Below are 72089 nucleotides of genomic sequence, written 5' to 3'. Positions count from 1 at the left end.
TAACATTTTCCTGACCCTCAGTGACGTATCTGTAAATTTCTTCAAATTTCACCCTCCAACAGTACTATCCACTACACTATTTAATGGATCATCATCTCATAAATCCAAAAATTTAGCCACTTTTCCGTTTTTCCCATGCGTGATCACACACTATAGATGTTACTTTAGCACTTGGAACAGCCTCATACCCAGGTTGGTAAATTTCCTCTTCCTTTTTGTGGATGCACAGCAGTTTTGACACATTAACACTGAGCTCACAGACAACAAAACTACAATTCCCGCCTAAAGGAAACTTATCTAAGACACGTATTTTCTCCATAAGACACATCACAGCCTTGTGTTTAGGAACACTAGATAGCACACCAACACTATGCTTGGGGGCCATTTTAAACATTGAAATCACCAACAAGAAGCACAAAAATGAGAAAAGCTGCCATTAAATAGATCACAAAAGAGGATACTCATCTACAATAAAAAAGCTGAAACAAGAAAGCAGAAAGTCACCTTGTCCAACCTCAGCTGAGAACATGTGTATTGTGCATTTCAACTTTTTTGCTGCTCTGTGCATGTCCACTGTGGGTATTGATTTGGGATTTCAAAAAATTTTAACAAGTAGGTGAATTCACAAATCCAGAATCTGTGAATAATAAGGATCAACTATATAAACATATATATTTATATATAAATACAAGAATACATATATAGATATATATTCAAACATACAGACATAATGCATTAGTAGCTAAATTCTAAGTTTTCAATTGAGTTATAACGTAATTAAAAGAAACTATGAATGTATAAACACAGCATTTTGACTCTGACATTTCATGAATCACTTTTATTCAAACTTTTTCATTTTTGCTATCATTTACTTGGTCTCTTTTCAATCTGATGTGTCTTACCATCAGTTTTTAGAGTAAAGAAATTAAAAGGACAACTCATAGTATGAGATGTTATAGAAGCTTGAATATTGGAATACTTCTTTTCTTAGAAATACTTATGGATGGGAAAAAAGCTCAACTTACACAAAATTTAAAGTTCCCCCAAACTATTTTACTCCTGTATAAAATGGAGACAGTACTATCTCTTGGCTAACTCAGATAGTTATTGATACTTCAAAATCTGACTTATATTATCCATAAAATATTTTTCTTAATGTAAACCTTAATGTATATATGATAGGGACCATTTATATTATCATCATTAATCAATATCGTAGTTGAATGTCAAGGCTCCTTCCCATTCTTATTTCTCAAATTCCCCTAACAAGAGGAGGATTACATTGTGTAATTCTTCACTGTAACTAGAACAGATTAACTACCAGTGATTTGCAGAGAGGATCCTGAGGAAATGGGCTATAAGGAGAATAGAACTGATGGGAGAGACAGGTATTCTTTAAAAAAGTAACATTACAGGGAGCTCAAAAGGAAGGAAGCAATCAAGGGAAAATCATCCCACAGGGCAGAGCTGTTTAGGCAGACTGAACTGTAGGGATGTGCATGGGGGATGAATAGTGACAGTTCTGAAAGGCAAGAGGCAGAAACATAAACTCAGGGTCTTTTAATTCAAAATAAAAAATCATATTAGTTTTCTAATAACAAAACAATAAAAGACAAAAAAAAAAAACAACTAAAACGTAACAACTCAAACATTAATTTCCAAAATTGAATATTTTAATATTCTTTAGAATATTGCTGATGGAAATTTATATATTTGAAGGTGAGTGTGTGACAGTTTGCTTCCTCCAATCTACATAACTTAACTGCAGTAAGGCTGTGTTGATAACTCTGCTGCCTGAGTTGTGGCTAGTACTTAGCCATAATTAAGCCACAGTATTCAAAGACAGAAAAAAATCTTGAGACTTATAGTGTTTTTTTTAACTTTACTTACTTATTTTTTTAATTTGAAGAGAGGTCAAAAAAATTTACTTCTGCATTTGATGATTGAGTCACATCCCCTAATTTTACCTATGAAGAGGATGGGACTTAGAAATGGAACATATCTTGAAAAGTTTCTCAAAACCACAATTCTATTTTCAGTTTAACTATTAATGTTTTACTTAATATTTATTTGTCTCAGCATCCTCTCCTAAAAATGAAAGGGTTGGTCAAACTGTCTTAAATTTCCATGTATGCTGCCACCAAGATGAGAGCGAACTGACAAGTCTCATGAGCAACCTAAACTATTTTGTATTCATTATAATGTACAAATGTATATATTTGAGAGTATGGGGTAAGACATGTAGAGATTTGACAGTTGATTCAGTGTCTTTGTTCATCAAATTTTTTGCATTAAGCTATGAAATCTAATCTACCAATATCATACATTCTATTCCATGTGACAGAATCAAGTGTCCAGACTTTTTTGTTCAATTATACGTAGAAGATGTACATGTATGGGAAGAAGACAATTCCTTTACCCGCTCTGGGTCCTTCTGGCCAGAAAGTGAATTAAATTCACATGAGACAGAATAACAGGAGAAAGTTAAACAAAGCTTTATAACATGTATACATGGGAGAGGCTCAGGCAAACTGAGCAACTCACCAAAATGGCTAAAGACAACACCTTAAATGTCATCTTCAGCTAAAGACAAAGGAGAATGTTGGGAGTATGGAGAGTCAGTTCCAGGAGATTACCAGACAAGTATAGTAAACAAGAGTCAGGTTATTATGCAGATTTAAGTCCTTCCCTTCTGCGTTGATAAGAGTTTCTAGAGATAAGGTCATCACCCCTTCTTCCTGGAACAGAGAGGGAGACACCTTTGCAGATGGAGATTTCCTTTACAATGTAAATGTCTCTTAACAAATGGTAAGTAAATTCTACTTCTCAGAGTTTCTTTCCTGTCTGCAGTTTTTAAAAGTAACAGCCAAAAATAATCCTCAGGCCAAAGAGGCATATCTTGGGCTGGCCAATTCCAGTCCCCCATATATGCATGAAATCAACACAGTCAACTTGTCACATAAGATAATAATATGTGAAAGCTGCTTGTCCCATATATAGCAAATGTCCAGGTATAACAGTAACATACAAAAATAAAATCACATTCTGAACCAGAATTCAAAAAGTATGGATGGTACTACAAATTTAGTAATTATCCAGGTAAATGCTCATTGGCACTCTATGGAACACAATTCACTTGAGTTAACATTATACTTAATGTTAAAATCATGAAAAAAGATCAGTAACACTTTCTCTGCCTATTTTTCTGTGTTTGGAAAACAAAATCAGAAAATGACTACACTTATGCCTTTAATCTGTTAAGTATTACATATACACATATTATTACTGCTACAAATCATTACTAGTCACTCTTCTTGCAAATACTCCCCTCCCTTCTCTAAAACACATCAACCTCTAGTACTCAGTTTTGTTTAGTGAACCATCTCTGGATCCTCCTACGGATTTGTTGGGTCTTGACACTGTAGATGATGGGGTTCATCAAAGGTGGGAAAAGGATATAGATGTTGCCCATGAGAACATGGACCACAGGAGAGAGATGCTTTCCAAAGCGATGCACCATAGTTAGACCGATGATTGGGATATAGAAAACTAAGACTGCACAGATGTGAGAGACACAGGTCTGCAAGGACTTGAGCCTCTCCTCCTGGGATGCAATAGTCAAAACTGAGTGCAAGATCAAGATGTAGGAGATGAGAATAAGCACTGAATCCGCCAACAGTGTGCAGATCACCAGGGCTAAGGCATAGAAGCTGTTGAAGTGGATGTCAGAGCAGGACAGCCGGAGTAAGTCCTGGTGCAGGCAGAAAGAGTGGGAGAGGATGTGGGGACGGCAGTAATGGAAGAACTTTAGGCGGACGATGGGAGCAGTAATGAACAGGAAACTCCTCCCTAAAATTGCCACACCAATGTTGATGATTCTGGTATTGGTGAGAATGGATGTATATCTCAGAGGATTGCAGATTGCAGTAAAGCGATCAAAGGCCATGGCAAGAAGGACTCCAGACTCCATGCATGATAGACCATGAACAAAGAAGGTTTGAGCAATACAGGCATCCAGACCAATCTCTTGACTGAGCCCCCACAGAACCCCCAGTACTGTGTGCACTGTGGACAGCCCCATGCACAGGTCAGTGAGGGCCAGCATGGCCAGAAAATAGAACATGGGCTCATGCAGGCTTGGCTCAGTACGGATCACATGCAGCACCAGGCAGTTCCCTGAGAGTACCATAGCATAGACACAAGAAAAAGGGATGGAGAGCCAGGGATATTTCCCTTCCAAGCCAGGGAAACCCGTAAGGAGAAAGGTGGAGTTACTGATTTTGGAATCGGGTAGCACAGACATGGATCTATAGGAGGAAACCTCTAAAGGAAAAACACATGTAACAGCTGATTAAGATTCATATGTATTTTCCACTGACTTACCATAAAGTCTGAAATAACAGCTGTCAGGAGAATGATTGGATTAGTGAAATAGCTCCTTAGACATGAGACCAGTGTTTGTATTTTTTCAGAAGCTGAATTTTCTCTGAAACAGAGACTAAATTAATTTTACTTATAAATAACTACATATAAAACCTCCTTGTTGGGGCCGGCCCCGTGGCCGAGTGGTTAAGTTCGCGCGCTCCAGTGCAGGCGGCCCAGTGTTTCATGGATTCATAATCCTGGGTGCGGACATGGTACCGCTCATCAAGCGACACTGAGGCGGCGTCCCACATGCCACAACTAGAAGGACCCACAACTAAGAATATACAACTATGTACCGGGGGGGACTTTGGGGAGAAAAAGGAAAAAGTTAAAATCTTAAAAAAAAAAAACCTCCTTGTTGTTAGATTATTGGCTTCCTCGAGGGAATCAGTGTCGACATTCACAATGTCACCATCGCTTTCTACCTCAATGCTTCATATTACAGGTAACAGAGAAAAATATTTTAAGGCATGTGAAGGTACAATAATGAAGTTTAACCATCCAAACTGGAAAAGGAAAACACATTCATGTTGTTTGCATTTAAAGTCTGATGAACTAACTTGCAAATCACTGCTGTGGGGTGTAAGATAAACCTCCACCTATTACATGATACACTGAATCTGTTTGAAGTGATTTATCAGTCATGTTATCCATTCTAATATCCATATTTCAGAGACATTAAGAATAATTGTCACTCAGATCAGAGAAGAATATCTTACCAATCTTGAAAATGGATCTTGCTTTTCTTTCTTTTGTCACAGTCGCATTGAAATTCTAGGACAAGCAAGATTTATGCAAGTGCAAGGATTATAGGGGTCATTGGGACAAATCCTGGATCCTGGGAGATGCTGAGAGAGAGTGATGCAATATATAGGCCTGTGCTCCTTTGGGAGAATGAGCAAAAACTGAAGGGCAGTGTCTGCATAGCAGACTTTCTACTCCACTAAGTTTTAATACTCTCAGAAAGTGCAATTTTATAAAATTAATTTCTTCATCCCGGGAGATTTGGAAATGATCACTGGATAGAGACACCTGGAAACCTCTGACTGGTTTTACAATTTATTTGAAGGGCAGCAGATATATCTTATATAAAACAGGTTATCGTTATTAACATAGCATGTCATTTATTTTCCCTCATTTCAGTCATAAGTTCTCTCTCTTTTTTGAACTTGTGGCTTCAGGATTCAAAAGAATTTATATACTGACAAATATAAGCGTTGTTTATTTCACATATTTTTGTTGATAAGGTTGATAATCGTTATAAGCTGCTTGAAATTAGAACTTCTATTTTTATAACAATAATATTATTGAGCATTCTTTTAGCATTTATTCTGTGCTATGAATCTTAGCATTATTTAATTCTCATAATTGGAGTAGTTTTATCTAAGTTAATTGCTAAAATTATTTGAGGATCGTATCTTTTATTTTAATAGGCAATAGAGCATAGAGATAAATAATGTGCTTATAAAGTCTGACTTTTTAGGTTGGAAACCCTTCTCCAACACTTTTGAGGACTGCATACTTGGGCAAGCCACTGTATCTATTTTTTTATTCCAAAATGAGTATAATAACATTACCTATTTCATAAGATTGTTCTGACAATTATGTTACATGAATCTGTAAAGCATTCAGAATAGATAAAGACACAGAGAAAACACTTAACAAAAGTAAATTGCTAACATTTCCATTTTAGAGATGAAGAAACTAAAATTAGAAGTGAGCTATTTGGTAAGGTATATGTGAGACACAAGGGGCTGTTGAGTGCTTGAAATGTGGCAAGTCCAGATTGAGATGTTATATAAGTATAAATACATACTGGATTAAAGACTTAGCATGAAAAAAATGATTTAAAATATCTTTTTAATGATATTTATATGAACCACATGTTGACGTAACATCTTAGATATGTTAGGTTAAACACAATATTAAAATTAATTTCACATGATTATATTTAATTAGAACATCGAAAACTATGTATGTGGTTCACACTGTATTTCTATGTGATAACAATATCTACAGGTATGTACTTGGAAAATTTCCTGAGATTACACAGCTAAAAGGGCATTAATATTATTCCAGATAATTTTATGAGTCTTTTGTACCTAACTGCATAATCTCTCTACCTTAGAAAACAACTTCAAGATATTTATTATTGAGAATATTCAAGTCTTCCAATTTGATCATTTTCAATGTATGGCAATACTATATTTTAGAAACACTATGGAGAGACTTTGATTTCCTTTGATATTGTGGACATGAAAACTTGAAAGTTCTTCTGTTATAATATTCAGGAATACTGGATAGATTTATAATTTTAAACTTTATAGATTTAAACTTTTTTTAATTGCCAGGATCCAAGATTTAAAAAATAAATGAAACCCACAGGACTACATACCAGAATTGACATTAAGTTTGCATGCACTAGAGTTGTTGATTGATCTTGTCAATTCTGTACTAGTGTTCTCACATCAATTTAGGAAAGAGAGGCAAGATGTTGGAGAAATTTGAACTGAACCCCCATATAAAACCAAAATATTGAATAGACGCAATTCAGAAAAATGAAGGGCAAGAAAAATGATTTCTTTCATAGGAAAAAATGACCAGAGTTTTGATACTAATATACATGGGCAATGACTCTTGATTTTTTTTTTCTCCCTCTTTCATCTCTGTTTCTTCCTTCTCCTGATAGTTTTGAAATAATGCCTAACATGTCAAAGAAAGAGTGATCCACAGGGGAAAAGTAAGTAAAACTTCAAACATTGACTATTGAGAGGTTTTCCCACACACATTTAGAAGTTTTGGAATCAGAGTCAAATTCTGTTTATATTTGGTAATGAAACATACTTAATCAAAACCTACAGGATGACCCAAAAGGAGTTCCAAGTGGGAATTTTATAGCCATAAATGCCTACATTAAGAAACAAGAAAGATCTCAAATAAAGAGCCTTACTTTTCATTTCAAGGAACTGGAAAAAAGACGAAAAATTTAGCACAAAGTTAGTAAAAGATCAGAGCAGAAATAAATTAAATAGAGATGATAAAAACAATAGAAAAGATCAATAAAACTAAGAGGTGTTTTTAAAAAAATAAAGAAAATTGACAAACCTTTAGTTAGACTAAGAAAAAAGAGAGAAGACTTAAATAAATAAAATCAGAAAGGAAAGAGGAGACATTACAACTCATACCATAGAAGTACAAAGAATTATGAGAGACTACTATGAATAATTATACACCAGCAAAATGGGTGACCTAGAAGAAATCAATAAAGAAATCAATAAATTCTTAAAATAAATTCTTAGAATCACACAGCCAACCAAAACTGTCTGAAACAAACAGATAATCTGTGCAGACCAATAACAAGTAAAGGGACTGAATCAGCAATACAAAACCTGCCAACACAGAAAAGCTCAGAACCACCTGATTTCACTGGTGAATTGTACCCAGCATGTATTAAAGAAGATTTAATGTCAATCTTTCTCAAAGTCTTCATTTTTTGAGGCCAGCATTACCCTGATACCAAAGACAGATAAGGGTAGTAATACAAAAGAAAAATTACAAACCAATATTCCTGATGACTATAGATGTAAAAATTCTCAACAAAATATCAGCATTCTGAATTCAACAGCACATTAAATGATCAAATGGGATTTATCCCTGCAATGCAAGAATTGCTCATCATATGCAAATCAATCAATATGATGCACCACAATAATAAAATAAAAGATATAAATCATATCCTCTCAGTAGATGCAGAAAAAGCATTTGACAAAGTACAATATCCTTTCATGATAAAAACCCTCAAGAAATTGAGTATTGAAGGAGCATAGCTCATCACAATAAAAGCCATATATGACAAAGTGACAGCCAACATCATACTCAAAGGTGAGAGGTTGAATGTTTTTCTTCTAAGATCAGGAACAAAATAAGGGTGCCCACTCTCATCTCCTATTGACCCAGTCCTGGAAGTCCTAACCACAGCAATCAGGCAAAAAAAAGAAAAAAAGTCATCCAAACAGGAAAGGAAGAAGTAAAATTGTCTTTGTTTGTATGTGATATGATTTTACGTAGAGACAGTTCTAAAGACTCCACCAAAAACCTGCTAGCATTAATCAACAAATGCAGTAGGTTACAGGATGCAAAATCAACATACAGAAAATAGTAGTTTTTTCATACACTAACAACAAAACATCTGAAAAAGAAATAAAGAAAATAATCTCATTCACAACAGCATCAAAAACAATAAAATACTAGGGAATAAATTTAACTAAGGATGGGAAATCTCTATACACTGAAAACTATAAGAATCTGATGAAAGAAATTGAAGAAGACACAATGCTATGCTATGTTCAGGGATCAGAAAAGTTATTGTTAAAATATCCATATTACTCAAAGATATCTATAGATTCAATGCAAACCCTATCAAAATTACAATGGCATTTTTCACATAAATAGAGAAAACATTTGTAAGGAGCCCCAAAATACCCCAAAAAGCCAAAACAATCTTGAGAAAGAAATACAAAGGCACAGCTATCACACTTCTTTTGATTTTAAACTATACTACAAAGTATAGTAATCAAAAAAGTGTAGTACTGGCATAAAACAAGCATATAGACCAATGGAACAGAATAGAGAACTCAGAAATAAATCTTCACATATATGATCAACTAAGATTTGCCAAAGGAGCCAAGAACACTCAATGGGGAATGGAGAGTCTCTTCAATAAATTGTGTTGGGAAAACTGTGTAATCACATTCAGAAGCATGAAATTGGTCCCCTATTTTACATTACTCACAAAAATGAACTTGAAGTGGATTAAAGATTTAAACACAAGACCTGAAACCATAAACTCCTAGAAGAAAACACAGGGAAAAAGATCTTTGACAGTGGTCTTGGCAATGACTTTTTAAAGACTACAGAGAACTTCTGAAACCTTTAAACTTCATGCCATAGAAGCAACGAGCACAGAAAGGTGACTACTATATTGATTACAGTGATCAATCCTAAAGGTCAGTGGAAAATGGTGATGCTATTGCACAATGAGATTAGAAGGAGCAGGCCTGAAACTCAGAGATTTTCTAGGACAAGTCTCAGAATTTGCATGTCTGGGAGTAAATGTTAATGGAAAGCAACACCAGCCCAATATTGGCAAGATGCTATTCAGAGTCTGAAAATAATGCTTGACTCATCTCTTCAGGAGGTAACAACTAACTAAATATTTGCTAAGTGGAAAAGGAATTTGAATGAGCAGTTGAAGAAAGAAATTAAAATAATAATTAGAGCCACGGACCCCTTGCAAAACAGGGTAGTAGTAGTTTTACTTTTTAAATTAACTTTTAATTGAATAATAAATTTAAATTTACAGAAATGTTGTGAAGATAGTACAGACAGCTCCCATAAATTTCATCTAGTTTTGCTCATTATTAAGCTTTAACATGAATATAGTATATTTCAAACAGTTAATAACAGTGATATATTATTATTAACTAAAGTCTATGTTTTATTTAGATTTAGTTAGATTTTACCTGATGTCCTTTTACTATTCCAAGATCCCATCCAGGATGCTGCATTACGTTTAATCGTCATGTCTCCTTAGGCTCCTTGTGATTGTAACATTTTCTTAGACCTGATTTGTTTTGAATGACCTTGACAGTTTTCGGAAATAGTGGTGTAGTATTTTATAGAATGCCCCTCAATTTTGGTTTGTCTCATGTGTTTCTTATGATTAGTCTGTGGTTATGGGTTTCTACAAGGAAGACCCAGATGTAAATGGCCATTCTCATGATATCATATCAATGGTACTTACCATCAGTGTGACTCAATACTGTTCACGTTAATCTTGATCAACTGGCAAACATTCTTTGTTAGTTTTCTGTATTCTAAAATTATTCCTTTTTTTTAATCCCTCTTTCCATACTGTACTCTGAAAGAAAGTCACTGATTCGATCTTTGTTCTTTTTTTGAGGAAGATTATCCCTAAGCTAACTGCTGCCAATTCTCCTCTTTTTGCTGAGGAAGACTGGCCCTGAGCTAACATCCATGCCCATCTTCCTCTGCTTTATATATGGGATGCCCACCACAGCATGGCTTTTGCCAAGCAGTGCCATGTCCACACCCGGGATCTGAACCTGCAAACCCCAGGCCACTGAGAAGCGAAATGTGTGAACTTAACCGCTGCGCCACTGGCCTGGCCCCATCGATCATTTTTATATTATTGTGAGCCCATGTATATTTACTTATATTCTGAGTTATACTGCTACTTAATTTTATTGTTCATGTTGCTACAGTTTGGCGACTGGCATCTCCTTTAGCTGACTCCAATATCCCTTTGTTATACTTCCATCATAATGTGTGTGTGGTCTGTTCGTTTGTTTTAGCACTTGTTACTTTCTAGGAGTAAAAATGCTCTAAGTTAATCTTGAATATTTCTTGACCTGGAATTCAAGTCCTAAAATCAGATGTTTCTCTAAGGAGCCCTGGTTCATCTTATTATTCTAATGTTATTATTCTAATGTTTTTAGAAACCAAAATCTGGGTGCTAGGTAGGCTTATTGTTACTATGGTATTTAGGCTTTTAAGCCCTCTCAAATGAGAGAGCAAGGAAATATATGTATGTATCCTAACCACTGTACACAGAAATATCCATAAATATTTCCATATATATCCATCTGTCCTTATATTATGCTACACGTGAGTTCATACTTAATGTCTGTGAAACTAATCCATTACCACATGCATCATTCAGGCTTCTCCTTTGCTTGTCTATAACCTTGCACTACAACAGTGAGAAATCTGGTTCCCACCATACATGATCCATTTACGTAATTGTTCAATTCCACCATAAATGTATACGGTTTTGAAATTGTTAACTCTTATCCCCATTGGAAACATGTATACTGTGCTTATGTGTAGGTCTTTTGCCTTTAGTCTTGGACTCACTCATTTCCAAAGTTACTCCAGTCAGCACTTTTTCCCCCACCTCCTTCAGTGAGGTGGTTTCATATATTCATATTACAGTTAGATTTTTTTGTCATAGTCTGCATTCCTTCCTGAGATCCTTCAACTCCTTAAAAAAATTTGTTAAATTTTGCATATATTAAAATTTACTCTTTCTGTTGGGCTTTTCTATGTACTCATCCTAAAAAGAATATTTGTTTTTAAACTTTTTCAGCTGTAATCCATGGTTATACTGGAACCCTGTTGGGGCAGTGGTAGGGTGTGGGGAAGGAAAGCTCTCTAAAATCTTCCAATTAAATCTCAGTCTTTTGTCGCTTTTATCTTCTACTTGTGAGTGAGATCATATGGTATTTGACTTTCAATTCGAAATGTGATGCATATCTGAAAAAAATAAAAATTGAAAGAAAAAAAATCTGTCTTTTGGTTCAGGGCTTTAATTTCACAAGAGTTTCTCCAGTTGTATAGCTTTTCCCTGACTTCAGCGTTCCCAATCTATTTCCTTGAAGCTGTGACACCTGTTTAGAGTCTTGGGCATCAAGCTTTAGGATCCGTTGTGCAAATTGCAGTGGGAGTAACGTGGTCACTTTACTAAGGAGCAGTTTTTTTCCTTTTTCTTCCTGTTCCAAATCCTAAAGTATTTTTTTTTTCCCTATTAGGTGACATGGGAATGCTGGAGATGGCTTAAGTTGGAAGGATTTCCTTCTGGCATTTGAGATGAGGTTCTGACCAAGTCTTTCATAGGAAGAGTAGACCTTTGTTATGGAAAAGACTCTGAACAATGATTATTCTTCCCCTCCCCCTTGTAGAGCCCAAAATAAGATCTTTCTCAGATCTTCCCTAAGAGAACCCAATAGGTTTCCCGGAAATATATGATACAAAAAGTGTGCCCCCCACCCCAAGATGTGGCCTATAGAAGAGTCTCACTCAGCTTCCAACAATTCTTCAAATTTACCATTTAATTGTTTCTACTTGTTTATGGTTCCAGAATCTCTTGCTCTAGGCAAGCAGACATCAGCAATGTCTCTCTGGATGCTTTCTCTACAGAGTTTTAGTTTGTGGTTTTCCTTGTGACCTCAGTTCTCTGATAGGCCTGAGCAAAGTAGTTGATTTTCAGTTTGTCCAATTATTCCTTGTAAGAACAGGAGTGAGTGGTGACTTTCATGTGTTTGTATATTGGAGCAGAAACTGGAACTTGATAGTAGTTGTTGACACATATATATTTGTATATATAAACTAACTATTTTTCTTCTTTCATCTTGCATCTATTATAAGAGGCAAGATATTATAATAGTTGTTAACCTATTATCACAATATTTAAGTTGTTGACCATCAAGGAGAAACTGTAGTAAGCTGAAAGAGAAGTGAATGAAGACAAATGAGTCTTTGTGCTTCCCTTTTCTTGAAAGAATGAGTACTTTTCAGTTCAATCAATTCAGTACAATGGATATTTCCATAAAATAAGCATAATGTAGTAGGTAATTTCATTCATAAATTAGAGTTAAAATGTGTGACTGGACTGATCTGATTTGTTGTTTTTTTCTTACAATTTAGACATTTTTAAATAGTTTGTTTTAAGATAATTTTAAATTTACAAGAAAAATTGGAAAAATAGTAGTGTTCCCTAATACCTTTCACTCAGCTTCCTCTAATGTAAAATGTTATATAACCATGATACATTTATCAAAATTAACATTGGTACAATATTACTGACAGAACTACAGGCTTTATTTGGAGTTCCCTAGTTGTTCCACTAGCATCCTTTTTCTGATCCAACAGTCAATCCAGAATACCACATTGCATTTAGTGATCATATCTCCTTCATCTCCTCTTTCTTTTTTCCCCCTCATCTTTCTTTACCTTTACATTTTATGACTCTATGTTAGTAGACACTCTCTCTACAGTCTGTCTGTCTATCTTTTGTTTGTCTAATGTTTTTCCATGATCAGATTTCTGTTTTCATGATTAGATTCATGATTACCCTGAGGTTGTCTATTTGGGGTAAAAAATGCCAAAGAGGAAGCATACCCTTCTTATAACATCATATCATAGGGTACTTGATATCAACATGACTAAATTAGGATAATGTTAACATTAATCACTTTGTAAGCTGATGTTTTTCAGGTTTCACCACTGTAAAGTTCTTATTTTCCATTTCCACATTCTTGAATTTTTGATTCTGCAGATTGTCTGATTCTACCTACTTCTCAGCATTGCAGAGAAGAGAAATACACACAAAAAGACAAAACCCGGAAATAGCATTTCTTAGATTCCCCCCACCTGTTTAGTTCCCTGTTAAAGTCTTACCATGAGAAGAATTTGTACAAAATTTGGACAAGAGGTCATGGGGCCAGAGGTGGCAAAAACGCAGAGTTCTTTGCGATTGCTGTCTTCTCAGTTCTCTCCATGAACTCAAAATTTGAAGTAAGGAGGCCAAACAGGATATTTTTTCTGAGTTTTCTGTGACTTCCTATTTTGTTGTCACAGTGGCCAGAAACATCAGGTCTCAGAATTCTCTCTAAATTGTAGCTTATTCACACATTCATCTAAACAGCAATCCTTTTATTAAATCTCTTTTTTTGTAACACTTTTAGTGTTTCTGTTTTTCTAAATGATCCCAGAATGATAAAATAGCTGAAAAGATAGAGAAACTTACCTGAAAATTCTCTCTCAATATATTAAAACTAATTTTAAGACATGAAACTATTAAAATTAAAATTATAGAAATTAAATATACGTTATCTAAAATAAAGAGCACAAAGTAGACATCAATTTTTAACAGCAAAGTAAAGACAATAAAAGATTGAAGAAAGTAGAAAAGAGACAATAGAAAATATCCAAACTGAAGCAAGATAAAATAAGAATGTAAAATGCACACAAGAACATGGAAGACACGTAGGACAACATGAAAATTCTTAAAATGCATGTAAGTGAATTCACCGGAGAACAGAAGAGGGAACAGAAGCTCTATATGAAAAAAAACTCAATCATTTTGTTTTCTGAAATTGAAGATAAATTCAACCACAGGTTCAGGAAATTGCATTTATCCCAATAAAGATAAATACAAAGAAAAACATACTTTTTTTCATCATAATAACATTGATGAAAACCAAATACAACTCCCCTTAAGGACCTTTATTTAGTTGTTAGAACTTGTCATTGTTATCTCAATGCATCTGAAACTTTAAAATTTTTTCCCTTCTGTTTTTCTGTATTAACTCCTATATTTCTTCAGTTCTAATTTCTCTTTCCTAATTTTTTCTTCAGCAATGTCTAATTTTTTCATTTATTCATTTTGTCTTTATTTTCAAAATGTACTTTTTTATTCTTTGGAGTTCTATATGAATATTAAAAAATCTATGTGTTTATTATTTCATTTTCTTGTTCTTTTATAATATTCATCTGTGTTAATACCTAGGGCTCTAAGCCAGATTGGTAAAGTTGAAATACCAGCTCTTCTATTTACTATATGAGTGGTATTTGGCAAAATAGTCTCCAGGTGTCATATTTTCCCTACATATAAAATGAGATAACAATAGCACCTATCTGATAGGGAACAGAAAGAAATGAATGAACACATGCAGAAATGTGCCTGACACATGTTCTGTACTATTTAATATCATCTAATATATTTTTATATGTTTCTTTCATTTTTCACATATAAACATTGCTTATATATATATATACCTCATATACATATATATATACCTCAACATTGCTCTGCATCTGATAATTTAAAGATATTGCAAGTTCATTTCTGCTGAATGTAGTTTCCACTGGTTTCTACACTTACTACCTCTTTCCTTATTTGTCTTGTGAATTTAACTTTGGACTTCTCAAGTTTTTAAGCTCTGATATTAAAATTAAAGGGAGTTTCTCAAGAGAAGATGTAAGTGCTCAGAGAGTTAATCAGTTTGTAATTATTTTAACTTTTTTTTGACAGTTATTCACACTAAAAATATGTGTTTGAAAATTTTCCATATTAATATTTGTGCTCTTTTCTCCTCACCCAGTGCTATGGCAGAGGACAAGAAATTTTAGTTGTAGTCCTCTGCAGGAGGGAGAGGAGTAGGTTCATTTCTAGTTGACTGTCACAAGGTAAGATTAGCAATTTGGAGTGCCATATTTCTTTCAGGAATGGCCCCTTCTTTGGCCATGGCCAATCATGAGTTGGCATATTCTACATTTTACTCGTCTTCTTTAATTTCTCTTAACAGTAGTGTGCAGTTTTCAGTATAGAAGTCTCACATTGTTCATTAAGTGAACTCCTAAATCTTTGCTTGTTAAGCTGTTTGTTTGTTTTTTATGTGACATTGATTTGTAAAGGATATTCCTAGCTAAAAAATAAAATGAAATAAAATGGAGGAGACAAATAGGAAGATGAATAGATGCAATTATTTTCTGATTTTATTACCTTGAACGTTTTTTTCCATTAAGAATGAATTAATAGGGGGAAAAATTAAGTTGTTTAAAGATAATTTACAGAGTAGCAAAAGGGAAAGCATATATACTTTACTTCAGATAAAACTGAGTATGAATTAGAGATCTCTTCTATAAAATCATATTATTTTTAACGTCTATTATATTTTCAGAGTATTGGTTTCTTCTATAAAATAAGGACAGTAATAAGTAATTTACACATTGTGATGAATTTCTGACCACACAAATATGAGCTGCCTGCCTCATAAAGGTCCTTCAAAATATTAGAATTTATTAATATTTATAAATTATTAAATTAGTGATATTCTATTATTCAATTCTGTAGTTTAATATATTTAGTTTAGCAAAAATGGCCCTAGCATACATTTAAATCTCAAATTTAATTGTAATCGTCATTTTTCTATCCCACTCATTTGAAAATCCCAAATAATGTTAGCTATTATAGCTACTAAATATCATCTCTTTTGTTATCATTAAGAGTTTCAGAATATTTTACAAAATATTATTTTCTCATTCTTATATCAAAAGAAGCTATAGGAAAACATTAAATTAAAAACATAGGTATCATGGCTAATATTGAAATAGTGAACAATTTTAAATATTAAATCACAAAAGGTAATAAAAATTGTATTTACTTACATATAGATTCACACGGGCTTGTATAAAATGCATCATTTATATACTATTATACTTTAGTGTAAAATAATCTGAGATAGATTATTTGATATTTATTATATTTACGTTAAAAATTTGAAAGGAGTTGAAATGGAGATAAAAGCTGGGAATAGTTGGGAAATGAGACAGGGAGGCCATTTAAAGGGAACGTCCTCTGAAAGCCTTCCCAAGTCTTTCCTCTAACCCGGTCATCCGCTGCCTGGCTGTTTGACCTGAGCAAGTTGCTCAACTTTTCCGTACTTCAGATTTCTCATTGGTAATATGGGATAAAAATGATCTCTTACAAGTTTCATAATAAAATTAGTTCATGTATTTAAGTGCTTAGAATTTTTCCTAGTAAAGAAAAAGAAATCAATAACATCTGTTTTTATTATTAGAAATACTACAAATTGTAAAAATCAATTGCTATTTTTTTACTCATTTATATCTAAAATAAATTCATACTTGGATTGATTTATGGTATTTCCTAATCGTACTGGCCACTAAACATTGGGGTAACCTTTTATTAAATATGAAGTGTTATACAATGCAAACTTAGTAGACAGTGGAATTTATAATTTAATGAAGTATAAATGCTATTTTCTTATGACTATTATCATTCTTATCCTTATATTCTGAAAAGAATGTTGTCCAGCAAAAATTCTAAACTTTGTTAACAGCAAAATTTTTTTTTAAGATTTTATTTTTTCTTTTTTCTCCCTCAAGCTCCCCAGTACATAGTTGTATATTCTTCATTGTGGGTCCCTCTAGTTGTGGCATGTGGGACGCTGCCTCAGCGTGGTTTGAGGAGCAGTGCTATGTCTGTGCTCAGGATTCGAACCAACGAAACACTGGGCCGCCTGCAGCAGAGAGCGCGGAAACTTAACCACTCGGCCACGAGGCCAGCCCCAACAGCAAAATTTTGAATCTGATATTTTATAAAAATTATATTATCCTTTAATGATAATAAAAGTGATGATGTATAATTATACTTGTTAATGTTTATTTAGTGTTTTAATGAGCATAGGATAAGGGGGCTGAGAGATTATAATTGAATTTGAGCTATGAATGTGCACAGGTAATTTTTTTCCGAACAAGATTATATTCAGTGCCTTCGGTGGTATGGATAGATTTTGGGGTGATATAAGTCTAGATAATAATCAAGCAGGGAAAACGTTATTCTAATCTTTTTCATGGTTGGAAAAATATCAGTTCTGGTAGGTAGAATAAGACATACAAATCTAGCAAAAGTTCTCTGTAGAAAGTGAACTTAATCTGTTTATGGAGTTCTTTAATCTATAGGGGTTCTTTAACAACATTCCAATATCCGCAACTGTTATACCTGACATACAAGTGATAGAATGTGTTTGATGTGCAGGAAAGGAAAACATCACTTCCAAATGAATATTGGAAAAATCAAAGGAAAGTTTACTTCAGTTCACACGTGAGGATAAATGTGTGCTGAGGGAGTCCCAGTGAAGATGAAATTTAAGACAGAGCTGAGTGGTTAAGAGCATGAGCACTGGAGTCAGACTGGCTGGGTTCAAATCTTCACCATTTACTCGCTGGATGATGTTAGCAAGCTACTTCACCTCTGTTGAAGTCGGTTTACTCATCTGGAAAGCAAGGCTCGTAATAGCACCCATTTCTTGAAGTTGCTTAAATTACCAAATATTTTTCAAATGCCTAGAACAGTGCTTCAACAGTCCAGAACATCAAATGGACTATGTGTGCGTTAAATAAAACAAGTGCACTGCACATGGAAAATCCCAGATTCCAATGAGATAACAGTTGCTTTCATCATTCTTTTAAAAATATGAACAGAATATCCCTGGTGACATGAGGTTAATTTATACCCTTGGGCCAGCTTCCCGATATTGTAAATTACAGCCCTCTAGCTCTCTCTTAAAGCAAGAACTTAAAAAGGTACAATTTACTTTCTTGGGAGCAGAGAAACAAACGTATCTTTGAGTTTTTGCAGTTGAGTTGAGATTTGAGCAGGGATTGCTGGATTGAAGAGCCAGACTGCATCACAGGATGCATGAAAGGTCCTCTGAAGGTGAAGGGTAACTACTTTTTGCATTGACTTTGAAAGATTAATATACAATTTGGGAATCAAATCCTATCATAATCTTTAATTACTGGAGAAAACAGAAAATCTATTTAGATCACTTGTACCTTTCTCTACTTTCGATGTTTTACTAGGTAGAAATAGAACAAGATTCTTTTTATTTTTATTTATTTTTATTTTTTTTTATTAATGTTATGATAGATTACAAGCTTGTGAGATTTCAGTTGTACATTTTTGTTAGTCATGTTGTGGGTACACCACTTCCCCCTTCGTACCCTCCCCCCACCCCCCCTTTTCCCTGGTAACCACCGATCAGATCTCCTTCTCAATATACTAATTTCCACCTATGAGTGGAGTCATATAGAGATTGTCTTTCTCTGACTGACTTATTTCGCTTAACATAATGCCCTCGAGGTCCATCCACGTTGTTGTGAATGGGCCAATTTCGTCTTTTTTTATGGCTGAGTAGTATTCCATTGTGTATATATACCACATCTTCTTTATCCAGTCATCAGTTTCTGGGCATGTAGGCTGGTTCCACGTCTTGGCTATTGTAAATAATGCTGCGATGAACATAGGGGTGCAACGGACTCTTGAGATATCTGTTATCAGGTTCTTAGGATAGATACCCAGTAATGGGATGGCTGGGTCATAGGGTATTTCTATTTTTAACTTTTTGAGAAATCTCCATACTGTTTTCCATAGAGGCTGTACCAGTTTGCATTCCCACCAACAGTGTATGAGGGTTCCTCTTTCTCCACAACCTCTCCAACATTTGTCGTTCTTGGTTTTGGATGTTTTTGCCAATCTAACGGGGGTAAGGTGATATCTTAGTGTAGTTTTGATTTGCATTTCCCTGATGATTAGCGATGATGAACATCTTTTCATGTGTCTATTGGCCATATTCATATCTTCTTTTGAGAATTGTCTGTTCATGTCCTCTGCCCATTTTTTGATCGGGTTGTTTGTTTTTTTGTTGTTAAGCAGTGTGAGTTCTTTGTATATTATGGAGATTAACCCTTTGTCGGATAAGTGGCTTGTAAATATTTTTTCCCAATTAGTGAGCTGTTTTTTTGTTTCAATTCTGTTTTCCCTTGCCTTGAAGAAGCTCTTTAGTCTGATGAAGTCCCATTTGTTTATTCTTTCTATTGTTTCCCTCAACTGAGGAGTTACAGTGTCCGAAAAGATTCTTTTGAAACTGATGTCAAAGAGTGTACTGCCTATATTCTCTTCCAAAAGACTTATTGTCTCAGGCCTAATCTTTAGGTCTTTGATCCATTTTGAGTTTATTTTGGTGTGTGGTGAAAAAGAATGGTCAATTTTCAATCTTTTGCATGTGGCTGTCCAGTTTTCCCAGCACCATTTGTTGAAGAGACTTTCTTTTCTCCATTGTAGGCCCTCTGATCCTTTGTCGAAGATTAGCTGTCCATAGATGTGTGGTTTTATCTCTGGGCTTTCAATTCTGTTCCATTGATCTGGGGACCTGTTTTTGTACCAGTACCATGCTGTTTTGATCACTGTAGCTTTGTAGTATGTTTTGAAACCGGGGATTGTGATTCCGCCAGCTTTGTTTTTCTTGCTCAGGATTGCTTTAGCAATTCGCGGTCTTTTGTTCCCCCATATGAATTTTAGGATTGTTTGTTCAATTTCTGTGAAGAATGTTCTTGGGATTCTGATTGGGATAGCATTGAATCTGTATATTGCTTTAGGTAGTATGGACATTTTAACTATGTTTATTCTTCCAATCCATGTACAAGGAATGTTTTTCCATCTCTTTATGTCATCGCCTATTTCTTTCAAGAAAGTCTTGTAGTTTTCATTGTATAGATCCTTCACTTCCTTGGTTAAGTTTATCCCAAGGTATTTTATTCTTTTTGTTGCGATTGTGAATGGGATAGAGTTCTTGAGTTCTTTTTCTGTTAGTTTATTGTTAGTGTATAGAAATGCTACTGATTTATGCACGTTAATTTTATACCCTGCTACTTTGCTGTAGTTGTTGATTATTTCTAATAGTTTTTCTGTGGATTCTTTGGGGTTTTCTATGTATAAGATCATGTCGTCTGCAAACAACGAGAGTTTTACTTCTTCGTTACCTATTTGGATTCCTTTTATTTCTTTTTCCTGCCGAATTGCTCTGGCCAGCACCTCCAGTACTATGTTGAATAGGAGTGGTGAAAGTGGGCACCCTTGTCTTGTTCCTGTCCTCAGAGGGATGGCTTTCAGCTTTTGTCCATTGAGTATGATGTTGGCTGTGGGTCTATCATATATGGCCTTTATTATGTTGAGGTACTTTCCTTCTATACCCATTTTACTGAGGGTTTTTATCATAAATGGGTGTTGGATCTTGTCGAATGCTTTCTCTGCATCTATTGAGATGATCATGTGGTTTTTGTTTTTCATTTTGTTGATGTAGTGTATCACGTTGATTGACTTGCGGATGTTGAACCATCCCTGTGTCCCTGGTATATATCCCACTTGATCATGGTGTATAATCTTTTTGATGTATTGCTGTAATCGGTTTGCCAAAATTTTGTTGAGGATTTTTGCATCTATGTTCATCAGTGATATCGGCCTGTAGTTCTCCTTCTTTGTGTTGTCCTTGTCAGGTTTGGGGATCAGAGTGATGTTGGCTTCATAGAATGTGTTAGGGAGTTCTCCATCTTTCTCAATTTTCTGGAACAGTTTGAGGAGAATAGGTATTAAGTCTTCTTTGAATGTTTGGTAGAATTCTCCAGAGAAGCCGTCTGGTCCTGGACTCTTGTTTTTGGGGAGGTTTTTGATTACCGTTTCTATTTCCTTACTTGTGATTGGTCTATTCAGATTCTCCATTTCTTCCTGATTCAGTTTGGGGAGATTGTAGGAGTCTAGGAATTTGTCCATTTCTTCCAGGTTGTTCAATTTGTTGGCATATAGTTTTTCATAGTATTCTCTTATGATCTCTTGTATTTCATTGGTATCTGTTGTGATTTCTCCTCTGTCATTCCTGATTTTATTAATTTGCGATTTCTCTCTTCTTTTCTTGGTGAGTCTGGCTAGGGGTTTGTCAATTTTGTTAATTCTTTCGAAGAACCAACTCTTTGTTTCATTGATCCTTTCTATTGTTTTTTTTGTTTCAATATCGTTTATTTCTGCTCTTATTTTTATTATTTCCCTCCTTCTACTGACTCTGGGCTTTGTTTGTTCTTCTTTTTCTAGTTCTGTTAGGTGTCGTTTGAGGTTGTTTACGTGAGCTTTTTCTTGTTTAGTGAGGTGAGCCTGTATTGCGATGAATTTCCCTCTTAGGACTGCTTTTGCTGCATCCCAAATGATTTGGTATGTCGTGTTCTCATTTTCATTTGTCTCCAGATAATATTTGATTTCTTCTTTAATTTCTTCAATGATCCATTGTTTGTTGAGAAGCGTGTTGTTTAGTCTCCACATTTTTGCACCTTTCTCTGCTTTTTTCTTGTAGTTGATTTCTAGTTTAATAGTGTTATGATCAGAAAAGATGCTTGATATTATTTCAACTCTCTTGTATTTATTGATGTTTGCTTTGGTTCCCAAAATATGGTCAATCCTTGAGAATGTTCCATGTGCACTTGAGAAGAATGTGTAACCTGCTGTTTTTGGATGAAGTGTTCTATATATATCTATTAAGTCCATCTGGTCTAATTTTTCATTTAATTCTATTATTTCCTTGTTGATTTTCTGTCTGGATGTTCTGTCCATTGGTGTTAATGGTGTGTTGAGGTCCCCTACTATTATTGTATTGTTGTTCATGTCTTCTTTTAGTTCTATTAAGAGTTGCTTTACAAATTTTGGTGCTCCTGTGTTGGGTGCGTATATATTTATAAGTGTTATGTCTTCTTGGTGGAGAGTCCCTTTTATCATTATATACTGTCCCTCTTTATCTTTCTTTATCTGTTTTGTTTTGAAATCTACCTTGTCTGATATTAGTATAGCGACACCTGCTTTCTTTTGTTCATTATTAGCTTGGAGTATTGTTCTCCATCCCTTCACTCTGAGTCTGTGTTTGTCTTTGGTGCTGAGGTGTGTTTCCTGGAGGCAGCATATTGTGGGATCTTGTTCTTTGATCCATCCTGCCACTCTGTGTCTTTTGATTGGGGAGTTCAATCCATTTACATTTAGAGTGATTATTGAGACGTGGGGGCCTACCACTACCATTTTGTGTCTTGTTTTCTGGTTTTCTTCAGTTTCCTTTGTTTCTCGTCCCATGGTTTAATCTGTTCTGATGAAGAGCTGCTACTCTCTGTTGTTGTCCTTCTACTTATCTCCTCTGCTCTTGGTTTTGTAGCCCCTTTCCTTTTTTGGATTTTTCAGGAATGAGGGTTTTCCTGAGGATTTCCTGAAGAGGAGGTTTTGTGGCAATGAACTCCCTTAATTTTTGTTTATCTGGGAAAGTTTTTATTTCTCCATCGTATTTGAAGGATATTTTCGCTGGGTAGAGAATTCTCGGCTGTAGATTTTTGTCCTTCAGATTTTTGAATATATCATTCCACTCTCTTCTAGCCTGTAAAGTTTCTGCTGAGAAATCTGCTGATAGCCTGATGGGGGTTCCTTTGTAGGTTAGTTTCTTTTGCCTGGCTGTCCTTAATATTTTCTCCTTGTCGTTGACTTTTGCTAGCTTCACTACTATATGCCGTGGAGTTGGTCTTCTTGCATTGATAAAGTTTGGAGATCTATTGGCTTCTGTCACCTGAAGATCCATCTCCCTCACCAGATTTGGGAAGTTCTCAGCCATTATTTCTTTGAATAGGTTTTCTGCCCCTTTCTCCTTCTCTTCTCCCTCTGGTATACCTATAATCCTTACGTTGCATCTCCTAATTGTGTCTGATAATTCTCGGAGAGTTTCTTCATTTCTTTTAAGTCTTGCTTCTCTCTCCTCCTCTGCCTGCAACAATTCTATATTGCCATCTTCCAAATTGCTAATTCTTTGCTCCATATTATCGGCCCTACTGTTCAGAGCATCTAGATTTTTCTTAATCTCCTCTATTGTGTTCTTCATTTCCAATATTTCTGTTTCGTTCTTCTTTATCGTATCAAACTCTTTTGTGACATAGCTCCTGAACTCGTTGAGTTGTCGGTCAGAATTCTCTCTTAACTCATTGAGAATCCTAATGATGGCTGTTTTGAAGTCATCATCATTTAGGTTATATATCTCATTTTCTTTGGGATTGTTTTCTGTGTATTTGTTACTTTCTTTCTGTTCTGGAGATTTAATGTATTTTTTCATATTGCTTGATGATGTTGATTTGTGCCTCCTCATGGAGATAGAGTTTAGTTGCTCCTTTCACTTGTTTCAGCTGCTGCGGTGGGGGGAGCAGCTGTTTATACTTCACCAACCAGGAACCCTGTCCGTAGTTGCTAACTGGGCCTGGGCCCCTCTTTGTAGCCACAGTGGCCCTTTGGATTCCCTCCTCTGCCGTGGGGGCCGTCACAGGGGGGCTTCAGGCTGCAGGTGCCTACTGTTGTTGCCCACCTAGATGCGCTCTCTCCTTGGGGTCTGCAACGGTGTTATGGGCTTTTCCAGCGGCCAGGGGTGGGATCACTTATATTTTTCGCTCCGTTGCTGTCGGCACCCACCAAATCTCACTTGTCCTCTATGGGTCGCAGGAGAGCTATTGGCATCTTCTACAGTCTGTGGTTAGTACACCTAGCTATGCTGCTTTTGCCCTGGGGTCTTCCAGCCTTGTGGCTGGTGGCTGGGTGCCTTCTACTGGTGCTGTGCAGAGGCTTTCCCTAAGGCTGCTGTGAGCCTGTAGCGTTTCCCCCTAGGCTACTAAGCTGGGTCTCTGGAACTCTCTCCAGCCCCAGTCCTCTCCGAGATCTCCGGCAATCCCTAGCCTCACGGGGTGGGCAATGGCAGCTGGGGGTCGCCCCGCCCTCTGGGATTCTCTCTGGGCCTCTCCCGGAGCCGTGAATGCTCAGCGTGGCCCCTCTGCTAACGGCACACAGAGAGTTTTGTCTGCTGCCTGGCGGAGCTCCGGCGCTTCCCCTCCGGGTCGCCGAACCGGCCTTTGAAAGTTCCCCCGCCCCGGTCCTCTCCGAGATCTCTGGCAATCCCTAGCCCCACGGGGTGGGCAACGGCAGCTGGGGGTCGCCCCGCCCTCTGGGATTCTCTCCGGGCCTCTCCCGGAGCCGTGAATGCTCAGCGTGGCCCCTCTGCTAACGTCAGACGGAGAGTTTTGTCTGCTGCCCAGGAGGAGCTCCGGCGCTTCCCCTCCGGGTCGCCGAACCGGCCTTTGAAAGTTCCCCCAGCCCCGGTCCTCTCCGAGATCTCCGGCAATCCCTAGTCCCACGGGGCGGGCAACGGCAGCTGGGAGACCTCCGTGCCCTCCGTGTCTCTCTCTGGGACCCTCCGGGCGCCCCGAGCACCAGGCTGGGTCTCCCCGCCAATGGCGGGGAGAGACTCTCCCCGCGGGCTCAGGTGTGCAACTCCAAAGTTTCCCTCTGCGTTTAGGAGTAATTGCGGGGGGTTTAGGTAGGGTTCTGGTCACCTGTTTCCACCGTCGCTCCTCTGTTGTGTTCTCGCTCCTGCCCTAGATGTGTGTGGATCCTCTGGGGGCGTCCGTTGGAAGAAAGCCGCTTGCGGGTACTAGGCTGCCCGTCGGGGTCGGAGAGTTTTCACCTATTTCCACATCCTCCCGGAGGAAAGTCCATCCGCCTTCCGATGTATAGTCGCGTGGGTGTCTCAGACGTCCTGAGATGCTGTCTGGCTATCCTTTGTCAAGCGATAAGTGTCCAAATAATTGTAGACTCGAAGGGCGAGAGACAAAGAGGACTACTCACGGTGCCATCTTGGCTCTCCCCTCTAGAACAAGATTCTTAAGTGTGGAAATGTACTTGGATAATGAATGTGAAAAATAGTAAATATTATTTTTAATCTAATGTAAAGAATTCTGTGTTACGTGATAACCCACAAAAGTGGTCCTGTATGAGAAAACAACTTGTGTGAAAGTTGTCTACCAAGTGGACGTAATTTCTGGCTCATAGAGAAAGCACCTGAAATTATCATGCCTGCTTTTGCTGCTCATGACACCAATTCCTCCAACTTTCTCCTAACAGGCTTTCCTGGCCTGGAACAGGAATATCCCTGGCTCTCCATCCCCTTCTCTTGTATCTACTCTGTGGTACTCTCAGGGAACTGCCTGGTGCTCCATGTGATCCCTACCGAGCCAAGCCTGCATGAGCCCATGTTCTATTTCCTGGCCATGCTGGCCCTCACTGACCTGTGCATGGAGCTGTCCACAGTGCACACGGTCCTGGGGATTCTGTGGGGCCTCAGCCAGGAAGTCAGCCTGGATGCCTGCATTGCTCAAACTTACTTTATCCATGGTCTATCCCTCACAGAGTCTGGTGTCCTTCTCGCCATGGCTTTTGATCGTTTTACAGTGATCTGTAATCCTCTTAGGTATACATCCATACTAACCCATGCCAGAATCATCAAAATCGGGCTGGGGGTTTTTGTAAGGAGTTTTATGTTCATCATTGCTCCCATAATTCGCCTAAAGTTTTTCCACTACTGCCATTCCCATGTCCTCTCTCACTCTTTCTGCCTTCACCAAGACCTGCTGAGACTAGCATGTTCTGACATCCACTTCAACAGTTTCTATGCCTTGGCTCTGGTGATTTGTACTCTTTTGTTTGATTCCATGTTAATTCTTGTGTCCTACATTCTGATCCTGCATTCTGTCTTGGCTATTGCATCCCGGGAGGGGCGCCTCAAGTCCTTGCAGACTTGCATCTCCCATATCTGTGCTGTTCTGGTTTTCTATATCCTGATCTCCTGTGGTCCATGTGCTTATGGGCAACATTTACATCATATTCCCACCTTTGATGAACCCCATCATCTATAGCGTGAAGACCCAACAGATCCGTGGCAGGATTCAGAGGTGGTTTTCCATGAAGAAGGAGTGAAAATCTTTAGATTAAATAAACATGAGATTTAGATGCAGAAAACTTTAGTCAAGGGGTGAGAAGGAATACATTTATTTAAGGAAGTTAAAAATAAGGCAATTGAACATTAAGACTTTTTATGGTACGCCATTAGTTGAAAGATTTATAAGTATCAAGAATGGTAATAAAATCCACGTTTTTCAATTCAAGTGTGATGTTGGAAGTTCTGATAACAGAATCGTTCAGCACATGACCCTATCTTTTCTGTCTAACAAAAGATAATATTTACAATTGTCCAGAAAAATTCACCTTGCAAGAAATATCTACAAAGAAGTCACCCAAACACATAGTTTATATTTATCAATGCACTTGGTGCAGTTAACTTGATCAACATAGAAGTTACAATTGGTCTCTAACCTTAAAATGATGTTTGCAGACTTCTTAATAGTTCACTCATGAGCTATTCCAAAGTATTATCACTCTTCTCTTCTCACTAATCTATCAACAGACAACTCTGTTTCTTGATTCTCAGAGAAACTTTTGTCACTATCTTTTACATATCTCTAACTTACTACCAATTTCACAATTTTAATTCTAGACTTACAGAAATTGATATGCTTTACTGTGCAGAATAAATGTCTCACTTATCTGCTTTATTAGATCTTTTCTTATCTTTTCTGAACTTAACAAATATCAGCAAAGCAAAACTTTTTTGTGGGGTAATTTCAAAGGAATGGAGAAAACGTGTGTTACTTAATCACTAACATGAGACCAGATGACTACTCATTTGGGGAAGCGATAAAACCTACTCTATACTGCAGACCGTGTGGAATTGCCATTCATGAAGATCTTCAAAGGGAGAAGATATTGTTATCTTTTTTATCTCTAGCAACAAATCATTTTCATTATCCTCTTTCTCATCATCGAATTAGGGAAAAATACAGACACGTATGCTACTAGATAAAGCTAAAGTTGATTACTTTGTGGAACTCTGCCTATAAATTACTGAGAGCAAACTTGGCAAGCATTACATCTCCTTAAAGGATTACTCCAAATATTCCAACTCACAGTCATCTCTCCTCTTCGATACTGGAAATTCTGAATCATCAATCTCATGACTCAGTCTTTTTAGCATGTATTCCTAAGAGGCAGTACTATTTTGAAATAAATTGTTTGACATAAATTTCAGGTTGTTGTAAACAACTTGAAAGTAAAAGTTAAATGTAAAATATATTAAGATACATGGATATATATGAGACAAGTTGACTGGTAGCAAATATATAAATATGTAAATTAATGGCTCTTAAATTCCAATCTTAATCAGCAAATGTGTAACACAGAGAGAGAGGACTTGGTGAAGAACTATATCTAGGGAAAATGTGGGTTTGCTATTAGATTCCTTTGGAGTTCTTACTTATATTTGAAATTAAGGAAGTGAAAAATTATAAATGATATACTGGAGTGATAATAAAAATAACTTTCAATCTTCAAAGGTAATATGGCATCCAGTTGACGACATCATATTGACCTTTTTTCCAGCTTCCTTTAAAAAATACATTTAAATGTATATCAAAGTTAAGAGTTTACAACAACTTGAAAATCAAAGCTGCAGTCAGTTGATTCAAAACTTGGAAATTATTTGCATAATGTAAATGAAGATACATTGTAAAGGAAGTTGACTTAAAACATAAAATTAATAATTAATTCCTCTTTGAGAACTGAATAAAATCACTAACCTGAATCTAATTAGGGAAGAAATTTTTGCTCCATCCAACTTATAATCAAAGCCATGGAGCTTAAAACAGCAGTGATTGCATATAAAAATAGATTTTTCATAGGTCGTTGTCATAATTCCCTTTAATGTATAGAAAAAGTCAGGAATTTCCACCATAGCATGATAATTTAATATTATTTCTTTATTTATTAGTCAATGAAATGAATTAAAAATTAAGATATTCATACCTTTTGGAAGAAGGTAATATTCTTCATTCTTACTTCAAACTTACTATAAATGTAAAACAAGAATTTTTCCCTAACAATTTGTTAAAATTATAAGCAGTCAGCAAGTAGCACATTCTAAAAATAAACCTTTATTTACATTCAAAAATACTATTAGAGAGTAAAATAGAATGACAGATCCTATTCACAGATGCAGCACTCATGGACATAGCTGTGCATAAACACACATAGAAATCATTGAACACTCTGACAGGGAGTTGTAAGAGCATTCACTTGAGGAAACAGAAACACTTACTTCATACTATTTAACTAGATCTGTCCTACTAAAACAATCCCACAGTTTCACTGTGACTAAACAAATGACATCGTTAACTTAAAATTTTTATATCTTCTTACGGAAGCTTAAAGTCAGAGAAATAGGAAAATTAATAAAAACTCATATTTCAAGTAATGCTTGGGAGTAGTTTTTAAAATAAATAAAATATATTTTAAAGACATAATATTTTATACAATAGGATATATGTACAAAGAATATCCACATATCTCATTATAACAGAATATTAGGTACAGAAAAAACATTATATACATAGGAAAAATAAGGAATAAATTTAATGAATGTTGTGACACTTAAATCATTTGAAAAATGTGGATTATTTAATAGCCAATTGGGAAATTTAAAGCTAAATATATACCTAATTTCTTAACCCAAATATAAATATTACAATATTCTAAAACAATGTGTAGCTAGATCAACATTATATACGTAAAAATGGAACTATAAAATTAAGAAAAAGCTCTTCCTTAAAAAAGTATTTTTGAATAATTTCTACCTTCCAAATAAGGGCATAACCTAAGAAACAGTACATTGACAGACGTACGCACATGCATATAAAGACCCATAAAAATAATAAGAAATATCAAAGTCTTAAAATATTTGCTATTCAACACATGACATGAATTAGTTTACTTAGGCAAAGCATTCATATAAATCAATATGACAAAAGACAAAATAAACCAATAGAAACAAAGCATAGAATTTAAATTGTTAGTACTTAGAAAATAAATTGAAATCATCAATAAATATTAAAAATTGCTCAATATAATTTAAAATGAAGTAGCCACAAAATTTAAAATAACCTGTTAAATATAATTTCTTATTTTGTATACAATTGGAAAAATACAATATGATTGTCAGATCCAGTGTTGCTGGAGATATAAGATACTAAAGAGACTTTAATATGTGCTTTTAATAAGGATGTAAGTTACCAAAATATTTTTGGAGGTAAATATGTTAATGCTATCCAAATATTAAATCATCACACATGTTAAAAAACTAAAATTTCTTACTTAATTTACATGAGGAATTGTTAAAATGTATACTAATGTACCCTTAGGTGTTGTTATCTAATATTTAGTAATTTTACAACAATAACATTGTTAAGATGTACTCTTCATTTTAAAAGTTGTGTCAAAATAAAACATTTAACATTATTTCGAAAAATTTTTACAAGGTGTGTAAATAAGATAACTCTTAAATTCACTTTTTCCTTGCTCTAAATTTATGCTATATTTCCCTGATGACAAAATGTAACAACATTTATTTTATAATCAAATTATTAATGGGGCCAGAGACCCGTAACTTTCATTTCAGGGAGCATTCACATTGTTCCCAGAAGGAGTACTACACCTGGATAGGCAGATAAGGTGATATGGAACTAAATGTGGAGAATATGAAAGAGAATTATTTTTAGGCACTTTCAAAGTTGTTTGAAGTTAATAGCTTTGTCTTACAAATAGAAAAGAACAAGAAAGGGAAAAAAAGTGAGCTGTATGTATTTTTAAGGAAGACAATATAACTGGTGTTTAGAGTGGGTCAGGCTAGAAAAATCCAGGACCACTCAGAATCAAAGGGAGAAAGGAAAGAGGGATAGTGTCCAAGACACAGTCCAGGGGTCAGTAATCTAGATTCTAAGAGATTAGGCTGGAAGTGAGTCCAAAATATAGATCTGAGGGGTTTAAGTGAAGGGAAAAGGTGGGACAAATGTTCAAAGCAAGGTCAAAAATTCAGAGTATTAAAAAATGTAGGCAAAATTTGGATGACTTTATATGAAAATGGAGGATTTTTTTTCAAATAAGGGCATCATAGACAAAGTTAACAGATGCCCAATTAGAAGTTATTGGCAAGGTTTCCCACTGCCAAGTTTTAATTGGAATACCTAAGAAGCATCTGCAAATCAATGAGAAAAACTCAAAATCAACAATAAAAATAATCAATGACCTAAATCACCTACTTTACATGAGGAAAAAATCACAAATTACATAAAGGTGACTTGTACAGCATATGAAAGGATGCTCAAATGCATTAGTAATAAGAGAAATGCAATATTTGAAATGTATGAATATTTAAAGTACCATTGAATTGCTATGTTAAACGAGAAAATATCAGAAGCTTAAGATCCAGTGATATAAAAAATATGACTTATGAACCGATGATAAAAGAATAGATAGGAGAATATGTCTGAGACTGTGAGTACGAGTGACTATGGTAAGAAGAATTATGAAGTAAGTAGATGTGTGAAAATTGTGCCACAGTAAGACGGCACAAGGGCAAAGGAATAATAAAATGGAGATTTGGAAATAGCCTGAATTTTCAGATCTTGGTGACGTTATCATTTTCTGAGCCCTATATTAATTTTTAGACTGTATATCCATACTAAACTCATTTGCACTTCTTGGTCTTCTTACAGGATTCTCCGTAGGCTAAACATTTGATTAACAGTCAAGTAACACTGGACGCTATAGGTCTACCTCTAGAGACTGCATTCTCCAAGATAGAAACAGATGAGTTCTATCCACACACAAGCTCTGGGGAGTCACAGTGTTATACGTCAGCCCTGGTGTTAATATGTCTGTGCATAGTCCTGTCCCAGTCTTGTTTCCCTCCATGTTTATGTCCCCTATGTGTATAATGAGGGGACTTCTGGGCCTTCTGAAAACTGAAGAGACTCCTGAGCATCATAATGTCCCATTACAAAGCACCAGAGATACCAAGCTGTCCACAGAGACCTCAATGCAGCAAAAGCCATCACTGTCATATCTTTTAACCATTCCCAGTAAGTAGCTTTGTCTAGACACTGCAATGGAAACAATCATTTTGAGGATTTACAGAAGGCATCAATTCTTATTATCCTGTGAGATATTATTTCAGGTGAAGCAGATGGAAGGTAAGTGGGAAAGATTTCTAGATAGAGAAATAAGAATACATGTTTATAGGAGACTTAAGTAGTGTTTGAGTGATGAGATTTGGTTCTAGAGAATAAGAAGAGAATATTCTCAAAGATTGAAAAAACTCACTGATTCAGTATCTTTCTTTTTATGCAAGAATCTAAGAAGTTCCTGTTACAGAGCGTCTTCTGGTTATATAACTCACGGTAGTTACATGGTGAAGGAATATATTCTAAGAAAGCAGTTGAACAAAATTGAGAGTAGAAAGCATTTACGGAGATACTGGCTATCTCTGGAGAGTCAGAAGGTTGAGTGGCAGAATAAAAATCTGTGAAATATTTAGACTGTAGAGGATGTACAGAACATTCAGTTTTCACTTAGAATTTATTAAGAACTTACTGGGTCCCAGTATCTTCTTTTTTATGATGCTCACAGTCTCATGAAGGAGATGAACATGAAAATAAATAAAAAATTCAGTAGATATTCTCCTTAGTTTTTAGGCAATCAGTGACGTACTTTACAAAAGCAGTTTCAGTCATCTGTAGGGGCAATAAATTAACGTTAGGAAACAGGGAATGTTCTTTCAGGAAATATGCGAGATATGGGCTAAGTGGAGAGCAGCAAAACATTAGTGAGTTTGTTTTAAAGTCAGTGAAGTTAACTAAGAGAAAGGATGCAGTGGTGAGAGATTTAAATTTAAGAGGACACAGATTATTGATATTGTGAATCTGTCTGAAAGCAGATGACTGGTTTAGAGTACACATGGTAGATGACGAACTGTGGAGAGGGAGAAAGATCCCTTCCCTTTCGTCTTTGGATGGGGGTGGTAAAGAGAGCATACATTTAAGAATAGGAATTTTTAGGGAATTTATAATTCTTACTTTTCCCTATTAAGCAACAATATCTAATCTTACATAAAGACAAGGTAGTAAGTGTAGGTTAATTGAATTTGTTAATAGCTAACATTTGTTGGGCGTTCACTAAGTCCCAGCTACTTTCCTAAGTGTAAACTCTTATTTACATTAATATGTTCTTATTTACATGAATATTCTTATTTAATTTTTATAGAAACCATTTGAATGAGTACTCATTATTGTTATTTCCATGATACTTATAAAGAAACAAAGGCACTGAGAGGTTACTTGACTTTTAGGAAGTGGAAATGAAACACCCACTAAGTAGCACAACCAGAATGCTGTTCTTTGAGTCTGGTTTCTCACAATAACAGCTAACACTTATTAGGTGCTCAGGATGTGCTGGGAGGCTAACTAAACACATATACTGGGTTATATAATCCTCAGAACAACACAATAAAGGAAAATATATTTTTATTAATCACATTTTAGAGTTAGGAAAATTGAGATGTAATTTAAGTGATACTAATCTCCGGTAGTGTTCAACAGCCCAGACTCGGAGCAAAATAATTCAATAACAATGTCAGTGAGTTGCAAAATAGCTAAGAAAGAAAATAGTATAAGATATTTGAGTAGGCTGGTGAGGGAATAGTTGAAACGATGTTTCACAGCGTGCTTACCTAGAGAGAAGGACCCCGTGCTGGTGTGAGAGTGTGGGAGAACAGGAGGCTGTACTCACGCTGCAGTCTTCTGGAATTTAGGTTCAGAGTCGGCACAGTTATAGATGACGATCAACGTATGTGTTGTGGGGACCTGGAATTGGCCACCCCAAGATATGTCTCTTTGGCATCAGGATTATTTGAGGCTGATTGCTTTTGATAAACTGGGACAGGGAAGGAGGCTCTGAGGAATGGAACTTGCCCTTTGTTAGGACACGCTTACATTTGTAAGGTAAATCTCTATCTGTAAAAAGTGTCTCCCTCTCTGTACCAGGAAGAAGAAAGGAGATGACCTTCTCTCTAAAAACTCTTAATCAATACCAAAGGCAAGGACTTAAAATCTGCATTTTATTGTGCTAGTCTGGTAACCTCCTGTAACTGACTTCCCTCCCCCTCCCAACTTTGGCATTCCTTAAGGATTAAGCATCTTTCCTTAGGCTAGGAACCGATTGCTGCTGCGCTCACCTGTGACCTCCCAGCTCCAGACATAGACTTGCCTCCTGCCACGCCCACCGAGATAGCAGACCATTACCTGCTGTGTCCATCAAGCACTGTGCTGACAGGGCAATCTTGTGACTATTGTGGGAGGGACATTTCAATCACATGTGAAACACCCCGTTTGGGGGTATATAACCACTATGTGCACCCCACTTCTTCGGTGCCCTTTCTTCCTTCGGGAAGAAAGGCCCCAGGCCGTGGTTCCTCATAAAGCTTTGTTTAATTTTCTCTTGCTATTCTGTCTCATGTGAATTTAATTCGTTCTCTGGCCAGACGAACCCCCATTTGGGGAGAGGAAATGTCTTTCTCCCCTACAGTGTGATGATGTATAGTGCAGTGAAATTCATGGTTAGAGGAAGGAAAATGGGAATACTGAATGGGGTAAAATGTGTTCATCCATATATAGTTTGAAGCCATCTATTAATGTAACAATAATGTAAGTGGAATTATAAAATAAAAGCCATATGGCAAAGTCTTCATTGAAGACGGGAGTGAGATCTAATTATTTCTAGACATCAAAAATGATGAGTGGGTGGTATGAAAGTATAATGAAATGAAAAATAACAGTGCCAGTGGTGAGGTTCATGAACAATCTCCAGATTACCGCAATTTAAGAGAAGGATATATTAAAGGAACATAGCTTTTTATTTTCCTTTGCCTCCTCTTCTCTTCTTTCTTTCTCTCTTTTTTTTAAGATAGGAGAACTGGATAGAATTTTGTGGGATGAAGCTGAAAGCTGTAGAGTTAAGTTTTCTTTCTTTTCTGTGTCTTTTATGTTGGTGGGAAAAATAAATTGGTAATAATTATTTTTTGAACTATAAATTTTTCTTCAAGCCCAAAAACAATTTAAGAGATTGGAAATATAAATTTTGCATACATAAATTATTGTTCTTTTCTATTTTAATATACTTATTCCTTGTACAGTAGCAAAATTTGGAAAAATAATAGCTTCTTAAAAGAGCTAAAACAAAGTACAAGATAGCATACATATTAGCGCATTCATTTGTGAACAGAAGAAAGGACCTTTTGGACTTATGTCTGCCACTCAAAAACGTAGTTGTAGAATGCTATTCTCCTCGTCTCAAATAATCCCCTCTGTACCCATGTAGGATTCAGCACACAGGGATCCTTTGGCGGTAACCTTATGCCTCCACATTGTGCTGCTTTCTAGAAGGAAGCACCCTCTTGTTGAGAATTAAGAGAATAGGCTGTCTTTGATTTGAATAGAGGATGAGTGAATTTGCTGATGAAGGGATATTTAGGAATCCTGGAACCACCACTTTCCCCATTTGCTGACATAGAACATAAGGTGTTCTCATGATTCAAAGCAACCTTTACACTATTGCAATGTGTGATATTATCAGGCATAAAGAATGCCTCAGTTAACCTCAAATCACTGACAGTTTAGTAGCTTCCATTGCATCAAGAAGTGGGTGAAATATGGAGACATAATGTCTTTAAGATATGGTCCTTTTATTTCATGTTTTACATAATAGTAGAGTACTTAGAGCAAGTAAACAAATAGTTACCAAAAGATGTAATATTTGTGCCCATCAACATGGGTAAGAGAAATATGAGTATTGCAAAGGAAAAGTCACTGACTGTTTGAAGTGGACAGTCAAGACTTTAGAGAGAAGATGTTCACTAGGGATTAAAAAGATAAGTAGAGAGGCCAGCCAAGTGTCATAGTGGTTAAGTTCCTGCATTCCTCTTCCGTTGTCCAGGGTGCACAGGTTTGGATCCCAGGGGCAGGCCTAGCACCACTACTCAAGCCATGCTGTAGCAGCATCCCACATAAAATAGAGGAAGATTGGCAGAGATGTTAGCTCCAGGCCAATTTTCCTCACACACACAGGCACAAAAGATAAGTAGTTTATCACAGAGATGAAAAGAAAGTAGAATCAAGTTCAAGGGAAAAGTAAGTTTAACGTCATAGAAAAGTAAACCATGTATTATGATCCCAAAGCTGGTAGAAGCTCTGGAACACACGAAAGGGAAGTCATGGCAAGATTGAGGGCTGGAGAGAAGTTGGCAAAGGTTATAGAGTGAACTAGCTTTTTTTTTGAATAAAAGGATGGCTTTACTGGTAAGATTTTAAGCAAACTAATCATATTTGCCTTTTGAAGGATAACTGATATTGTGAGAAGATGAGACTTTATAAGGAAAAACAAGAAAGAGGAAAAATAGGAGCCTATGGCATAGCCTATGTAAAGGTTACAGAATATCATAGCTAAAGCAGATGGAGATGGATAAGATATGCTATATTTGATGGATATCAAATAATTCAATTTATCAAGATTTAATGGCTGCTTGCTTGCGCTATTAAAGTTGCAGAGATGGAAAAGTCAAGGATAACTCTGAGATTTTTGATCTAAATGACTGACTGTTGTTGCCAGCAAATAAGATACAATCAGATGGTAGGGGAGCTTTGAAGAAGAGTAGTGAGTATTGTTTGGGATATCTTGAAGTGAGATTAAGACATTGTATAAACATATATATTTAATTCATAACAGAGAGTATGGAAAGCATCACATGTTCTGTTAGCATCATGCTCTCTGAAGTAGTAAATTCCAGGCAAAGGACTCTGCTAACTGACGCAAATGCAGCTTAAATGCCAAAGCCCTGGTGGCAGAAGGAGCACTGGATCTGTATGTTTCAGAAGCAGATACAATGACAGACCAACAGGAAGCTTGGAGAGTGTAGGAGTGTAGGCAGGTGTTCTGACTTCCTTGGCAATCTTTCTGCTGAATAAAGTAATGAACAATCTAATAGATTTTGTTCAAAACAGACTAAGAGGAGATTGAGAAGACTCTTTAGAAGGCCATGCTCTTGGAATTGTTCTCTGCAATTCCTTGTGTTCCACATTCTAGTACACTGAAGGGAGCCTGGTCCCTCTTTAAGTCAAAGCTACTTAACATCTTTCTCTTGGTATTATCTAAAATTAAAGACGTGCATTTGTTAATCAGTATGTGGATGTATCCTATCCTAGGTAGTTGTCTTAGACAGAAGTCGTATTTATAGCTCCAAGTGTATTGTTTTGCCTGCTGCACACCTTGTTCTCTGCCAGTCTCTTAAATTTTTGGTTCTTCCAAAAAGAGGAAAAATCGTGGAACATGGACAAACCTAGAAAGACATCAAGCAGTCTTTTCATTAAACTAAAAATCTTTCATATTTTAAATATTTAGAACTCCTAGTTTCTTTCTTCAAGTTCTTATCTGTCTGGGGTTATAGGGCTCACCTGTGATGCAGCCATTCCCTAACTCAGAGTTTCAGTATATTGGATAAGCTTTAAAATCTGAAGTCTACTGAAATATTTTTAATAAGTAATTCAAATTTGAATTCTCAGTTTTCAGCAAGGAAATATCTCCGACACTTAGTCTCTTAGGCCCAGAGTAGCATATTTTAATAGGAGAATGTACATGTCATAACCAGAAAGTTTTTATCTACACAGATACTATTTGGAAATTCAAACAGAGACGTTGTCAATAGGAGTATTTATTATTATTTATTGGGCTTTTATATCAGTGGAGTTCAGGAGCAGGAATCTAGATATTGGGAGCAACTAGAATTTTTTTAAAAAGATGTGTTATGAAAAATGGATTGCACATTCTAAAATTATGATACTAGGAGGAAATGGGATACTAGGAAGGTTAGAAAGCAATTATGAGAACAAAAGGACAAGGTCAGAGCAAGACTCCTAGGAAGATACTTGTGGTACTGAGACCTAGAGGACCGGACTGTAGTTGCTCTGCTCTCCACTGCCGTTAGGCAGGATGAATACTAAAGCCAGAAGCGAGGTGAGGACTCAGGAGTATGCAGAACACCAATCGGGCTTACATTATCCCATTAGCTGCAAATGTGTTCATTTACAGCAACGTTTGAATTATCTCAAAGAATGAGGTGGTAAAATTTTCAAAAACATTTTTTGGCGGGGTAGCTAACTCACTTGCTAATTTTTGTTTTCATTACTTAAAATGCTAAATTAGTTTAAATGTAAATCTTTTAAAAACAAATTATGTATAGTAACTTCACAGGCTGTTGAATAAAGTTAATGTTTCTTGAATGGCTCAGAAAATCCAGTTCATCCTTATTACTTGAAATATAGTATATACTTAATAAAATTGGATGGGTTGACAAATGTAGTCACATAGGTAGTACTTGTCTTTGAATTACATAGAAAGCCCAAGTTGTGAAGATATAATCACTGCAAAACACCTATATCTAGAGAATATGCATTTAAAATTCTAAAGGCTGATTTGCATTGTTCTACGGTTTTCAAGTGATGTTTGTCCCTTTAAAGACAAGCTTCTAATATCCTCTTCATCTTCTGATTATCTTTTAAGACCTCTTCCGAAATAAGAATACATTAATAAGGGGTGAGGGTAGAAGTTTATTACTTTTAGTGTTCACAAGAATTTTGCTTACATTAAAGCTCCTTGGATTTCATATTCTGCATCCCTGATTATTTGTCGTCTATGCACTAGCATATTGTTAAAGTTACAATTGCCTTTTTTTTTTCTTTTTTAAAGATTGGCACCTGAGCTAACATCTGTCGCCAATCTTGTTTTTTTTTATTTACTTCTTCTCTAGAAAGCCCCTCAGTACACAGCTGTATGTTCTAGCTGTCGGTCCTTCTGGCTCTGCTATGTGGGACACCGCCTCAGCACGGCTTGATGAGTGGTGCTAGGTCCATGCCCAGAATCAGAACCAGCAAAATCCTGGGTCGCTGAATCAGAGCATGAGAACTTGACTACTTGGTCATGGGGTGGTCCCACCAATTGCCTTTTGTATAACCTGCTAGTTATTGTGTGTGTACCTGTAATGTGTGTGTGTGTGTGTGTGTATTTCTGTATACATGTCCACACTTGATCAAAAATTCCCTGAGAACAATGGCCTTTGCCTTAAGCCTGTCTAAATCACACAACCCTGAAAAATCTTAGGCACAAAGAAGTGGAAATTTTATCACCACCTGCTTACTTAGTAGATAATAAAAAATGAAAGAGTAGAGTAGAATAAAACTGCGCAGAGAGGGTAAAATTTTAAAAGAATTTAATTCAATCGTTTTATTTACAGATGAAGATAATGGATTCAAAATGGTGAAGTGATTTAGCCAAGGTATTACAGAAATTTTAGAGAAAAGGCAACTCTTCAGAGAGGCTACTGTAGAGTGTCTGAAATCTACACATAGAGGACCATGGAAGAATCTGTCATCCTGCTTTCTGCCCAAAGGGGATTAGCCTGGCTACAGTGTATCTGAGCATGCGAATTCTCCAGTTTTAACATGACAGAAAATGCTACACATCACTCCATCTCATCGTTCTTCCTAGTGGGTATTCCTGGTTTGCAAGATTTTCACTGCTGGATTGGCTTGCCTGTGTGACTCCTGTTTGCCCTGACCCTGCTGGGGAACAGCGTAATCATCATTATCATCAAACTAGAGCCAAGCCTACGCAAGCCTATGTATTTCTTCCTTTGCATGCTGGCAATGAATGACTTGGCTCTTGCTTCTTCCTCAGCCCCCAAGATGCTTGACATCTTCTGGTTGGATGCACATTGGATTAACTTTAATATCTGCCTAGTACAGTTGTATTTCATCCACACATTTTGCATAATTGAGTCAGCCCTCCTAGTTGCCATGGCTTTTGACCACTATGTAGCTATTTGCATTCCACTGCGTTATCCCACCATCCTGACAACATCAATGGGCATTAAAATGAGTCTAGCTGGTCTGACCCGAGCTACCCTTCTGGTTTTCCCAGGTCCTCTTCTTATTAAAAGGCTACCATATTATACCAAGTATGTTATCAATCATGCCTATTGTGAGCACATGGCTGTTGTGAAGTTAGCCAGTGCCAACACACATGTTAACAGAGTTTATGGAATCTCTGTGGCCCTATCAGTGATGGTTTTGGACCTAGGGCTTATAGCCATATCTTATATCAAAATCCTCCAGGCAGTCTTCCGGCTCTCCTCCCAGAATGCCCGCTCTAAGGCACTGAGCACCTGTGCTGCCCATGTCTGCACTATACTTGTCTCCTACACACCTGCACTGTTCAGCTTCCTAACTCACCGCATTGGCAAGAAGGTACCTCCAAGCATCCACATAATTTTTGCAAGTTTGTACCTTTTGGTGCCTCCCACAGTCAATCCTCTGGTATATGGTGTCAAGACCAAGCAAATTCGTGACAGAGTGGTGGATCTTTTCTTCCCAAATAAGAAAATTTCTGAAAGTTAAAATATGTAAACACCAGTGCAAATCAGTATGTTTCTTAAAGTCATGACTGCGTTGACAAATAATTCTAGTCTCCAGCTGTTCATCCTGCATTCTTTTATTCCTCATAGCAGGAATATTTGATGCTCCACATTTACTTCTTAAAAAATGTATGTTTTCAGTTCACTTCTGTTTGAAATAAAACCAAATCAGAACATTATCAAAGAGTGCTACGCAGACAACGTTTAATATGTTTCACCAATTATTTTTATTTTATTTTAAATGTAATATAATCTTCAATTACTTAGTATTATTTTACATCATATCTCCAAATGTGAAATAACTAAACAAGTATTATAATAATATAAAAATGCTCACTTCATTTGGTCAGGTGGAATTTTGACAATAATTTTTGCCATTTCACTGTACCCACAAGCTTTTATTTCTATGAACTACTATGCTTTAATCAAACTTTAATCCTAGTTTTCATTGCTTAAAGTATGTGTTCATGAGCCATAACTTCAGGAAACTGGCTTCAGTTAGACTTCGAGTAAGGCCAATAATATCTTTCTGTAGCTCACAACATAATCTGGAAAAATTACATGGTGACTTATGGCAAAACCAAAAAGATTGAATCATAACCAAGAGAAATTTCTTTCCAGAAAAACACTAATTGACCAAAACACTGTGATTCCAATCAATTCCTAACATGTCCATACAATTTACCCAACTTAATGTTACCATAATGGACTTAAGAAGTAAAGATTGCATTCATTTTATACGCATGACTTTAACAAGGCCCGTGATCCATATCATCCATTGAACAGAACATCCACAATTATTCCCAGGAGCAATACTTCATGTGGGTAAAGCAACATTGCATTGTGGCTCAGAGTGCAGTCTGTTTCGACAGAATGCTTGGGTTTAAAATCTGGCACCACTATTTCCTAATTGTATCTCTTTAGACCTGTTCTTAAACTAGTATGTGCCTCAGTTCTCTCATCTAAAAGTAAGACATTATAAAGATGTAATTCTGAAGATTAATACAAGAATTAAATGATTCAGCACAAAATGTGCTTAGAACTGATTTTGGAACTTGGTATGCAATATATGAGTTAAGTATTAATGTTTTAACTCCTGAAGGTAAGAGTTTTTTTTCAGACATAGTAATCAACCAGTAAATATGAAGAAACCACTAACACACATCAATTTGCTCGTGTTTAGCTGAAAAACAGTTAAACACAGGTAAAAAAAATGGAGATAAAAACACAAAAAGGCTGAAAACAAAATAGTGGGTCCAATAGAGTAAACTAAGGGCATAGATCAATGAAGACGATAGGGTGTTTGAAATACATCTTTATGTTTTGCAGTCTATTCCTTTATTCTTGTCCAGGGCCCTAAGTAGAAATTCAAAGATTGTAAGCATTCAGTTTTGGTATTTAATTTCAGTTGGCATATTAACCATTCCCTTTTGGATTTCTCACAAATCGTTTTCTGTTTGCACACATTTCCTTGGTATCTCAGTATCAGTGGGCACCATGGAATTGCCTTGAAAGGCTGCATTCTCCAGAAGAGAAACAGATGATCTCTGTTCACTACAAGGGTCTTGGGAAGTGTATCACAGTGTTACTGTCCGTGGGGGGTCCTCTGCTCACTGCAAGACATGTCAATAGTCAAGAGGCAAGGTGGTAGGAGAGAAAGTGTTTCTTTATTACAGCTTTCTAGCAAGAGGGAAAATGGTTAACTAATGCCCAAAAGAATCATCTTACAGAACAAAGACTATAGGCCAGTTATATAAGAGGTTGGTCTCCAGGTAGGGGAGGCAGCTGGTCTCTGGGTGGGGGCAGACATCTGGTCCCAGTTCCTGAAAGTACTTTGTTTTACTGGATATACATCAGAGATCAGAGCAGCTGCCCTACACCCTGATCCTTCAGTTATCATTGGTGATAGCTATCAGCATAGGCCCGGAGGTCATCACATTCCAAGAGAACTCAAAAGAACAAAGTTATCATTTTATTGCAGCTGGGAGGGGCCATAAAATCTACAGAGCCTGCCTGGGATACTTAATCAGAGATCATTTAAAGTTATGATACGGTTTCTTTCTACAATATGGCTTCCCTTATGTCACCCTTGTGTTGAGCCGGTATCAATAGTGCAGGTGTTCCATGAGTCACTGATGCCACTCTGGACATGTCCTTCCCGCAGGCTTGCTTCATGTCTCCTTTGTCTTCCAAAAGTAAGCTATGGGCTTTGATTTTTTCTATACATTAGAAAACCCCTTTGGAAAGCATTCTTCCACATCATTTTTATCCATGCACAATTTACACCTTATAATCAACACTCTCATATGCTAACAATAAGTGTCTGAAATCAGACACTGGCTAAGGTAAAGTGAATGATGAATTTGTGGACACTCTGTTGCACTTTATTGTGATCTGAAATGTCTCAGCTAAGAGATTAATAAAAACTGATGAAATAATATTGGAAAAAATCTCTTGTTTAAGCTAGTATTAGCTACTATTAATAATAAACACTTATTACATTGGCTTTGAATAATTTATCACAAACGTAATAGAATGTAGGTATTCCTACATGTTTTAACTTGGGAAAACGCTCCTTCTTTCATGTGGACCTGCCATGCTAACAGAAATTAAAATAATCAGTTTTCAGCATGCCGATAAGAGAAAAATATGTGGAGAAATCTTAGCCTCTTTTAAAAAGTATTACCTGAAAGAAACATACATTATTTCTACTCATTCCATTGGTGAAATAACTAGTCATGGTCACGGCTGAATTAATGGAGTGTGACTGGGAAATATTTTTCATAAATGCGGATTCACTTTTCAGTGCAAAATACACATTTTAATAGTATAGCTACTAATTTCTTCTCTAGGTAGACTTGTAAATAAACAAACTCTACTATATATTTAGAAGAAAGGAGAATATTGAAACCAGAGAGAAGGCAGCAAATAAATTCAAGAGTAGAATACTTGTTAGAGATCATATTATTTAATTTAGCATAAAAATAATTTTAAAAGGACCTATTCTAACATTTGAAGAAATCAGTACTTTGGTAAGTGTCATATGAAGGTAAACCTACTGTTTGTGAAGATAATGTAGCTTGAAGAATAGAATGAGAATCTGTGATGTTCTGCTCATGAGGACTAAAGAGAGCTATCAGTCATTCAAAATTTATTGATATATTTCATAATTCAATTTATTTACTTACAAGCTCATGTTGTAAAGTAACTATAAACTGATATGTGAATAAATAAATAATTACAAAGAAACATTAAGTAAGAAGTATTAAAAAAAGTAAGAAAATGCCTTTCCAATTTAGCAGCCATTGTTACCTTTGCAAGAGCAGTTTTGCAGTTCTTGCAAAAAATGGGTGTGATTGACTAAGTGGGCCAAGGAATGAATGCTAGATGAGGAAAGAGGATGAGATGAGGTTGTCAGATGACAGGGAAGTCAGTGTGATCACAAAAATGTAGTGGGAATTGTAACTGGAACAAGTGAGTAGTAAAATAGACAGGTTAACATGATGAAAACAATTTAATGTGTGCAAATTTTGAAGTCATTCAAAGAATAACAGGAATTCAAATGGAATTATAGAATGTGAGTCACGGGACAAAACCTTTAACAAACTTGGAATTGAGATCCTTTGAATTTGACATGACAATGTTAAAGAGAATTAAAGTTAGGAAAATGATATGGGAATGTAATAAGAAAAAGCACAAGAAAGAATATTTATAGGAATAATAGCACACGACAAACATTAGGAACATCCAGATTAAAGAAAAATATACAAAAGATATTCAGACATGTAGTGATTTTTGAGTGAGGAAAGGGACTTTGAGGGAGACCACAAGCATATCTCATTTTATTGTGCATCACTTTATTGTGCTGTGCAGACATTGCATTTTTTATAAGACTTCCCAGCAAGATTATGACTCATTGAAGGCTCAGAGGATGCTTAGCATTTTTTAGCAATAAAGTACTTTTTTAACTGTTATGTGCATTGCTTTTTTTAGACATAATGCTATTGTACACAATAAACAACAGAATAGTGTAAACATATGTGGGTTTTTTTATGCTGAAGAAGACTAGTCCTGAGCTAACATCTGTGCCAATCTTCCTCCACTTTCTATGTGGATCACTGCCACAGCATGGTTGATAAGTGATATAGGTCTGCGCCCAAGATCCAAACCCAAAAACTTGGGCCACTGAGGCAGAGAGCACCAAACTTAAACACTACACCATGGGGCTGGCCCCTAAACATAATTTTTATATGCACTAGGAAAACAAAAACTTTGAGCGATAACTTTATTGTGATACTCGCTTTACTGCGGTGGGCTGGAACTGAACCCGCAACATCTCTATGGTATGCATGTGTTTTAGACTGAAGATGAGTGTGTAGTAGCAGTAGCAGTGGCAGTAGTAGCAGTAGTAGTAGTTAGTAGTAGTTGTATTTACTATTAGGGTGGAGGGAATTGATGTTCGTACAGAAGAAAATAAATTTCTGCTGAAGTTTTGCACATGAATAGTGCTTATTTAAGACACATGGATATTTTAGATGAAATTTTCCTCATTTTTTATTGCCAAATGTTCACACTCAATATCCTAGCTAAGTTGAAATCAAATACAAAATTTAGTTTGTCTCTCTTCATCATTATTGAGTACCTATATTGTCCCGCATTTACAACTTGGGCTGACTTTTCAATTATATTATCCATTTTCTTTATTGATTTAAAATTTTTCTCTCCTTATTATATTCAGGATATGTGTCTTTTTTGGATATACATATTAGAAATATTTTTACAAACCATGAATTGCCTATCACTCTGTTCATTATGTCTTGATGACAGAAATTTAATTTTGATATGGTTCCAATTATTGTTTTTTTCTTTTGTGGTTAATGTTGTCTGTATCCTATGATAGAAATATGGTATCCTACAAGATTTCTTATATTTTCCTCTAAAAATTTTATTTATCTATTTCACCTGTTATATTTATCTTTGCAGTGCGTCTGGAACTAATTTAGCACATATTGTGAGAGAGGAGTTCAGACTTTTTTCAAGCAGAGATTTAATAGACTCAGAAATGTTTCTTAAACAGATCATCTTTTTCCTTCTAGACTATCCTACCATTTTTTTACAATTTAATGTTGGTTATAGACATATAGAGAAATAAGAAAATAGTGAGATCTCATCAAGATGTCAGCATAGGCAGCCTCTAAATTCACCTCCTCCCATGAACACAACTAGATTACAGCTATTTTTGGAAAAATTACCCCTGAGAGAGAACTGACAACTAGATAAAGTATCCCCAAAACAAGGGACAGTCCTGATTGAGGTGGAACAGGAAGAAATTGCTTTCTGAAGAGAAAAAAGCCACCTTTGCAAGCCATGGGGCTTCACAGCCAGCCAGCGGGGACAACTCTAAGGTATATAGCTTTCCCTGGAGGAGAGGGGGACCTGAGCAGGGGCGCAATGCCACTAAAAGCATACTTTGGGTTCAGCACAACTAAGATGAGTGTCATTATATCTTCCTTCACTGGCTACTAGCTACAACAAGGAATAACCCCAGAACAGTTACCAGACATGAGCAGAAAAACCCAGCTGTTAAAGGGCCCACATATAAATTCACCTGTCTCAGAAAGCAACCTAAAATCAACAGAAAGAAAGATGCACAGTCCTTTGGTGAAAAGAGATTCACCTAGTAGGCTCTGGGTGTATCTCAGTGAGGGGTGAGACCTCTCTGGGGCCTGAGACATTGGCAGAAACCAGCATTGTGACCTAGTACAGGCATGATGACACAGATTCTGGCAGATGCCATTGGAGTTATTCTCCTGGCCTGTTAGCCCAGGGATCTGCCACAGCCACTAGTGCATCAATTTAATCCAGTTCAGCCAGCGTGGGCAGCCCTCTCTAGGGACTGGCCCTAGCCAACAATAAGCCCTCAGGCTACTTGTTGGCCTACATAGATAGGGTGCCTTGATCCTCTCCAGGCAGACAGATGTGTCTGCTTTGGTGGGGCAGGACCAGCATGAAGAGTAGGTGGAGTGTAGTGGGCGTTGGTGGAGAGTGTGGGGGCCTCTGCAGTGGGGTGACTGGGTATGCTCCAGGGGTCAGGGGGTGTGCATGGGCCAGGAGTGTGTTGATGGTGTCTATGGACTTTTGGAGGGTGGGGCTTATCATTGGCAGCAGACTTGTGCTTCTCAAACAGTCACAAAAGGGATTGGCCACACTTCCCAAAGCCTGTAACCATTAGGTGCTCCTGTGCCTGGGGCCAGCTCCACTCAGCTGTGATCCTAAGAGAGATGATAACAGCCTTGCAGGACTAAGGCCTACAGCAATTGTCAGCCCCACAGCCTAAGAACCAGCCACACTGAGTACCTACTCACTTAACAGAAAAACTGCAGTAGTAGTGTGTTATTAGACCTTGAAGCCAACTCTGCTGGGGCTTATCAAACCTGATTTACAAACAGCCAGCCAGAGGGAAGCCTAGACTCCCTGGGTACCTGCAGCAAAAGCAATCCTGCTTCAGCAGAAGGACACATGGAGCCCACACAGGGGTCACTCCTGGAACATTTGGACTGGTGATGAGAGGGAATCATACTGTTAAGCCTCAAAATGCATCACTTACATAAGGCCACTTCTCCAAGATCAGGAGACATAGCTGACCCACATTATACATAAGTAGAAGCACAGGAAAAGAGGCAAAATGAGGAGACAAAGAAATGTGTTCTAAGTAAGAGAACAAGACAAAATCCAAGAAAAAGAACTAAATGAAACTGAAATAAACTATCTACCTGACAAAGAATTCAAACAGAAGGTCATAAGGATGCTCAATGACCTTGGGAGAAGACTGAGTGAAAACAGTGAGAACATCAACAAAGAATTGGAAAATATAAAAAAGAACCAATCAGAAATGAGGAATACAATACTGGAAATGAAAAATTCACTACAGTGACTCAATAGCAGAGTACATGATACAGAAGAGGGATCAGCAAACTGGATGGCAGACTAGAGGAAAACATCCCAGCTGAAAAGATAAAAGAAAAAAGAATTAAACAGAACAAGAACAGTTTAAGGTAACTTTGGGACAATATCAAGAGCACTAACATTCATATCATAGATGTCCCAGAAGAAGAGAGAGGCAAAGGGCCAGAGAATCTATTTGAAGAAGTAATAGCTGAAAAATTCCTAATCTAAGGAAGGAAACAAACATGCAATTACGTGAAACACAGAGAGCATCAAACGAGGTAAACCCAAAGTGGCCCACACCAAGAAATAATATAATTAAAATGTCTAAAATTAAAGATAAAGAATGAATCCTAAAAGCTGAAAGAGAAAGGCAAGAAGTGACATACAAAGGAAACCCCAAAAGCTATCAGCTGACTTTTCAGGGGAACCCTACAGGCTAAGAGAGAGTGCCACGTTATATTTAAAGTGTTGAAAGGAAAAAACCTACAGCCAAGAATACTCTACCCAGCAAGGTTATCATTCAGGATGGAAAGAGAGATAGAGAGTTTGCTAGATGAGCAAAAATTAAAGGGGCTTATCACCAAGAAACCAGTTCTACAAGAAATGCTGAAGGGACTTATTTAAGTGGGAAAGAGAAGACCACATATAGGAACAAGAAAATTATCAAAAAAAAAAAAAGGACAATAAAATCACTGGTAAAAGCAAAAGTACAATAAAGGTAGCAGATCAACCACCTATGAAGATAATATGAAGGTTAAAAGACAAAAGTACTAAAATTACCTATTTCAATGATAAGAAGGTAATGGATACACACACACACAAAAATAAGAGGTGAGATATGATATCAAAAACATAAAATGTGAGAAGAGGGGAGTAAAAGAGTGGAGCTTTTAGAAAGAAGTCAAACTAAAGAGACTATCAACTCAATATAGATTGCTATATGCATAGATTATTATGTATGAACCTCATGGTAATTGCAAACCAGAAACCTATAATAAATACACAACTATGAGAAAAGAACCCAAACATAATACTAAAGAAAGCCATCAATCCACAAGAGAGAGCAAGAGAAGAAAAGAACAGAGAAGAAAGAAGAAAATGCCCAGAAACAAAAATAACAAAATGGCAGTAAGTACATACATATCAATAGCTACTTTAAATGACAAAGGACTAAATGGTCCAATCAAAAGGAATAGGGTGTCTGATTAGATATAAAAACAAAACCCATATTTATGCTGCATACAAGAGACACACTTTAGAACTAAAGACACTCACAAACTGAAAGTGAAGGGACAGAAAAAGATACGCCATGCAAATGTCAAATAAAAGAAAGCTGGGTGAGCAATACTTGTATCAGAAAAAATAGACTTTAAAACAAAAACTGTAACAAGAGACCAAGAAGGGCACTACATAATGGTGCAGAGAATAATCCAGCAAGAAGATATAACTCTTGCACATATATATGCACCAACATAAGAGCACCTAAGTATATAAAGCAATTATTAACATACATAAAAGGGAAAATTGGCAATAGCACAATAATAGTGGGGGACTTCACACTCCAATTACACCAATGGATGGATCATCCAAATGGAAAATCAATAACTCATGGGACTAAGACAGACAGAAATAAAGGGAGAAATAGAAAAGGTAACAATTATCAGTGGAGATTTTAACATTCTTCTCTCAGTAATTGATAGAACAAGAAAATTAGCAACGATACAGAATTTTGAACAAAACTTTCTATCAACTTAACATATTGGAGATTGAGAGAGCACAATAATAAACAATATGTAAAATACATTTGTTTTAAGTTTAGTATTCAAATACCGAAATAGTCTACTTGGTAGTCTTATAAAGAGATAAAAGAAATAGCACATGTAAGAATTGGATGAGAAGAAATTAAGCTGCCATTTATGTGTAATATGTTAACTTGTTTAGCAAAACCAATTCATGCATAGTCAAAATGTTGTAACTAATGTGAGAGTTTAACAATTATTTTTGAGGAGACAACTTAAAAAATATATATATTTAAGAAATATATAATTTTAAATTATAATTAAAAAAATAAGATTCTATTTTAACAGAAACAAATGTTATAAAGTATCTAGAAATCAGCCAAAAAACATTAAATATCTGTACAGATAATTTTTTAGTTTAATTTGATTAACAGACATAGAAGTGATCCAAATGAATAAAATTGTTTTAAAGTTCTCTTCTTTTTTTTTTTTTTTAGGAAAATTAGCCCTGAGCTAACATCTGCTGCCAATCCTCCTCTTTTTGCTGAGGAAGACCAGCCCTGAGCTCACATTTGTTCCTATCTTCCTCCACTTTATATGTGGGATGCCTACCACAGCATGGCCTGCCAAGCAGTGCCATGTCTGGACCCAGGATCCAAGCTGACAAACCCCGGGCTGCCAAAGAGGAATGTGCACACTTAACCACTGTGCCACTGGGCTGGCCCCACAGTGAACTATATCTTCAATTGTCTTCTCAGGCATCTCCTTTTCCTGGGCATCATGGAACAGTCTTTCAAGACTGTATTCTCCAAAGGAGAAACACTTGAGTACTTTCCAGATACAAGATCTGAGGAGTTTACAATGTTAACATAACTGTTCTAGAAAGACGATGTTAACTGTTTTGTGCTTAGTCCTGGCTCAGTCCTTTTTTACCTTCAATCTTGTCTCTTGAGAGACCCATCAGCCTTCAAAACAGACGGGCCTCCTGAGCATTGCAATAGGCCAGTACAAAGCAAGCACAACTACCAACACAGTCCTTACTGCTCCAATGGCAACAACTGTCATACTTTTTAACCATTTCCACAAATGCATATTGGTCCAGATGCTGCAGTAGAAAATGATCATTTGCGGATTTGCAGAGAACAATAGTTATGTTTTATTATCGTCTACAATGTATCATGACTTGCGAGATAGAATTCAAGATAAAGCAGATGTAGGAGAGGAAGATTTGTAAATATATAATGTTGTAAGAGACATGATGATGGGTGTTTGAGTAATTTGATTCAGTAATGGAGAAGAGGAACCAAATAAAATCCTAAATATATATACAAGTATATATATATTTTTCCTAGTCACTATCTTACTGTTTATGGAAGAACATCTTGGAAATTTCTATGACAGAGGACTTTCTTGTTATGTAACTCATAACCAGAAATAATTTCGAAAGAACATAGTCTAAGTAAGCAGTTGAAATAAATGAAGGGTGGACAATAACGATGAAAAGACTGACCATCTCAAGAAGATCAGAAGCCTTGGGAGTAAGATAAAAATCTGTGAAATTCTTCAGAGATTGTACTGGATGTGGAGAAACATCTGATCTTCCCTCAGAATCTACTGAGATTAAGTACCTTCTTTCGAGTTTTCACAGTCCAGAGAAAGAAACTGACAGAAGAGGAGCTTAAATAGAAATAAAGACTGAGTGATTCCTTGACTAAATGAAGAGATAAATAGATAGAGGAAGCAAGGCTAATTCTGAGATTTCCTAATTCATGGCTAGGAGGCTGTTGTTGCCAGCAAATAAGACACAATCGGATGGAAGAAAATGAGAGAACTTAACTGAATTTATTCGGGGGTAACTTTATGTGTTATTATTATGATATCTTAATATAAAATATGCAATGCCTTCCAGAAAAGCCACATAGAAAATGCCATGGTATCCCAATAGAATCCTCTACTCTGAAGTGGCAAATTCCAGGCAAGGGACCTTGCTGACTGACTCAGAACCAGGCAAAATATCAAAGCCCGAAGGTGTCTGAAGGAAGAAGGCAATTATATGGTTCAGAAATAGATAGAATGATAGTGCCAACAGAAAATTGGAGAGGTCTGTGCAGGTATTCCAAGTGCCCTGGCAAACTGTCTGCTGAAGGTAATATAAAGAATGACCTTATTTAAACAAATGGATTTCTCCAAATTTCTTTCAAAATGAGCCTCAGAGAAGACTCTGCAGGTGAGAAACATGACTGTACAAGCCGACCACGATTTGGAGAGAGTTTTCTGTCGCTTCCTCCCCTAGAATGTGTCACAGTCTAGGGCTCTGACAGGAAGCTTTCCTCATTTAAAGGGAAATCACTTTACTTCTCCTCCTTCGGTATAGATTAGACATGTTACCATCTTATAAGTAAATTTGTTAAAAACTATAAGATGATTTTTAAATATTACATATATTTACCATGAGCAGTTATGCTTATTTGTAATCATAAGTAATGTTTCCCAGCTAAAATTTCTATCTGTATTTCCTGGTGGGTGAGCCTTTTGTTTGTTTGATTCTCCCAGAAGCAGATATAAGAATGGAACCTGGCAAACCAAATTTCCAAGTGGAAAACAATCATTTGAGTATTTGTGAAGAACAAAACTTGAACAAATACTTAAAAATCTTTCATACTTTGAATGCTCATTATTTGTAGATTTTTGTCTTAAGTTCTTATCTGTCTGGGGTTATAGGCTTCATTCCTCATGTAGTGATTTCCACAACTCAGGTTCTATGCTGTGGCTAAAATTTATCTGATTTTTTCTGAAATATTTTATGACTGATTTGATATTTTTGAATTCTTTACAAGGAAACACCTCACAAACTTACTCACACAAGTCCAGAGTAGCATATATTTAATAGTAGAATGCAGATACCACAACCAGACAGTTTTTTCCCCACACAGATATTATTTACACATCCACATAAGGAATCATTGCCATTAAGAATACTTATCAATGTATCTTGAGCTTTCACATAAGTGGCGTTCTGGAGAAGAAGTTGAGTTGCAGAAAGCAATTATAAATTAAAAAGCATGGTAAGAAGAGTGGAATGCTTATTCCAGAATTGTGATGCTAAATGTAAACAGAATGCTAGGAAGGATAGAAGTCAGTTATCAAAGTTAAAGGTGGTGCTCACAACAAGAGTCATGAGAAACTACTCTTGCTCTTAAAAACAAAAGAACTGAATTGTACTTACTTTGCTCTTCACCATCATTAGCCAAGATGGATGCCAGAACCAGAGGTAGGGCTGTCTGCAGCAGGGAGTCATGGCTTTGCAGAAAATAGACTGAGCTTGTTAGCAACTGATGTGCTTATTTGCAACAACTTTAAATCATTTGATAGCTTGAAGAAATAAAATCTTCCATATCTTTTTCTGTTTGTATGGTTGTGTTATGCTGTCCATCTTTAGATTTTCTTAAGGAGCCAATCTAAAATAAGTACAAATTTGACATTTGTTAATGATAAGGCATTTGTTTTTAATTTTTAGGAGCTTTGTACTTGTGTTTTAGGATTAGGAGATCTTATTCTGAGTTCCTGATGACTTTGTTATGCTGTCTATGGATATGAGTATTATTAAAATAATGATAGTGTTTTGAAATACTTGTTAATTATTGTGAGTGTATTGATGCATGTATATCCTTACTTGATCCCAGTTTCCTTGAAAAGACAACTTGACTATTTTTCTAAAACTATTTTTAGCACAAATTCAACACTGGCTTTAACACAATGATGAGGTTATTATACTATTAACTGATCCTCTACTAGGAAATAAATATTACAGAGCAGAATTTCACAAAATTTCAAAACTCAGAAAAAAAATCTTAAATAAATGAACTCAGTCTTCTCATTTGCAGGTGAAGATGCTGAAACTAAGAATGTTGAAGCGGCTTACCTGATGATTGACAGAGGTTTAGAAGGAGCCGGCCCTTCAAGTGGGCTATTAAATTGTCTGAATCCCCACATGCAGGGCCACAGAAAAATCACTCTGTCATCCTGCTTTTGCCCATAGGGGATTTGACTGGCTACTTTGTCTCTGAGCGTGCAACTTACTGGTTTTAACATGGCAGACAATTCTACGCATCACTACATTTCATCTTTCTTCCTGGTTGGTATTCCTGGTTTGCAAGATTTTCACTGCTGGATTGGCTTGCCTGTGTGCCTCCTGTTTGTCCTGACCCTGCTGGGGAACAGTGTAATCATCATTACCATCAAATTAGAGCCAAGCCTACACCAGCCTATGTATTTCTTCCTTTGCATGCTGGCAATGAATGACATGGCTCTTGCCTCTTCCACAGCCCCCAAGATGCTTGGCATCTTCTGGTTGGATGCTCACAGGTTTGACTTTAATATCTGCCTAGCACAAATGTATTTCATCCACACATTTTGCATAATTGAATCAGCCCTCCTAGTTGCCATGGCCTTTGACCGCTATGTAGCTATTTGCATTCCACTGCGTTATACCACCGTCCTGACAACAACAATGGTCATTAAAATGGGTCTAGCTGGCACGATCCGAGCTATACTTATGGTTCTGCCCTGTCCTCTTCTCATTAAGAGGCTACCATATTACACCAAACATGTCATTAATCATGCCTATTGTGAGCACATGGCTGTTGTGAAGTTAGCCAGTGCCAACACCCTCATTAACAGAGCATATGGAATCTCTGTAGCCCTTTCGGTGATGGTATTGGACCTAGGGCTCATAGCCACATCCTATATCAAAATCCTCCAGTCAGTCTTCCGGCTCTCCTCCCAGAATGCCCGCTCTAAAGCACTGAGCACCTGTGCTGCCCATGTCTGCACTATACTTGTCTCCTACACACCTGCACTGTTTAGCTTCCTAACTCACCGCATTGGCAAGAAGGTACCTCCAAGCATCCATATAATTTTTGCAAGTTTTTACCTTCTGGTGCCTCCCACAGTCAATCCCCTGGTGTATGGTGTCAAGACCAAGCAGATTCGTGACCGAGTGGTTGGTCTCTTCTTCCCAAACAAGGAAATTTCTGAAAATTAAAATATTTAAATACAAACACGTGTTGATAGAATCTGTTTTTGGAAGTCAAGTTTCATTAACAATAGGTGCAACCTTGTTCCCAACATGCCGCTTCTCAATTCAGCTGTGCCTTTTTGCAGGGATATTTGTTGCTGCACATTTATTTGTTTTTTCTTTCTATTTTCAATTTTTTATATTCTCTCTTTCTTTCCTTAGAAATAAAGTAATGCCTCTTCGTGGGAAGCTTTCATTAAATGTTGGCAATAATTGTTATTTATTACTGACATTATTTCATATTCTATATTAATCAATATTACTTTGTGATATCTACAAATCTGAAATGAGTGTGCTAATTATTGAAACAATTTAAAACTTCTCAATGTTTTGGACAATGCAGTTTATAAAGACAGGCATTTTTTTCATTTTGAATTGTTATATGCTCTGTTTAAAAATTCTGGAGTAAAAAACCACTATTTTGAGGGGTTTTTTTTACTTATTATAAGAGTAATAATAATAGTTAACATTCAAATAGTGATCAGTGTGTGTTTGTCTGTTTACTAAGCCTCTTACATGTATTTATTCCTTTAGTCCACAGAACTATACTGTGAGATAGATGCTATTATTATTCTCATTTTATCAATGAGGAAACCGAGACTCAGAGGGGTTATATAAGTTGCACAAGGTAACTCAGCTAGGAAGTGGCCATGTCGAAGTTGAACCCAGGGATTTTGGCTTTAGAATATATGCTCTGTACCATGCTACATTGTCCACTATGAGAGCAGTCTTTCACTAATTATTCACTTTAAGAATGTTATAACTTATTTCTCTAAATATTTTATATTTTATACCCCTGTATCTCTTCTTCTTTTAGATATTTTGGTAGATTTTTTGAGTCTCCTTCAAACTCCTCATACCTTATAAATTTCATTATAAGATTTTGGCAAACCTGCAAGCAAGAACTGCTTCTATTTTACCAGAGAAAAGTCCAATCGGTGCAGCCAAGGGACATTATGACTATGATTTCCAGACTTGAGTAAAACTGGAAGACGCTGACCATCCCGCTTATCTAAACGCAGTTCCCTTTCTGTTAGCTTCAGAGGATATGAATTTTTTGATCACTTCCCTTAAGTGATGCAACTGAAAATAATTCACTTCTTAATTAAGAATATGAATTTATTATTCATGGATCACAAAGGAAACTACTTTGGGCATATCTATAAATACTCTGTGCAAAACATCCTTTTATTTTTAGATCATTTCCTGGGATGAGGGTTCACTGAGTTGGAAATTGTTGATTTTGGACCAAGGTTGGCATATAATTTTCAAATATTTAATGGACATCTGTGTGTTTTCAAATGAGTTAGCTCCTCAAATCTTTGGCTTTTTATGAATTTCTGCTATAGTCATATTCTGGTTTGTTGATGACCATATATGTATTAACTTTTATATGTCTTATATCACAACTAGTTGTGTTTCCATACAATATGTAGTTCTTCTATTTATTAAATGAGTATATCTTGAATGGCTCTGTCAGATATTTTAGAACTAGAGTTCTGGGGAGAGAAAAGTCAAGTTCAAATACTGCTTTCATCACTAATAGCAGGGTGAGTTTCATTTTTAACTTTGTAAATTTTGAGTTTCATCTTTGGTTAAATGTGTAAAATAGCTTTTATACTTTATAGTGTCAGAGTAAGATTGAGATAATGAATGAAACGCAATTATCACAATAGTTAACAAAATCTTCTTCCATATATACCAGTGTCAATGTAATGATAGGCATTGGAAATATGAAGATCAATTAGCAAAGCTATTTTTCCAAATGCCTAAATAGAGATCCCAACTGGCTATTTCTACTAGGAGATCCTATTTCTTTACTCAACATGTCCAAATCTAGACATTTTGCACTTATTCTCCCACCCAAACCATCCTACAATAATTTCATATCTCAGTGATTAACACACCATCACTGAAATCAGTAAAAGAGAATCAGTTAATATCGTAGAGTATTTATTGTGTCAAATATACACCAAAAATATATTAAAAAAGTAAGCGACAAATAATGAATTAAGTAAAAAAAATTTCAGCATTTATCCCAGATAACGTAGAAAAATTCAGTGTAATATAGTTTAAAAATTGTGTAGATGACTATGGAACACCAAAATAACACTGTGTTCGAGAAAAAATTTTAATTAAGGCATATTGGAGGAGATATCAAGAAAAGGCTGAACTGAGTCTTGAAGAGTGATGATAATATTACCAGGTAAGAGGGCAAGGGTTTCCAAGTAGAGGTAACATCACAAAGAAGTGAATAGACATGATGAGAAAAGTGAAAATATATCCAGAATAGAGTGATGTCATAAAAACAAAAGGATAACAAGTCTTCCAGGAAAAACATAATTAGAAAAGCCAGCAGGTACATCCAATAAGGAAAGGTCTGGTTTTTGGCACTGTGAAGGTCATTGGTCAACTCGGGAAATTAAGGACAGTACAAAGCGAATGATGGAAGGTCTATACAATCTGGTATACAAATAAAGACCTTGGCTCCAAGTGATAAATCTGGTCCAAAGCCTGAACTTACTTAATTAAATAGCTACACTTATTTTGCACTTATGGAGCCTAATGCTACTTTTGATCAACCAGGCAGAATATGAATCTGTCAGGCCCATGGGACAACCTATAGCACACAGGCTAAATCCAGCTTGCTGCCTCTTTCTGTAAATAAAGGTTTATTCGGGCACCACCACGTCCATTAATTTATGTATTGTCTGTGGAAGCTTTTGCCCTGTGGTGTCAAAGTTGAATAATTGGGACAAAGAGCACATGATCAAAATAGTTTAAAACACTTACTGTCTGTCCCTTTACATAAAATGTGGGCTGATCTATAATTTAGAGCAACAATTCAATACATTATAATGTGTTAGTCATTATATTCCTACACATTTGTCTTTGTTGTCCTTCCTTTAAGTTTTAAAACTTCTATCAAAATTTTCTGTAAGAACCGTGGTATAAAAGCCACAAAAACACATATAGCTAAACTCTTGATAAGATATAGGTCTACTTTATCATTCTTTATCATTCAGTGTTTTCTGTATATACATGGTCATATATGAAGTTTATTTTATAGTTTAGTTCCAAGAGTATGCATAAAATTTCAGTGACCAAAATGAGCATATATAATACAGGAAAAAGTGTCTCCTTGGAGGAATTAATAGTTTGTCCCTTTAACTGATAATTATAGCCATGGCACTTTAAAATTCATTATATTTGGATATCAGATCTTAGTTCAAACAAAATAAATATGTAAACCACTAATGGGAATTTATTGATTTATTTCATCCATTGTCCACAGAAATTTTATGATGATGGCTCAAATTTATCTATATCTATTTATATAAAGTTATCCATCTATCTATGGTATATATATAGCTATAGATTAAATATACGTATTAAGCAGTCTGGGTATTTAGCAGGAAAATTGGGATTAAAATACATTCAATAATTTTGGTTTCAGTTCTGTCATATAAAAAGTTTGGAAGTTTTTATTCCCATCCTTACTGTAAGAGAAACTGAAAAAACTCAAAAATCAATAAATTTCTTTTGATTCCTCAGAGAAATGAGATTGCAAGTTTAAGTCAGGCAAATACAGACAATCATAACCACTGTCAACCTTCTTAGAACAGACACTGCTGGAAACTTTAACTGTCTTGCCCTGCAGGAATATTAAAAGAAATTCTTCAGAAAGAAGGAGAGCTATATAGGTCAGAGACTCAAATCTACATAAAGAAAGAATATCAGAAAAGACTAAATGAAGATAAAATAGTTTCTTTTTCTTGTTCTTAATTAGCTTAGTAGATAACTCATTGCTCACAGTAATAATAGTAACTGTTGATTATGGAACACGGATAAATGAAATGAATGGCAGGGATATAAGAGATGGGAGGGAATAATTGGAAAAACTCCATTATAAGTTACCTGAACTACCTGTGAAGCGATATAGTGTTATTTTTAATTTGGCTTATATTAGTTGCAAATGTATAGTTAAAACTCTAGAGCAAATATTAAAAATTTTTAAAGGTGTATAATTGACATTCTAAGAGAGGAGAGAAAATGGAGTGATAACAAATCCTCAATTAAATGCAGAGAACAGAAAAGGGAAGGAAAAATAAAGAAAGAACAAATATAATGAATGAAAACAGTTGCAAACATGGTAGATGTTATTCCAACTATATCAATATTCACTTTAAATGTAAATTGTCAAAATGCACCAAACAAAATACAGAAATTTTTGAAGTGGATAAAAAACCAGGCCCCAGCTGTATATTGTGCAGAAGAAATCTACTTTAAATATACAGACACCTATAGGTTAAAAGTAAAGGTATGGAAAATATATGCAATGCTAACTAACCAAAAGAAAGTTGGATCAACTATATTAATTTCAGACAAAGCAGATTTCAGACCAAGGAAAATGATCAGGAGTAAAGTAACCATTTTGTAATGATAAGTGGTCAATCCTTCAAAGAGATAAATATCCTTAATGTGTATAAACCTAATGACACAGCGTCAAAATTTATGGGCAAAACTGCCAGAACTGCAAGGAGATGTGGACAATTCCACTACTGCAATTAGGGACTTGAACTTCCCTCTTTCAATAATGCATCAAGAAGGCAGAAAATCAGTGAGGATACAGGAGTTGAAGAGCACCATCAATCAACTTGATTTCATTGACGTTTGTAGAATATTCTATCCAACATCACAATAAATATTCTCCTCAAGGCCACATTGAACATTTACAAAGACATGTCACATTCTAGGCCACAAAATGTGGTGATAGTTGCACAAATCTGTGAATATATAAGAAACTATTAAATTGTGCAATTTAAATGGGTGAATTTTTATCATATGTGAAATATAGCTCTACAAAGCTATTAAACTATGAACACAGAAATGTATTAATTTTGGTGATGTGGATAGGATTTTGTGACATGCATGATTTGATGGAAGAGAAAGACAAAGGCTTTATAGACCAGTTAGTGTTTGAGGAAAGTCCATCGGAACTAGTAGCAAACATGAGTAATATATGTTCCTCCACTTCGTTGCCCATTAAAAAACTTGAAAATGGTTGTTTTCTGGTAACTGGTAGAAAAGTTGGAGAAAGTAGCCAAAATAATGCTTTTGGTTTTTGCTCTCTCCTTTAGGAGACAGGAGAAATGACCTAAGAATTCCCAATTTGGGCTTCTGTGGGCCCCATATAATCTATTTGTATGTTTGTTGCTCTCCCTTCTAGGCAGAAGGGTTAATTTGTTCCCAAAACTGCGGCAAAGCTTTGGGAAAATCAGCTGATAAACTGCAGGACTCTGAAGAGAAATAAATGTGTCTTGCTCACTGGTACAGAGACACTGTCTCCCTATGCTACAGATACCTGGACTCTTCTTTATTCACATTTCCCCTGCTTTAAAGACTAAGGGTAGGGCTGAGATCTCTGTGCCCTCAAGGAAGACCAGAGGGCTTATCCACTCCTCTGTTTATGCCCGGGAACATCAGGGAGGTAAAGGACACAAATATTAATACCTCTGGTGATTACAGGCATGTAAATGACTGGTCCCCTGGGGAAAAAGGGCCACAAGACAAAGAGATAACAAAGATTCTGAGGAATGTGAAGTAGAAATGCAGGGCTATATGAGGGGATGGAAATAAAAAGCCCCGGAGCCCTGAGCAACCCCAGAAACTGGTTAGTGTACTAAAGCAGACAAAGAGAAAAAAAGATGGGGAGCTGCTCCAGCCATTCTCAGTTGCCTCAGCCCCACCCTTGCATTTGCTCAACCTTGTCTGGAGATAACAGGATCTCTGAGCAGCTGGGATTTTAATCTTGGAGTTAGTAATTTAACTGCAAGGGCTTTGAGCAAAATGTGCTGTTGAGGGGGAAAAAGAGGTTATAAAAAATGACGCTGTATTGTTTTTGTTGCTATAATATCTGAATACGTGGTAGACATTGAGCAGGATCTTTACTATCTTGTCATTTCCCATTTCATAGTGCTAAAGGAGACTACCCAATGGGGACAGCTGCAATTACAATAGTGTGCTAGTGGACAAACCTCCTGGTGATTCTCACCAGTGGACAGGTGAAGATTTAGCCAGGGTTCCTCTAATCTCTGAGATTAGGTCAGATTTGGAAAAATCACTGTTTATTTGACATACGAAATAAAGTAGTCACCAGCTGGAGATACTCTGTTTTGGCATTTTAGAATTAAGGGTATGACATGTCTACTAGAGATGACCTTTTGAAAGATTTTAGCTTGCTAATGAGCTCTTGTTGAATTTGGATGTCTGAATTATAAAGACCCGGTGATTCATTTATGGGCAATTGCTTTCTGATAAATAATATTTATAGGAAAATCAATAATCTTCAATAAACTCTGCTGGACAATTGTTATCTATATACAAGAAAAAAAGTGTATTAAGCCCCTGCATATATACACTATTCCACAAAAGTTTACTTCAAATGGCTCACAGACCTAAATGTAAGACCTAACTAAACTGTAAAACCTTTATAAGAAAGCATAGATATAAATCTTGGTGAACTTGGATTAGGCAATGATATTTTAGTACAACACCAAAAGTATGAGCAATAAGAGAAAAAAATAGATGAATTAGACAATGAAAATTAAAGTACTTTGTACTTCAAAAAACACCCCAAGGGTGCCAGCCCTGGTGGCCCCTGGTTAATTTCTTCAGTCTCTGCTTCAGTGGCCTGGGTTTGGTTCTGAGGGCAGAACTACACCACTCATCTGTCAGTGCCCATGCTGTGGCAGTTAATCACACCTACAAAAAACAGAGGAAGATTGGCAATAGATGTTAGATCTGGGTGAATCTTTCTCGGCAAAAAAATAAAAACAAAAAGTAAAACATTATCAGGATGTGGAAGTGATGTGGGGTTGGTGAGCCGAGGAGTCGAAAGAAAGATTTCTTGGACTCTCAAGGTCTGGCAGTAGTGTTCTTGTATTTAGAGAATAGTGTGGAATAGTATGGGGATGGGACCCATGGGCAGTTGTTGCTACAAGCATGGGTTGAGAGTAGGGCTAAATTTAAGGCATAGGTATGCGAGTTATCTCTTTACAAGACAAAGGAAAGAATATGTAAAAAAAGTTGTTAAAATGGTATCAGTGCAGGTGGGATCTGGTTATTGAGTGGTCCTATAATTTTTAGATAAGAATCAAACCGTATTAAGCAAATGGCTGAAGCCACCACCTTAAATATTATTTTTAGCTAAAGACAAAGGAGGATGTTGGGAGTGGAGGGGGAGTTGATCATGGGAGATTACCACACAAGTACAGTAAACAAATGCTGATTTAAGTCCTTGCCTTTGGCATTGATTAAGAGTTTCTAGAGATAAAGTCATCCCTCCTTCTTTCTGGTACAGAGAGGGAGACACGTTTGCAGATGGAGATTTCCTTTACAATGTAAATGTCTCTTAACAAAGGGTAAGTAAATTCTACACCTCAGGGCCTCCTTCCCATCTGCAGTTTTTAGAAGTAACCAGTCTAAAATAATCTTCATCAAAAAGACAACCCATAGACTGGGAGAAAATATTTACAAATCATATCTGATAAGGGACTTATATCCAAAAGATCTAAATAACTGTTAAAACTCAATAATAAAAAAAAAGGGGGGGCTGGCCTCTGAGCAGGTGGTTAAATTTCCACATGCTCTGCTTTGGCAGCCCCAGGATTCACCTGTTGGATCCCAGGTGTGGACCTAATCCACTCATCAGCCATGCTGTGGAGACATCACACAGACGAAGTAGAGGAAGGCTGGCACAGATGTTAGCTCAGGGCAAATCTTCCTCAAAAAAAAAAAAAATAATAATAGATGAGACAAATACAACCACAACACCATCAGTTAATAATCATTAAGGAAATGCAAATCAAAACCACCACACCACTCACACCCATTAGAATGGCTACACTCAAAGGACAAAGAGTAAGTGTGGAGGAGATCCTGGAGAAATCACAACCATCACATGTTGATGGTGGGTTTGTAAATATTTCAGCAGCTTTGGAAAATAGTTTATCATTATCTTAAAATGTTAGAAAATAGAGTCATTATATGATCCATTCTTAGGTATCTACCCGAGAGAATTGAAACATATGTCTACACAAAATCTTGTATGTGAATGCTCATCACAGTATTATTCATAATAGCCAAAAAAAGAGGAAACAATGGTCCTCAGTTAATGACAAGATGACAGTATTGGAGTTAAAGAAGAGAAGCAGTAGAATGCCAGATGGAAATACAACACTGTGCATGCAGGCCCTTGGAGAAGGATGAGAAAAGGAACTTTGTCTATGAGAGTAATCTATGAGAGTTTCACTAGAAAATGGTTACTGCTTTTGACAGATAAATATTAACCCTTTAATCTTCAAAAAAAAAGGTGTTTCATATACCTAAAATAGCAGACTTTTCAGCAGTAAAAAGGAATGAAGCACTACTAATATGTGCTACAACATGGACGAATCTCAAAAACATTATGCTCAAAGAAGTCAGACACAAAAGAAGACGTCTACTATTTATTCTATTTCTATGAAATATCCAGATTGGAAAATCTGTGGAGACAGAAAGTAGATAAGTGGTTGCCTAGGATAGGGAGTGGGAATAGAGAATGTCTCTAAACAGGCACAAGATTTCTTTTTGGGGTGATTGGGATTTTCAAAATTAAATTGTGGTGATGTTTGTACAATTCTGAAAATAAACTGAAAATGGGTAAAGTCTATGGTGTGTTAATCATATTTAAATAAATTTCATGAACAAAAAAACCACTTAATTCGATGATGTGCTGCTTTCCTATGTCTTAGGGCTTTGAAAGTCTTAAAATGAAAAGTGAGACAAATTCGTGTAAGAGATTTGCCCTATGTTTATGAAGTGCTCTCCAAAATATTTATAGATAACTATTGTTATACTTCACAGGAAAAACCAATGAAAGGAGGCAGATATAAAACAAATGTTTAAGGAATCTAAGTGATGGGTATACAGAAATCCTTTTTTTAAATTTTTATACATTTTCTGAAAAGTAAGTCTGAAATTACTTTAAAATCAAAAAGTTTAAAATAGTCAGTAAAATAGAAAAAGATAAATTACATTGTAAATATAAGTGATCAGCAACCTAATGGTTATCACTTTTGGATCATGAATTTACTTTTCCACTGTCCCTCGTGGCAAGGAGAAAAGCCTTTACTTTCAGGAAGCAGGGAGATGAAAAAAAGAATGAAACTCAAAGTCTATACACTTTCAAAACTAATTTAGTAATATTTCTCTTTGTGGCCCCGTTAATGAGTTATTAATTGTTTCTGATCGCATCAAGGCAGAAGCTCATAGGTAGAAGATGGTAATTACCTACGCAAGGCATTTACTTTTTTGTCCTGTGACCATTAGGAAATGATCCTGAATGGTTAATTTCTCAGGAACATTTATCTTTGGGAGGCAGATATCTTAACATGACAATAACAATAAAACAATGAAAGGAAATACAATTAAGGTTTAATCGTGTATCTGTTATACAAATAAAAACAAAAAGAGAGAGGGAGAAGGAGAGAGGGACAGGGAAAGAGGACGGCAAAAGAGAGGGAAGGATAAAGGAAGGAAGAAAGGGAAGGTGGGAGGGAGGAATAGAAGGAGAGAAGGAAACAAAAAAGGAGGGAAAAAAGGAGGAAGGAAGGGAGGAAAAAAGGAAGGATGAAGGAAGGAAGGGAGGGCTCTTGATCACCCTCTGACTACTATACTTTTTATGTTCTACCCTCTATGGCCAAATTCTCCAAACAAAATACATCCATTTTATTTTCATCTACCAATTGAACTTTCCTTCGTGAACTTTTAAAATATGGATTCCAGTTCCACCATTTCACAAATACTGTTCATGATCTTTTTTTTCTAAAATTAGTAGTATTTTGTATCCAATCTAAGCCATTCTCACATGATTTTGACATACTCATTCCCCCTTTAAAACATCTTTTTGTTTGGAATCATTGACATTATGCTTCCCTCATATTTTTATTGCTTCCTTTTCAGACTCTTTTTGGTGATTCTATTGTACTTTATTTTATTTATTTATTTATTTATTTTTAGTGGGGAAGATTGGCCCTGAGCTAGCACCTGTTGCCAATCTTCTTTTTTTGCTTGAGAAAGACCAGCCCTGAGCAAACATCTGTGCCCATCTTCCTCTGTTTTGTATATGGGATGCTGCCACAGTATGGCTAGATGAGTAGTGTAGGTCTGTGCCCAGGATCTGAACCCATGAAACCCAGGCCACCAAAGTGGACCACACTGAACTTACCCATTGCATTACCAGCCTGGCCCCTACTATACCTTATTTTAATGTTCAAATTTTTTAATATACCCATATGATATCATTTACTTGATCAAGTCATCTAACCTTATGATCTCAAATACCATGTTTATGACCATCACTTCCAAATTCATTATCCAAGTCCACTGTTCTCATCAGAGCCCTGATACATACATCAAACTCAAGGCTGAACTTCTCTTCTTAAATGTATCTTTGGAAGAACTAATAAATCAAAAAGAACATGTCCAAAACAAATCTTATTAATATCTTCCTTATCTCAGTACATTCTATATGATCTCTGAAGTTTCTCCTTCCAAAAATCTAAGCATAATTGGCACCTCCTTATTTTTACCCCTCGTAGCCAATAAATCACCAAATCTTTTGATCCCACCTATTAAATATATCTCATATGCATCCATTTCTTACAAATCACTGAGCTGACATCTGCTCAAATACTTCTGTATTCTTTTGTTAATACGCCTTTATCTAGTCTTCTGTTGCCAACGCTTGTCCTTTTTATTACTTCTGCAGCAAGACTGATGTTCTTAAATCATATGTTTGGTCTTTTCACCATTCTAATTGCAATTCATTAGGAGCTCCACATTGCCCTAAGAATGAAAACTACATTAAAATCTTATCTTATACAACCTTGTTCTTGTCTGCTTTGCAACTTTTCCACCTGGAGTTTCACAGTCACTTATTCACCTATGCTTTATACAGTCCAATGTAGTCTCAATTTTTCTTTCTCGTCTTTTATTTTGCCAGAAAATTTCTCCTCTTTTATCTTCACCAGGTTATTTACCTTCAGTCTTTAAACCTCAACTACATATCACTTTCTCAGGGAAGTCATTACTCAATTCCTCTACTTGATTAGAGTATCTCTGTTTGGCTGTCAATGAACTTTTTTTTTGTTGGAAGATTGGCCCTAAGCTAACATCTGTTGCCAATCTAACTCTTTTTTTTTTCCTCCTCAAAGCCCCAGTACATTGTTGTATATCCTATTTGGAAATCATTCTAGTTCTTCTTTGTGGGATGCCACCACAGCATGACTTGATGAGCAGTATGCAGGTCCTCACCCAGGATCAGAACCAGGGCAACCTAGTCTGCTGAAGCAGAGTATGAGAACTTAACCACTCATCCGTGGGGCAGCCCCTGCACTCGTTATTAGTTAAAAGTGGCATTTGCCAAATTGTAAATGTAGATGTATACCTAGTAATGTTTGTCTGAATCACCTGGTATACTGCAGGCAAAGTCCTCTTTTGGTTCCCTGTTCTTTTCCTGTACTTTAGCAGTGTCCAGTACTGGGCCTGAAGCCCTGGGGGTACTTACTCAATATTTTCAGTGGATTTTTATAAATGTCCCACAGATACCTCAGCTCAATGTGTTTAAAGTAGGTTCTACTATCTTCTTGTGTAAACAAAACTCTTACTTTATCACTACCTCATTGAATGATACACAATCAATTCAATTTCACAAACCAGAAACCTGAGCATCAACTATGAAACCACTCTATTCACCAACCCACAATCAGTTATTATGGTGTGTTCATATATTCTAAAAATTATTCAAATAACTTTATTTGAATCATTTATTTTTTTTTTAAAAAATATTCTCATTATATTTCCCTTCTCACAACCATTATCCTAAGAGATTCCACCATCACTTCTCAACTGTGCTTTTACAATTGTTTCTAATCTAAATTCTGTTCCTGTGGACTTTATGAAGAACTTGAAATGCTATAAAGAAATCCTAATGCTATAATATTCAGTGGAAAAGATGCAGAATGAAAAATTTATATGACATAAGGTTACAACTTAATGGAAAGGAAAGAAATTAAGAAAAAAATCTTTGGATTAGAAGGATTATAAATCTATTTATCAAAAGTCCCTTTAATGGACCCCCATTAAAAAAGAATACAGTAGAGGGAGGCTCAGCATCATAGCTTCAGATGTTACTCACCTCACCTCTAGGGAGGAAAGTCTAATTTCACTGTATCATATATTTTGATTTAAGGGTTATAACTTGAACTATCTAAACAATAGATAAGTTTCAAAAATTTTAGTAGAAGTGTGTCAAAATAGAATGATAATATTGATGATGAATTCAGGGTAACACAATTTTCATATGGCAACCATGCTGCAAGAATATGTCAATAATATGTAAAGACACTTATTGTCATGCTATAATTATCCTACAGCAAAGTTTCAGAAATCTTTTCTGGAATGTGTATTGGCAAATCTTAGTTCTGTTACGTCTCTGGCATTTAGAAAGCCAATTAAGTTTTTTGATATTCAAGTCTTCACAAAAGAATAAAAAATTATAGAAAGTATTATTCAAATCATATCTTGCTGCACACATGGGGACTAGCATTATTATTTTGACCTTAAAATACTCTTACTGATAAAACCCGAGGGTTTCACCCCATTTTCAGGGAAAACCACTTCTTCATCCTGCTTCGGATCTGCTGGGTCTTTACACTGTAGATGATTGGATTCATCAGGGGTGGAAAGAGAATATAGACATTGCCCATAAGGACATGAACCAAAGGTGAGAGATGCTTTCCAAAGCGGTGCACCATGGTGAGACCAATGATGGGAATATAAAATACCAGGACAGCACAGATGTGGGAAACACAGGTCTGCAAGGACTTGAGCCTCTCCTCCCGGGATGCAATTGGCAGCACCGTATGCAAGATGAAAATATAGGAGATAAGAATGAGGACGGCATCCAACAACACGGTACAAATCACCAGAGCCAGGGCATAGAAGCTGTTGAAGCGGATGTCAGAGCAGGCCAGCCGGAGTAGGTCCTGGTGAAGGGAGAAAGAGTGAGAGAGGATGTGGGGATGGCAGTAAGGGAAGAACTTCAAACGAATGATGACGGGAAGAATAGACAAAGCACTTCTCATCAAAATGGTCACCATAAAATGAATGACTCTATTATTAGTCAGGATGGACGTATACATCAGAGGATTGCAAATTGCTATAAAGCGATCAAACGCCATGGCAAGAAGGACTCCAGACTCTGTGCAGGAAAGTCCATGAATAAAATGAGTCTGTGAAATGTAAGTATCCAAACCAATCTCCCGGCTGAGCCCCCAGAGGATCCCCAGTACCGTGTGCACTGTGGACAGCCCCATGCACAGGTCGGTGAGGGCCAGCATGGCCAGAAAATAGAACATGGGCTGGTGCAGGCTTGACTCAGCACCACGCAGTTTCTCAGGAAAACCATAGCATAGATGGAGGAGAAGGGAATTGAAAACCAGGGATAGTACTGGTCTAGGCCAGGGAACACTGTGAGAATAAATATCGAGGAGTTAATAACAGAAGAAGAATAAGTAGACATGAATATTTGAAGGTGATTTCCTAGATTAGATAAATATTTATCTACAGTTTTGTTTACACTGTCTGCTGTTTTTGAAGACAGTGAAATATTGCACGTCCACTCAGAATATAGCACCGGTAAAGTTACCTGTAGAATCCAAGGGAAGTAAGTGTGTAGGAGTAACTATAGCACAAAATGATTTCACAGGAAGTCTCCTTCATATCAGGTCTCAGAGGTTATAGAAGTAAATCAACGTCCTGACCATTTCAGGCAAATTAGATCATTAACTTCCTTCCCTTTTAGTCTCTCCCAGCCACTCGCACCACACACCAGGTGACAGTGACTATAGTTATTGAGAGCATAAGGCTGCTCCTGCTCTGCTCCTGAGTAACCTCTGAACGCTCTCTCCTTCCCCAGTCCTTGTGTACAGGGCGTCAGAACTCTGAGAGTTATGAGGAAGGAATGAAGAGGATTGTGTGAGCTGGTGAACCCGGGCTCCAGGGAGAGCACTATTCTCTCTTGGAAGATGATGCAAGTCAAAGATTCTTCCTGGTTCTTCCAGACCAGCAGTTTCCTGGGATTGTGAGGAATGGATAAATAGCAGCATTTTCGCCAGAGTCCACAAATCTTTTCTAATCTTAGAGGGAGGGTGACGCGTGGCATTGACTGAAAATTCAATACTTAATCAAAAGAGGAAGGTAAGAAGTAAACACCCAAGGGAAAAGGAAACACCAATGGGAAATCTGAAGAATTTTTGTGTCCATTTCAGTCTGAAATCAACAGAAATGTTTAGATAAGATTTATTTATTGTTCTCCACTTAAGTAAACTTTTATTTTTCACTGAATTCCTCAGTCAAACTTTCTCCCTGTTCTGAACTCCAGAGAAATGTGTCTCCTTCATGATAGGTGTAATATAAGAGCAGTAAATAGAAAGGTTTCATAAAAATATTATAAAAATGACACATACGATATTGCTAAAACATTCACTGATGTGTTAGTTGTACATAGTTAATTATGTATTTATCTGTGAAATATTTAAAATATTTTCTCCTCTTCATACATATAATTATAAAGTGCTATATATAAAATTATAGATAACTATTTTATTCAAATTTCATTTCTTTTTCCTTTGAAACATGTTCAACAAACTTTTTCTTATGGAACAGTTTCAAATATAGCATGAAGAATATTTTTCCTGAATCATTTGAGAATGTTTCCTACCTGATGCTCCATTACTCCCAAATCCTTCAGTGTGTGTTTTCTACAAAGATAGTCTCCTACACAACTATAATACAATCATCAAATCGTGAAGTTAATATTGACACATTACTACAATCAACTTTTTAGAACCCAGATAACTTTCTCCAGTTGTACCATTAACTTGATAGCAAAAAATATCTAATTCAGGATGATGTATACATTAGTAACCCTGTCTTTTTAATCTCTTTCCCTCTGCAAGTTCTGCAAACTTTCCTTGATTTGTATGATATTTAAAATTTTGAAAAATACAGACCAATATTTTATAGAATGCCCCTCATTTAGGTTTGTTTGATTCATCCTCATGGTTGGATTCAGATTATGCAGGAATGTCATGGAAGCAAGGCTTTGTTCTTAAATTGTGTGTCGTTTGAGTTTGTCCCATTACTGATGATGGTCACTGTGATTATTTATTAAGGTGGGGTATGTCAGGATTGGTCACTATAAAGTTATATATTTTTCTTTGGCATTTATTGTGTGTTTTGTGGGAGAGACTTTGGAACTATGGAAATATTATAATTGTCGTTGTTTCATATTTTATTATGGTTATCAGTCGCTATCATTTTTTTTTTTTTTGAGGAAGATTAGCCCTGAGCTAACATCTTCTGCCAATCCTCCTCTTTTTGCTCAGGAAGACTGGCCCTGAGCTAACATCAGTGCCCATCTTCCTCTACTTTATATGTGGGATGCCTACCACAGCATGGCATGCCAAGTGGTGCCATGTCCTCATCCAGGATCCGAACTGGCGAACCCCAGGCTACTGAAGTGGAACATGTGAACTTAACCACTGTGCCACCAGGCCAGCCCCCTTACTATCACTTTTTTAATGTTCAATCTGCTCCAGATTTGGCCCATGAGAGCATCATAATTTGGCTTTTGCGTCTTTTTGATATGTACTATCATTCTTTTAGCACTTATTATCGTTCCCGTAGCATTTCATTCCTTTTTTGGTGCAACAGTATGTTCAATGTACTTTCACCAGCCTGGCCATGTAATCATCCATTTTTCCAAGAAACTAAATCTCCTTTTCATACAGGTTACTACTGAGAGACTAAGCTTTGCATGCTACATGGGTCATTTCTATTGGAGAATCAATGGTCCAGGCTCTCAGAGAACTGAGAACTGAGAACTGAGCTCGAGTCAGCTCAATGATCCCAGCCCAGACAACTGAGCTCGAGTATTACATCTGTAGTTATTTCTCTAACTATCTACATATATCGGATATCTTAAGTACACACTTACACAGGTAATTCTCATTAATTCATGGTAGTTGTCTTCTGTAAAGTTGCCATAAATGCTGAATTAGTGAATACAGAACTACTGCTGCTAGGAAAATATAAGGTTAGGTTTCTACAAGCCTGGGTCACAACATTTTTGCATTTAACAGCATTTTGCATTTAGTAGCATCTAATAGAAATGCTGTTGTAGTCTATAGTTCCACTTGCCAGTGTCCCCATAAAACAAGCCAGTCTCACCAGTGTTGAAAACCTGTGCATGCACAAACTCTTTTCCTCTATAATATTTTGCAGCTATTTAAAAAAAATTTCTCCCCCAGCTCCCTGATCTTTAGAACCTGCCCTGCCTGAAGTTTAACATTTTCCCTGCCATGTCTTCCTTTGAAGCATGTGAGCTAGCCAGCACTACCTGAGAAGGATTAGCATGTTCTTAATGCTGGTCATTGTGATCATAAATTTCTTTGGCTTTCAGCCTCAGAACAGTGACATCCACTATGCAGTTTTTGTCTGAAGTCATCTCATAAATCTACAAATTCAGCTGCTTTTCCATCTTTTCCATAACTTCATCACACACTACAGATGTTACTTTAGCGCTTCTCAGAGAGTCCTCAGATACATATCAGGAAATTGTCTCTTCCTTTCTCTGGATGTACTGTGTTGTTGATTCATAAACAACAATCTCATGTATAGCAGCACTATAAATCATGCCTGAAGGAAGCTAATCTAACACATGCATTTTCTCTGTAAGGTCCATGATAGCCTTTTTTGAGCTTAGGAACACAACACTTCAGTACTATGCCTGGGGGCCATTTCAAAAAGTACAGCTACCACCAAACATACAAAAATGTTTAAAACGTGGCACTAAATAGACCATAAGGACAATAGTTTAAGGTATGAGACCTGAAACAAGAAAGAAGAGTACCACCTTTATTGACCTCAGTTGTGAACATGCATATCAGGAGAAATATTTTTTGCCATTCTGTGCATGTCCACAAATGGCCACAAAAGCTCTGAATATGAATTTTGAGATTACAAATAAATTTCAGTGAGTAGGTGAATTTGCAAATATAGAATCTGTGAATAATGTCAGGTAGACAATACATTCAGAAGGTTTTTGGCAAAAGTTTAAAGACAACTGAATTGAAAACAAAGAGTCTTTTCAAAAAACGCTACCAGAAGACAAAAAATAATCTTGACACCTTATATAAAAAATAAATCCAAATGAATCATAGACCTAAAAGTAAAATGTAAAACTTCTAGAAGAAAGCATATGAGAAAATCATGTGATCTTGGGTTTAACAATGAATTTATAGGTATAAAATAATAGCATAAATCCTAAAAGAAAAAAAGATAAATTGGATCTATAAAAATTAGAAAAAAAAAACAACTTTGCTTTGCAAAAGTCACTGTTAAGAGAAAGGAAGGACAATTTACAAACTGAAAATAACTATCTGCAAATCTCATATCTGCTAAGGGTTTTGTAATTAAAATATACAAAGAACTCTCCAAATTCAACAAGAAGAAAACAACCTTATCACAAAAGAGAAATTTATGTGAATAGGCACTTTACCAAGAAGATGAATATATGACAAATAAGCATATAGAAAGATGGGAAAACAGTATTTTTCATATGGGAAGTACAAATGAAAACCACAATGATACATCACTACACACCTATTAACATAACAAAACAAAAGAAAACACAGAAATAAGAAATCTGGCTATATCAAGTATTGGTCAGGTTGTGGAAGACTTATAATTCTCATACACTACTGGTCAGAATGTCAAATGGTAGAGTTGATTTGGAGACACTTTGACAGTATTTTCGAAAGTTGGATACATATCTACAACCAATATATCCATTCTATTCCTGGCTGTTATCTGACATCAAATATTGGATTAGCACTTTCCAGTTTAAAATGCATGCTATTTATTTTATATAGAAAGATGGAAGAGGTTAAATATTTTGAGAGTCAGAAAAGGTAGAAATAGGGTACAGTATAGAGATGTACGAAAATAGAGAAGAAAAATATAGACTATAGAGAAAAAGTAAAACTGAAATAATTAAATAATTGTACAAAGTTAAATAATTGAGAGGGATGCTAAACAATGTGGGATGTGCCAAAAAGTTCTGATTCCACTTAGTTCGTTTGGTGTCTGTTAGGTAACTTTAATGTTCAACAAAGTTTAAAGATTACCTTAACCAGTTCATTTCCTTTGAGATCTTATGATCCTTTGCAATTAGTGAAACGAACAGCTGTGGTACCCAAGAGAAAAATTACC

The 72089-nt window shown here is 36.2% G+C and overlaps 5 protein-coding genes across 5 annotated transcripts; 3 read left to right on the top strand and 2 right to left on the bottom strand.

Moving 5' to 3' along the window:
* Window positions 1–3361: 3361 nt before the first annotated feature.
* LOC103554175 (olfactory receptor 51V1-like) lies at window positions 3362–4303 on the bottom strand. Its single transcript, XM_008525114.2, has one exon. It carries the CDS (start codon window positions 4301–4303, stop codon window positions 3362–3364), a length of 942 nt encoding a protein of 313 aa, XP_008523336.2.
* A 21251-nt stretch (window positions 4304–25554) lies between these two features.
* Window positions 25555–26458, top strand: LOC103554170 (olfactory receptor 51V1-like). Its single transcript, XM_008525100.2, is given in 2 exon segments — window positions 25555–26321; window positions 26323–26458. Coding segments are annotated over 2 exon segments (903 nt in total).
* A 12515-nt stretch (window positions 26459–38973) lies between these two features.
* LOC103554168 (olfactory receptor 52P1-like) lies at window positions 38974–39927 on the top strand. The gene is given in 1 exon segment (XM_008525085.2): window positions 38974–39927. A coding segment is annotated over 1 exon segment (954 nt).
* Window positions 39928–51762: 11835 nt separating this feature from the next.
* Window positions 51763–53694, top strand: LOC103554161 (olfactory receptor 52P1-like). Its single transcript, XM_008525071.2, has 2 exons — window positions 51763–51902; window positions 52516–53694. Exon 2 carries the CDS (start codon window positions 52722–52724, stop codon window positions 53673–53675), a length of 954 nt encoding a protein of 317 aa, XP_008523293.2. The 5' UTR covers window positions 51763–51902; window positions 52516–52721; the 3' UTR covers window positions 53676–53694.
* A 12712-nt stretch (window positions 53695–66406) lies between these two features.
* Window positions 66407–67335, bottom strand: LOC103554155 (olfactory receptor 51V1-like). Its single transcript, XM_008525060.2, is given in 2 exon segments — window positions 66407–67194; window positions 67197–67335. Coding segments are annotated over 2 exon segments (927 nt in total).
* Between the last annotated feature and the right edge of the window lie 4754 nt (window positions 67336–72089).

The sequence above is a fragment of the Equus przewalskii genome, chromosome 6, assembly GCF_037783145.1.
Source record: "Equus przewalskii isolate Varuska chromosome 6, EquPr2, whole genome shotgun sequence".
NCBI lineage: Eukaryota > Metazoa > Chordata > Mammalia > Perissodactyla > Equidae > Equus > Equus przewalskii.
This window is presented reverse-complemented; position numbering and strand designations above follow the sequence as displayed.

What these genes read in the sequence shown, in the direction of transcription:
- LOC103554175 (XM_008525114.2), bottom strand. Translation starts at nt 4,303, where the DNA reads ATGTCTGTGCTACCCGATTCCAAAATCAGTAACTCCACCTTTCTCCTT.
- LOC103554161 (XM_008525071.2), top strand. Translation starts at nt 52,722, where the DNA reads ATGGCAGACAATTCTACGCATCACTACATTTCATCTTTCTTCCTGGTT.